Source organism: Heptranchias perlo, chromosome 26 (genome assembly GCF_035084215.1).
Source record: "Heptranchias perlo isolate sHepPer1 chromosome 26, sHepPer1.hap1, whole genome shotgun sequence".
NCBI lineage: Eukaryota > Metazoa > Chordata > Chondrichthyes > Hexanchiformes > Hexanchidae > Heptranchias > Heptranchias perlo.
Window position 1 is genome coordinate 29,665,041 of NC_090350.1, and position 56,134 is coordinate 29,721,174.

Sequence of the window (56,134 nt, forward strand, 5' to 3'; positions counted from 1 at the left end):
TCATCTGGAACATGAACGCCAGCATAGACCAGTTGGGCCAAATGGCCTGTTTCTGTGCTGTAATTTTGATGTAAGATAGCTGGGATGGTTTTATCTAGGGTGGTGGGTGAAGATTTGAGGTAAGCAGGGAGATGTGAATGTGCAGTGAGACCTGGAAATGATCTGAGACAACCTTGTCAATAATTGAAGTCTCACAGGGGCAAAGATCTGTGTAATGCAAAATACAGTGTAGTTAAGGGGGTCGATATGTTAAGTACAGGAAAAATCAAAGGAGAGTAGGCTGGGGAATTTAAATGAATCATTGAAGATGAGTCAGGGATCAGAGCAGGGCTGAGTTTATGTGGCTTCAATGTTCATGGCAACAAATTCTAGTTTGTAATTAAACCAAGTTGCAGTCTATAATTATCTTTTTCTTTGAAAAGTTTGATTGCACGAGTACATTGATACAAATTTCTTCTTTAAAAAAAAACTAAGGTTCCACCGAGATTTGAACTCGGATCGCTGGATTCAGAGTCCAGAGTGCTAACCATTACACCATGGAACCACGCAAAAAGCCTTAGAGGCTTTTTATATAACGGAGATCGTAAGTGAGGGAGCTAATATTGATACGTCATGAGGATTTCCTTTCAGTAACCATAATATGGCAGCACAGCCTGGTCGGTCATTTGTTTCCGCTACTTTTACAGTGTATGTAAAAGACGACGCAGGGTTTTTTTTTCCATTGAGTAGGCCACTCACTTCCTTTTTAATTAAAGACATTAGTTTCGGTTTATGCACCAGCGTTTCGGAGGCCCCACTTTGTTGACAAAACACCGTTCAGCCACGCCCTCCTCCCACGGGTGCGGCTCCTCCCAGGAGGGCCTCGGTCTCCCCCTAGCGCTCGTGGCCAGGAATGCAAGTCTCTGGGAGCACAGGAGATCCCACCTACACTACACAGGAGATCCCACCTACACTACACAGAAGGTCCCACCTACACGACACAGAGGTTGCGACTCTGTCCATTCGTGCTGAAAAAAACCTGGATAATTGCACTTTTATCTGAAATACCTCCAAGCAAATTAGTGCAGACACGACATTATTGTCCTACTCATTGGGTTGCCAACCCTCCAGGATTGTCCTAGAGTCTCCAGGAATTGAAGATTAACCTCCAGGACACTGCTGCAAGCAACCCAGGAGAAAAAAAAATCAAAGTGGCATTAAACAAAATTGTTTTTTTAATTTTCTTTGAACATTTTCTTAGTTATAAAAATATTGGGGATGGAGGGAAAGGCTGTTTCACTATCAGTCAAAATGAATCCAATTGGGTAGCAAAGATTCTGTTCCCTTTCCAATTGGTGTGGAGGATGGACCAATGGTGTGTGTGTGTGGGGGCAGGGTGGTTCAAGGCGGGAGGTCATGTGATGAAACCTCCAGGAATACACCCAACCAGAGTTGGCAACCCTGGGGTCGGAGTGGGAGTGGAAATGGATGGCAGTGAAAGGGCAGATCATGGCCCTTATATTCCACTCCATAGTGCCTGGGAAGGGGATTTTCCCAGGTACTGCCATGAGGAAAAGGGGATGGAGATCTGTTATGTTGAGTGTTCACCCCCTTTATGTTGCCGCATGGTTTCTGTTGCTTCTCCAGACAGGCAGACATGGGCTTGCACCTACAACAAGTGAAGGTCAAAGGCCCCCATAGAAATGAGAGGGAAGAGGGTGTTCCCAGCTTTGTGAAAGGAACTTGCAGAAGCTAGCTTTAGGCCTCTCACTTGACAACACTTCAGGTTGGAGGCAGTAAAGCAAAGGGAGGCCACAGAAGTCCTACCTTCTGCAGTCACCCCAAAATATTTTGGGCCTGGAGGCCCTCTAGTTACAGTTCTCAAACAACAGCCAAAAAGCCCCAAGGCTGGCAGCCAGTGCCACAGCTGCAGGTCTCCTAGGCCTGCGGCAGTGCCTGTGTTCCCATCCAATTTCCCATTGTAAGGTCCTGCCAGGTGGCAAGCCTACACTGGGGGTGCAATTGGGCAATGGAAATGACCCAACCCACCAACTTCAGATATTCTGAGACCTGGACAGGCACAATGCACTTCTGCCACATTGTAGTTTGTTTATTATCAAAAGTCTTTTGGAGTTGAGGTATACCATGCCGTTGGGCTTAACACAGTCCACTTGGGTTGTCGCTTTCTCAAAGAAGCCAAGGAGGTTGGTTAGGCAGGATCTTTCCCATCTCAATCCATGCTGACTGCTGTTAACTAGGTAATTGTTGCACAGATGGTCCTGAAGTTTACTCCTGATAATCGATTCCATTATTTTACATGGGACAGTCGTTGCCTGTATCTGCTTGGTTGCTCTTTTTGAATATGGACATTGACTCTCTCATAATGATCATCTGTGCCTCACAAATCTCCTCCCTGGTCTCTCAGCACTCTGAGATGAGTATTGCCCCTCATGTCTTACTTGACAGTGGGTCAAGAAGCAGTAGTACACTACATCTACCAACTCTAGCCCTAAACCACTTGGGGTTTCCTGGTTTATATTAAGTTAATTGATGTCTCCCACCTCTCTCATTCCCCAATGTCTGCTTATTTCTGGTATTTGGTTCATGCCCTCCATCCCCCCCACCTTCCCCTCCACCCTATCTAGTTTAGATGATTTTCTATTGCTGCCTCGATATTCCTTGCAAGTCTTTTCATCCCTACTTGGTTTTAGTGTAGCCCATTCCTCCAGTGCCAAAATTTTATTCTGGAAGAATTCTCAGTTAATTATGAAAGTAGCATTGTTGTACTCACATGTTTCCAGACATTTATCTTCTGATTTTTTTTGGCTCCTTGTAAGAGATTTCCTTGTGGAAGTCGTAAATGCTTTGGCTAACTGGAAGGTTTCAGTGACAGCCTGCTGGGACTCTAGTGTTTCTCGGCCTCTCTGGGCTTTGTATTGCAATAACGCTACGTGTGCGTCAGCCATTTCCAGACTATGGTGGCTGCCTGCCTGCTTTAGGCTACTTTCTCCCATGCAAGGTGTATGAGATGTTTTCTGGGAGGAGGGGAGCATTAGCCCTTGTACCTCCTGGCTACTCAAATTGACATTTCCCACTCAGTAATGCCCAAGTCCAGAACATAAAAATTATGGTTGAAACTCATTACTAAATTTTCTAGAATGAATCATTCTCTTTGTTTACTTTCTCAGCTGTTATTCACATGAGTAACCATGACTCAGCTACACACTGCTTGAGCTCATGATAGCATTCTGGCCTCTAAGGTTGTAGGTTCAGAGTCCCATTCCAGTGACTTGAACACAAAATCTGGCTGACACACCAGTGCAGTACTGAGTGAGTGCCATACTCGCTGTCTTTCGGATGAAACGGTAAACCAAGGCCCGTCCCCTATCTCGGGTTGATCCCATGGCACAATTTTGAAAATCGGGAGCTTGCTGGTGCCCTGGCCAAAATTTATCCCTCAACCAACATCATTAAAGCAGATTAACTGGTCATTATCACATTGCTGTTTATGGGATCTTGCTGTATGCAAATTAGCTGCTGCATTTTCTATATTACAACACTTCAAAAGTACTTTGTTGGCTGTAAATTGCTTTGGGATGTCCTGAGATCATGACTGGCACTATATAAATGCAAGTCTTTCTTTGTTTCAGTGAGTAATTAGCTTTGCCTTTCCAGTTCTATGTTGGTTACTATAAATAACTCCAAACTGAAGTTAACAATTGATTGAGGATTTAATTGCTGCACTGTTCTTATTGACTGGCCTATCACAAGGAAGAATATTCCCAGTTTAGCTCACAGATGAAAAACCCTGTTGTGGGTAATCCCCAGAAACTTTTAGGAATGCACAGTTTATCTAAGAATAGCATACCAATAACAATTTCTGAACTTTTCCCTCTCAGCTCCACAGGACACTTTGCACTTAAAACTGCACATTCATACCATGACTAAGAATATTGTCATGGTAATTTCTTGTCAATATGTCAGATATGTCACACAGCAGCTGATTGAAGTGAAATCCATGATGAACTGCTATTAATCGTATGACTCAGGAAATTTCATACCATATTCTTCAAACTTAACTACAGGTGAATCTACATTCACCTGATGTTTTTAAATTTAATTTCTAAATTGCTTGTTCAGACAATGCTAGTTTAAAAATTATGGTTGAAACTCGTTACTAAATTTTCTAGAATGAGTCATTGAATCAATCGCTTTGTTTACTTTCTCAGCTGTTACTCACGTGAGTAACCATGACTCAGCTACATGCTGCTTGAGCCCTAAAGCAGCAAGGCCTGTAGTGGTCTGCTGTTGGGCCTGGCTAAAACAGCAATTCACAGGTCCAGGATGAGCACAGCCAGAGGGGAAGAGTCACTGGTCGCCTGCCTCTCTTCCGTGCCCAGATGACCCTGGAGAGGGAACATGCAGTGTCCACCGGTACGCTCAAGGCCTTCTGCGACCGGTGGGCATCACAGGGTATAGACTGTCTAAGTGACACAAACAACAATATCATTTAGAATTATAGGTTTCTTTAGTTAATTAGACTTGGGAATTTATGTCTAAATTAGAGCAAAGCAGTGTTACTTTTATTGGATTATTTAAAAATAGGCAAGGCCTGTAGGTCTCCAGTACTGTAATGTGATTTATGAAGTTAAGTGTTGAGTAGCTGCTGTGAGCGCTACAGCATGTATTGTTAGAAATTGGGTTTGTATCTTATAGGTGCATTAGAGCGCAGTTTCACCCTTAAACGGATCAAGAGATTCTTATTTTAAAATAAGTACTGTGTAGTGTTACAATATAACCTTTTTAAAACAGTACTCTGCACTAGTGCCATTCCTAGTCCATTTTTTAAACCCAAATAAGGGCTGGGAGTAGCAATGGGTTAGAGCATGGTTCTTTTGGCGCTCCCCTGATGGTACATCTGACAAAGCCTGCATTTAACTGAGCCATACACCAAGGAGGTCCCAGGTTCAATTCTTAATTTGAGTAAGGTGCTACAATTCCCTTAGTGCCCCAGAACGATACAGGGAAAGTCAGCCAGGGTTGCTATTTGTAGCCATCCACTGACCACTGATTTGAGGAATAATACTCCATACAAATACCCCCAGTCAAAAAGCCTGCTAACATTCAGTGACTCGGCTCACAGATAATTGCAAGGAAATTCCTCAGGCCTTTTCCCACTTTGCCTGATGTAACTTCAGCAGAAACTCCGTTTATGTAGGAAAACAGGGTTCACAAAGTTATGGTGGCAGAGTGGGAGAAGCCCTGAGGAAATTTGCAGCAAATGTGCTAAGCTAAAGGCACCACAGATACAGAGTGCTAAAATAACTAAAGCAATTCTTGGAGACAATGATAAGCCTTGAAAGAACATTGAGATGTTTGCAATACAAATATTTTTTCTTCTACAATATCCAAAAATATTTAAACTTTGCAATGAATCTATTTGAAATAAACTTAAACTTGTCCAGCAGGAGATAGATAACGTATTATTGTACAAAATAAATAAGAGTTTGGAGTTTACAAGTGAGAAAGGGACCAGATGGCACTTGGTATTCAGCATTTTGAAATTTAATGCTAAGGGTTAAGATGACAAGTCTCAATTCTGACGTTGCAATACTACGTTCCCAATAGCCAGACATCACGTAATGCAGTATCGGTTTTGGTGGTTTCTATTTTCCAGTGAAACATGTTTCTTGCACACAGCTATTACTAGAATTAAAGTGATTATAAATTCCGTAGCGAGGAGAACGACTGCAAGCATCCATCGGTTTCTTCTAAGAACTTCATCAGTTTTCATTTCTGTGAAAAAGGAAGAAAACTATTGAACATTATGGCAGTGATTTCAGTGCTGGTTTGGTTTTCTTTGCTAATACAGTTTATAATACATCAACCATAAAAATGTGACCTTATTTAAGAATGTAATTGTATGGTGAAAAAAATGTGCATTGGATAACGTAGTATTAACATAAACAAACAACAAAATGCATTGATATAGCATCTTTAATGTAGAAAAACATCTCAAGGCACATCACAACAGCGTAATCACTCAGAAAATAAAACAGCAAGCCAAAAAAAGAAAAAGACTTGCGTCTTTCACGACCTCAGGACCAAAGCGCTTTACAGTCAATGAAGTACTTTTGAAGTGTAGTCACTGTTGTAATGTCGGATACGCGGCAGCCAATTTGCACACCGCAAGGTCCATAAACAGCAATTAGATAATGACCAGATAATTTTTTTTAAAGTGATGTTGGTTAAAAGATAATAGTGGCCAGGTCAGTGGAGCGAACTCCCCTGCTCTTCTTCTGAATAGTGCAATGGGATCTTGTACGTCCACCCGAGGGGGCAGACGGGGCCTCGGTTTAACATCTCATCTGAAAGACGGCACCTGACAGTGTAGCACTCCCTCAGTACTGCAGTGGAGTGTCATCCCAGTTTTTGTGCTCAAGTCTCTAGAATGGGGCTTGAACCTACAACCTTCTGACTCAGGCAAGAGTGCTACCACTGATGCACGGCTGACATTAAAAAAAAATATTAGTAGGAGTGCCTAAAAGCTTGGCCAAGGAGGTGGATTTCAAGGAACATTTTAAAAGGAGAAGAGGGAGGCAAAACTCAGATGTTTAGGGAGAGAATTCTAGAGCACAGATGGCCACCATTGGTAGGGTAAAGGCAGTAGGGAAGGCACAAGATGCCAGAGTTGGAGCAATGCAGAATTCTCGGAGGGTTGTAGGGCTGGAGAAAGTTACAGAGAATAGGAGGGGCGGGTCCATTAAGGGACTTAAATATAACAATGAGAATTTTAAATTTGATGCGTTGTGGTGACCAGGAGCTAAATGTAGGTCAGCGAACATAGGGTGAGGTTAGCAGGTCTTAGTGCAGCATAGGATAAGGGCAGCAGAGTTTTGGATGAGCTGAAGTTTACATAGGGTGGAGGATGCACTATCATAGCAGAGAGAGAAAAGAAATCTTACTTTTTCTTATATCCTGTCCCAGAGCGAGAGGGAGGCATTAAGGAGAGCCTTTCCTAATATGGGAGCAGTATCCAAGTCACAAATGGACTCAAGCTATAACGAATTAAAAAGGAAAGAAGTGTTTGGCACAAAAGAAGAAACAGATTTTGAAAGCAGCAGTTCCATTTGTGTTCTTGGCAGATATCAAGGTAAAAGAACATTGATAAGTCAAGAAGAAAGAAGGGTAGGGCCATCAAAGTTAAAAAGGTGCAGCTGTTTAGACTTGTGGAATAGAAATAAATTTCTGAAGAACTGAAACAGGATTTTCTTTACTCCATCAAGATGTAGTGATTCAGCACTGTATTGCAAGACAACTGGAGGTTGAGAGTACTGAGGGTATAGGATACATACAAGTTAACCTACCTATAGAAAGACCAAATGTTCTCGAAAAAGATTGGTGTAGAACATCATTACTTAATTTGAATGTGTAGCTAGAACTCCTGTTGGTATCACTGATTTCCAGAATACTCTGCAGGAAGTATAGGCCATCTCCATTTTGTTGGTATGAAGTCTCAGACAGGCTAGAAATATCCTCTTTTTCTTCGTTGCACCAGGAAACATTAGCCTCAGGGTAACCTTCAGACTCAAATCTGAAAACTGTCCCAGATGGTCTTATTCGAATAAAAAAGCCAGGTTCCTTGTAGTATGCTGCGGAATAAAAACTGGTCATTTCGAACAAGAAATTGAATTGGAATTTTGTTCCAGTTAATAACTGTCATTGAATAATGCATTACTTTAATAGTTATGCAATAAAAGCTTTACATGCTCAAAAATGACAACTCCAAGTACATCAAACAAACTAGTCGCAGTTATTGATGTTATAGTGATCAATTTGGAAATACCTAAATCATTATAACCAAATGATCACCAAGTTAAAGATGAAAATCCCGCAATATCCTGCCAGCAGCTATTAAACCAAAGTCCAGCACTTTGAATAGAGTGCTGCCCAGCTGATTAAATTGCCAGTGAAGGGCATTATTGAACAGCCAAGCTGCATCAAAAGCAGTCATTCATGTTGAACTAAGACTCTGAGTTTTCGTGAGACACCAGTACCCAACAGAAGACAGTATTCATTACTGCTGCATGTCATTGAGTTCACGTATTTGCTGCACTAAATGCAACAGTCCATTTTTTTTTCTTGACGAGTAGAGCCTATGTGCGGGTGGTATGTAGAGGCTCTAAAATTTATTTTGCGATTTACACAAGCAGCTGCTCTCAGTGTTGTTTAGCAAAGCTACCCAGTGGCAATTTAAACAGACGAGCAGCGCAAATCAACTTTTGGTTCAACAGCTACTCCACAGAGTCTCAGGATTACCACCTTCCTTCCCAGAATTGGCAGCTTGTGAACTGGATTTCCAGCACAAACTGATCAGTACAGCTAATGGGAAAATGTAAATGAGTTTTGGCAAATAGGATTTGATTACTATATCCACAAGATTCAGCATATTTTACTGAAATTCTACCCTGATATTTAAAACACAAATTGAAGTAGTACTTTTTCCCACCTCTCTTTTCTTGCTTATTTTTTGCCACCCCTCCCCTCTTTCCTGAAGGAGTTTGACTCCTTGCTGGGATGAAGTGCCACAAACCAGTATAAACCTCGGGTATGAGCTCAAATCGCCATTATTCATACGTAATCCTTGATAGTAAATATTAGTGCTTTTCACCCGTGAGGATATCACAATTTAGCCTGATCCTGTGGCCATCCATTCGCTTCCAATAGGGGTTGCTAAATAGCAAACAGGAATGGCAACCCTAACTGAGATGTGCTGAGGCCAACCATTACATCACTAGCACTATTCCAGCAGAGATGAACTAAACCAGCATGGTCTGGGGATCAAACCTGAAATCTTCCTGGTCTGTATGGCTGAGGTTTTCAATGGTTAGACTCACTAGGCCATCAGGGGAGCCTAAGGTGTATGATTTTAATTTGCAGCACAGAAAACAAAAATTAAAAGAAAGAGAGATATGCAAGTACCTGCAAATATTAGAGAGATAATGCCTTTGCCACTTCTTTTTGTATTACTGACAAAGCACATGTACTGTCCAGCATCCTCTGGTCTCACTCTGTCTAGCTTCATTGAAGCATTCCCTTGCTTTAACTCCGCTGGGAATAAGCTTGTCCTCCCTGAATATCGAGGGCTTTGGCGACTCAGTTGATCTTTTCCATAATAATAACTATAAACAACTTCGTCCGTCTCGACACGTTGCCAATTGATGACCAGCTGCTGCAGTGACGATTCACCATAAACTGTAAAGCTGCAACTCAGCACTGTGTACTGGCCATGGATAGCAGTTACTGGAGCTTCTGGGGTATGGACCTTAAACTCAGCTGTGACTAAAAATCAATAGGGTCAGTAATGGCATTGTTCCAAGAAGACAATTATCTTAAAACTCTCCATGGAGTATTTTGTTTTAAAGGATGATTAATATGAGAAGATTTAATCTTGAACACAGAATAAATTAAAAGAAAAGCTCTAAAAAGTCATTATCCCCTCCTCTACATTTTCTCCACCTTCCCCTGAAGGGTTTATACCTCCTGGTGTTCAGTTCCTCCAGAACCAGCAGCTCAACTACACTTACAAAATCATGGCCGCTCTCTTAACACGCAAGCCTAGATACTGAATGTTCCAGTTGAGAGTTACTGGATAGTAATGAAGGGCAGGACCCAAACTATTTTATTCCCTTTTTAAACCCTCCTTAGCTAGTGGACACTGGGGGTCAATTGTTCCCTCCCACCCAACTCCATTGTTGCCCTCATTAAAATCAGTTAGTTCAGCACAGATTAAGGATCAAATCTGGTATCTCCTGGTCTGTGTCCCTGGTGCCAAACCAGGAGGTACGTTTACCTTCAGAGCTACAGAGGGAGCTGAGAAACTTTAAAGATTCTATTAAAATATTTTTTTAAATACATAGGAAGACGAGAGCAGACAAGAAGCAACAAACAGACGCAATAATCTAAACACATGCAACTCCAATATTTTAAAATGATACTTAAAGCCTAGAAAATCATTATATATAAATCTTAACCCAAAAACAAGGTGTGTACTACTGCCATTGAGGAAAACACAGGAATTGTTTAAACTCCTGGCACTGGGGGATTGGGTGATACAACTGGTTAGACACCCATATATGAATCCAACCTAAACTGATAGAATGAACATCTCCTTTGCAATGGCCCTACATGAAATCAGCTCGGACAGTCTCACTCCAGTTCCCACTGGGCATGAGCAATGCAAAATTGCCCCTAAATTGGCAATCTCACTCAGAGACCACAAGATGTCCAATGTGGTAGGAGGAAAAATGTCATAGGTCCAGCAGTGGAGGACCCTCTTCTGAGATTGGGACTGAGATACATCATCGGGCAATAACTTCATTGTGAAGGTGGTGTTGCCCTATCAAGGTGTGCTATACTGATCTGATTGAAATAAAGAGTGTTCTGTACCCCAGCACTAGCAGCCCTCACCTCACAAAACTGACATAAAAAAGTAACTGCAGCATATACAGCAACATGCTCAGTAAGCAACATCACAAAATAGAAAACTCGGCTGTTTCTTTGAAATATTTTGGTACTTTTCAGTTCTGAACAAAAATATTTACATGGGAAGTACCCATCTTATCCATTAAAATAACCTAACATTACAAGTAAATCTATTGTTATTGCTTTGGGCCTTTTCTAAATATTAAAAGGGGTACCTCAAATTGTGTAGATTATTCACTGAAGTGTGTGTAAGAAAACAGTTAATTTTGAAGTCTTACCAACAGCCAAACTGAAGCCAACTGCTATCAAAACACCAAGCAGACTACTCATAATACTTTGATCTCCTACAACTTGAAAGCTGTCAAAACAAGAAAAAATGAATACCGGTGAAAATTGTGTGGGTTTATATTCGTTTCTACAGCTGCATACATAAGTGATTGCACCTCCAAAGTAATCTATGGGTTATAAGATATCTGAAAAACACAAGGTGCTGTATAACACATTAAGTTCTTTCTTTGCACATCACAAGAACCAAATATTTCACAACTTTATAATCGTAACTTGTTTTTTTTAAAAAAAACAGGACCAAAGTTGAAACTTGCTGAAATGTGGAAAGAAAATAAATAAAAACTGGCATTTATATATGTCCTTAGAAAGTACCAAAGCACTTCTCAGCCAATGAATTACTTTTGAAGTGTAGTCACTGCTATTATTAGGCAACACAGCAACAATGAGATAAATGACCAGTCCTAACTTTTGTCAGGACACTTCCCTTCTCTTCAAATAATACCATGTGATCTTTTACATCCCTTTGAACAGAGACAGGTTTAACATCTCATCTGAAAGAACCTACCTCTGACAATGTAGTACTTAGTCAGTACTGTCACTAAAATGTCAGATTAGATCATGTGCTCACGTTCTGGTGTGGAGCTTGAACGCACAACCTACTGATTCATAGAAGAGAGTACGACCACTGAATAATAATGATGATGAGGAGGAGGAAATCATAAGCCTGGAAGTTACATGGACATTTTTTTTAAAATATAAAAAGCAAGGGCGACTGGGTGGGACTTCCACCCACCACTCAGGCCTGCCATTGACCTGTCCCAAATCCTAGAGACAAGGTCATTTAATTATCCATGGTGTGTGCCCGCACCTGTTGCAGCACAGCAATAGTGCCCACCCCGCCTAGGAGGCAGAGCTTGGAGCAGAACCAAAGGCTTGAATTGGCCTAAAATAAGGGAATTGAGGGACGGCTTTAAATAAATCGATCCCAAAGGTTCTTGGAGTTGCCCAGGAACTATTAGCTATAGATTGATTTTGACTTAACGGGACTGGGCCTAAGGAACAACTGCAACCTCTGGAGCTCAATTTGTCAGAGAGGTTGCAGGGCCTGGAAAGCCGGTGTATCCCAGTTCCATCCCAAATTACAACCTCCCCCCCCACCCCCTACCAGTATTACATGCAGTTCTGCCTATCCCTTTTTGGAAATCCTACTCTTTACAAACCATTACGGTATGTGGGATGAGGCATGACATTTTGTACGACATCAATAGTCTCTCGGCGTCCATTAATATGGATTTACCCATTGTCTATCCCATCAGAACACTCATCTGGAGTGATTTTCTATCTTAACTGAGCAACAAAACACACCATAGTAATTGACAAAAATTTTAAAATGAGATTTGCCATCAATGCTTGAAAGTGGCAGTGCTAAATTACTACAGGAGAAGTAGTTACTCTTTTGAACCATGCTGCCCTTTGCACATTAGTAAGTGGGCTGCTCAGAGTTTCCTTGGTTTCTTATGGTCCTGACTGTAGTGGTTCCTGGTATTTGTCAATTAATATAAGAGCCCACTGCCCAAGTGATATTTTTCATCAATGTTTTTAGTTATAGTGCTATCATGACAGCACCTACATTCCCAGTGTCAGCCACACTTTCCACTGGTTTGTTCTTCTCATTTTTATTAACATTGATTTCTGATCATGAAACAAGTATACACAGATAAACACATGAGGATGTGACCTGAGGATTATCCAAGAACGAGTCCAAAATTAAGACATTTGCAACTGGTGCATTACCCACCACATTGATTAAGTATCACCTGCAACAGACCTCTAGCCATATGTCATTCTCTGTTCAAAGCTTCACTTCCAGCCCAGCTATTTCTTTCCTTTCCCTTACCACCCCTTCAAAACGTGGGTACGGTTAACATAAGAAATAGGAGCAGGAGTAGGCCAATCGGCCCTTCGAGCCTGCTCCGTCATTTAATAAGATCATAACAGCTTCACTTTTTTTCCTATTTCTGCATTTGATAGGTTTCGAGGCAAAACAGGCAATGGAAATTATACTTCTACAGTCTTAACTATGAAAAGCACCACAACAGAAACTAAAGCACAGGGGAGGTGTTCGATTTACTTCACAGAATTTCTCGACAAGATGCTCTTCCACAATTGCAAGTATAACAGCCTAAGATTTCCACTCAGCTGCTGTGCCAGCAGAAGTGAAGTTAGTGTCATTTCCACCCACAGCAGAGCTGCCCCCTTGACCGTGGCCATATTTCCAGCCCCAGGGTCATTAACATACAGGTTTCCCAACCTTCGGTGGGGAGTCACACCAGTCTGGGGTGGACATCTGCTACGGCAGAAAGAGGCAGCTGGTGTACTCACTGTGAATTCCTTTTTTGCTCATCTTGAAATGTCCACCTTCTCCTGGTGAGGGCTGTGCCCGGTTGGACAGCACTTGCACAAGTTCTTCTCTCCTCCCAACAGCCTCTGAATGCTGGATGTCAGTCAGAGAAGGCATCCAGTATTCAGATGCTGGTGAGGGGGTGGAGAGCTTTGAGCCAAAAAGCGATAGCATAAGAAGTCATTCAGTCCACTTCGGTCATAAAGGGGCATTTAGTCCCATTCACCAGCCCTTTCCAGAATACACTAAAGTAACAGCATCTGCTTCTTAAACTAAGCCAGAAATCATGATGTGGAGATGCCGGTGATGGACTGGGGTTGACAAATGTAAGGAATCTTACAACACCAGGTTATAGTCCAACTGTTTTATTTGAAAATCACAAGCTTTCGGAGGCTTCCTCCTTCGTCAGGTGAGCGAGTGTGACGAAGGAGAAAGCTTGTGATGTTCAAATAAAACAGTTGGACTATAACCTGGTGTTATAAGATTCCTTACATAAGCCAGAAATAGCAGCTCACTGTAATACACTTAAATACGGAGACTCCAAACACTCAGCCAATCCAGGTCTCTATAATCCCCTGTAAAAGTATTTTTCTGACCCACCAAAGTTCATTCGGTCTATTACTGCAATAGACTCAGGTCTCACAAGCTGCAGTGCGACCCAACGGGCTGCGATTCGTTCTCCAATTACAAGTAACTGGAATGAATCATTGATTCCCCCCCCCCCCCCCCCGCCGCAATACCTGGACCAATCAATGGGGTTCAATCTCCACTCGGACACATTCTCCCGAAATCCACACACCCACATCCTTATAGAAAAATCACCGTCAAATCGGCCGCGCACAACAATCTGACCATGGACCATGTACTCTGTACCTACCTCTCACCTCTCAGCTCCCTCCCTCCCTCTCCCGGCTCCGGGACCAACAATCTGACCATGTACCATGTACTCTGTACCTACCTCTCACCTCTCAGCTCCCTCCCTCCCTCTCCCGGCTCCGGGACCAACAATCTGACCATGTACCATGTACCATGTACCTACCTCTCACCTCTCTCAGCTCCCTAGCTCCTCCAGCTCCCTCCCTCTCCCGGCTCCGGGACCGATGCACTTCTCAGATTTATATAAACTGTAGCACGTCATCAAAACATGATTGGCGGTCTGGAAATACCACGTCGTCAGAATTTCCGATTTAATTTCTTAGGTGTTCCTTTATCCTTCATTGAGTTTCATGCTCCTTTCTCACGTTCTTTTTGTGTAGCCCATAATAACCTAAGTAACAAAAAGTGCCCCATTTTTTTTTTAAGAGGGGCACAAACAATATTTCTCACGTTCTAATTCTATCCGAATGTCCGTAAATGTCTCCCACTCTGTTATTTTTTTGTAAATGCCGCTCTGCTCCTCTCTGAATTTCTGTAATCCATTCTGCTTCTGTCCAATTCTTTCCGTCTCTCTGAATTTCTGTCTGCTTTTCTCTTTCTTCCTATGTAAGGAATGTAGAAAAAGAGGTTGTCAGTTATATAGGATCAAAATGCAATTTTTGTTTTCTCATTTTGGAGAATATGGAGCTGGTAACACGAAGGTGCCACTTCCTGGATAATGGGCTGTCGAGACTTGTAACTACGCACGGTGTTCCGTTTGCCCAAATAAGGTGTTGTGAACAATTTTACAACACCAAGTTATAGTCCAACGATTTTATTTTTAATCCCACAAGCTTTCGGGGGCTTTCCCCTTCCTCAGGCGGTGTGGAAATGACTATTTCGAATCCTTCGCATTTTAAGATCACATAACAAAGCCTGGTGATTACTGCCCGTTGCCAAGGCAATCACAGTGAGCAGACAGAAAGGTGTCATCTAAAAGGCCACTGAATATACAACCCCCCCCAAAAAAAGAGAGAGACAGAACGAAGACAGTCAATGACCCGTTATATTAAAAACAGATAACATTTGTTCGCTGGTGGGGTTACGTGTAGTGTGACATGAACCCAAGATCCCAGTTGAGGCCATCCTCATGGGTGCGGAACTTGGCTATTAATTTCTGCTCAACGATTTTGCGTTGTCGTGTGTCTCGAAGGCCGCCTTGGAGTATGTTTACCCGAAGGTCGGTGGCTGAATGTCCATGACTGCTGAAGTGTTCCCCGACAGGGAGAGAACCCTCCTGTTTGGCGATTGTTGCGCGGTGTCCATTCATCCGTTGTCGCAGCGTCTGCATGGTCTCACCAATGTACCATGCTCTGGGGCATCCTTTCCTGCAACGTATGAGGTAGACATCGTTGGCCGAGTCACAGGAGTATGAACCGTGCACCCGGTGGGTGGTGTCCTCTCGTGTGATGGTGGTATCTGTGTCGATGATCTGGCATGTCTTGCAGAGGTTACCGTGGCAGGGTTGTGTGGTGTCGTGGACGCTGTTCTGAAGGCTGGGTAATTTGCTGCGAACGATGGTTTGTTTGAGGTTGGGTGGCTGTTTAAAGGCGAGTAGTGGAGGTGTGGGGATGGCCATAGCGAGGTGTTCGTCATCATTGATGACATGTTGAAGGCTGCGGAGAACATGGCGTAGTTTCTCTGCTCCGGGGAAGTACTGGACGACGAAGGGTACTCTGTTGGTTGCGTCCCGTGTTAGTCTCCTGAGGAGGTCTACGCGATTTTTCGCTGTGGCCCGTCGGAACTGTCGATCGATGAGTCGAGCATCATATCCCGTTCTTACTAGGGCGTCTTTCAGCGTCTGTAGGTGTCCATCGCGTTCCTCCTCGTCTGAGCAGACCCTGTGTATTCGCAGGGCCTGTCCATAGGGGATGGCCTCTTTGACGTGGTTAGGGTGGAAGCTGGAAAAGTGGAGCATTGTGAGATTGTCCGTGGGCTTGCGGTAGAGTGAGGTGCTGAGGTGCCCGTCTTTGATGGAGATTCGTGTGTCCAAGAAAGAAACTGATTCTGAGGAGTAGTCCATGGTGAGCTTGATGGTGGGATGGAACTTGTTGATGTTATCGTGTAGTCTCTTTAGTGATTCCTCACCGTGGGTCCATAGAAAGAAAATGTCGTCGATGTATCTGGTGTATAGTGTTGGTTGGAGGTCCTGTGCAGTGAAGAAGTCCTGCTCGAACTTGTGCATGAAAATGTTGGCGTATTGGGGTGCGAATTTGGTCCCCATGGCTGTTCCGTGTGTTTGGGTAAAGAACTGGTTATTGAAGGTGAAGACATTGTGATCCAGGATGAAGCGGATGAGTTGTAGGATGGCGTCTGGAGATTGGCTGTTGTTGGTGTTGAGTATTGATGCTGTCGCAGCGATGCCGTCATTGTGGGGGATACTGGTGTATAGTGCCGAGACATTCATCGTGGTGAGAAGTGTTCCTGGTTCAACAGGTCCGTGGGTACTGAGTTTTTGTAGAAAGTCTGTAGTGTCGCGACAGAAGCTGGGGGTTCCCTGCACGATGGGTTTCAGGATGCCCTCGATGTATCCAGAGAGGTTCTCACACAGGGTTCCATTGCCTAATACGATAGGACGTCCGGGTGTGTTGGCTTTGTGTATCTTTGGGAGGCAGTAGAAGTCTCCCACGCGGGGAGTACGTGGGATGAGAGTGCGTAGGATGCTTTGAAGGTCTGGATCGAAGGTCTTGATCAGTTTGTTGAGCTGATGGGTGTGTTCTTTGGTCGGGTCTGCGGGTGATAAGGTGACGACGCAGAGAGGGCTGGGCGCCTGGTTGCAATTTAAAAATATAATGCAGCTGGAGTGCCTGAACAGCACTACAACTACACAGTGCTCAGTCGGAACAGACATTGAAGGAGAGGTCACCATGGAAAATTCTAAAACAATTTGTGCACACCTGCACTCCTGGTGCACTGCCGGAGTTTCAGTTCTCAAGCCACACGATCTGCCCCTTTTTGCATCCCCGAGCAGCTCTGCGATATGTAAATAACAACTCTCCCTCCCAACTTCAGTCCACGTTCTCACTGCTGATTTTAAATTGATAATTGTGAAGTGCCCTGTAGTGTTTTTCTACGTTAAAGGCGGTACATAAATGGAAGTTGTTGTTGACAGATCTCTGTTGACCTGCTGGATACGATTTCTATTCACTAACCATAAATCTCAGTTTATGGCTCACATGTAATTCAGCCACATCCAACGACTGGCTAAATATCATTCATATCCATCGTATCACTCTTCATGTTGTGCTACTAGTTCCCTGTCAGAGATTCCTAAAAGGTTTTCAGGACTTAATGAAAAAGTGAGGTAAGAATAGAATGGAAATTTAAGTTTCACCCAAAATAGAAACTCTCGCGTTTTGCGGAATAAGAGCGGAGGAAATGCAGTTGAATTGCAATTTAACCTACAGCTGTAGGTAGGATAAATAATAGGCTTCGGAAACACAGATTATTTACCTAAATGACAAAGGACATCAGGATATTTTGAAAGCTTCTCGAAGGATTATGCAAATAGCAGAACTAAAATGAGGAAGTACCTTGTTATTTACTCCCGACAACATAGCTGTTGAGTATGACAAACTCTGCCACATGATCGATAATGTGACAGGTGTCAGCATATGAGTTAATACTAGAAAAGTCCTACCCTACACCAAATATTACGGAGGGTAATTACTACACCAAGATGCTTCAATGAATTTTATGTTGTGCCCCATATTTCTAGATATTTTGTGTTGTGCAGTTTGACATAGACCGTCGCCTATATTTTTGTGCATTGATGCATTTTGTTTCTATGTAAATTTGATATTTTGGCACTGATTGTGATTCTTTTCACAAAAAGTTGGTTTTAAAGTCTTGACTTCCTCTCTCAATTTTTACTCAACTCTGCAGTGGATTAGCCAAGATGCCAGAATATGAAATGGATGCCATTTCATTTTGTCAGTTTCAAAATAGAGGATGGCCTTCAGTGGTATGAGCATTTGATTTTATTCCTTCCCTCTACCACAGGTGTTGATACCAATTGTAGCACATTTGCTACTGCTGCTCATCCACATAACTGTCTATATACTTGCAGAGAATGCAATAGTCTAACTGTAATAGATTCTATACTACGACATGCAGTTGGTATATCATGAATGTGTGTGCCAGTTACCCTGGTAGATCCATAATTTATTGACCCTTGTTCATTCAGAACAAAGTAGGTAGTTTAGAAAAAGTGAATTGAGTGGCTATTAAGTAAGACAATTATCTGCCTTGTAGGGTCTTTGTTCTTCTGAGGAGCATCTTTCACATATTGCTGGAGTGTTCCAGCACCAGAGAACATTCAGCTGCAAAGAAACATATAGGGCATGATCTTCCTCTATGACATTATATAATGTCACACCATTGGAGTGCTCTTGAGCTGTCCTTTTCACTCCTGTGGTATATATATAACAACCTGTCCTGGAACATCATTTTATATAAAGTTACCCTGAAATAATGGCCAGGCAGGAGACTCCTTAGAACAAATAATACTTTCTTCTATAGATCTTACTCTCCACACACCATTGGAGACTGAAGGCATTTGGAGGAAAACAGAGACTCCAGCCACCAGGACATTCCTGTGAAGGTGGGAATATTATTTTCTGTGATGGCTATGTTACTGACACTATAAGTACAGCATAAATATAATACATGAATAATTTCAATAAAAATAGCCAACATAACATCTTCCAGCCATGTATCTATTGTTGCTCACACAATGCTAAAGCAAAGTTATCCCTGGTGGCGTGCTCCACAACTGTAAGGTCTAATCATTGTGGAATACTCTAAGTAGTTGCTATGCAAATACTTTCTACCAAATACCTGTTTCAATAAATTCCAAGGATCAGTTGTGGAATAGCCCTTGACTGACTATTTAGGTTTCCTGCCAGAAAGGTGGCGGCAGTGCAAAATACCAGCCATTTGGCGAGTCACATCTTATTGATCAGTTTACCAAGCACCCGGGTATCATATGAGACAAGTTTATTGATCTTATTTACAAAAAGATTTAAATAGTCAAAGTAAATACCTGAACTCTACAAACATCAACATAACTACCTTTCCAAGTCCACAAAAACCTAGGTGTGTACTAAGTGTGCCAATTTAGGTAAGGCTAATCAATGACTATTACCTGGATCTCATTTACTCTTTGTGCCAAAATTGGTACTAGAAATGTTTTCAAGAGAACAGCAATGGAGATTTTAGGTTTAGGGTTCTATTGGTAGCCACTTTGTGTGTAGATGGGAGTGCGTCAACCACTGAGGATGATAAGCTTGAGCTATTGACTGTTACTTCTCAACGGCAAGGCAGTCCAGTAGAAAACTGCTGACATCTTGATGTCACAAAACGTTTTAGAGGGATGTTGTTCCCTTCTTGTTTCTTCCCATCACAACATTTTCTGGTACTAAATCACACCAGCAGTGCATAGAAACTGTGGTCTCTTTTTTCTAAGGCTGATAATGGTCATATACAATGTGCATTGTGACAGTTACTGCCTATGTGTTTGTATAACATGTAAGGGGACAAATCCTCAGAGTTTGTAGATGCCACCATCTGAAATCAAGACATGTCACAGAAGGTACAGGAAGACAAGAATTTGGATTTGAAGTTCATGAAAATCATTAGAAATAAATCATTAATTAGCAGAAAGAAGGATGGGGAAGAGTCACAGAGAATCTGGTATCAACAAATTGTCACAAAAAGACAATTAGTTTTCCCAGTAATGCAGCGAGGGTGGAAATATCTTAAAGGAAGGTCGGGGTCTAAATTCAATAGTGCCTGATAACGCGTGCAAAATGATTGGTACGTTGAACTTGTGCGCCCGTAGGATCGTCCTAAAATTGTCCTCAGGCCTCAATGGAATAAATTTGGCAAGCTGTGGACTCACTCTGGTGTAAATGCAACCAGAAATGCACACATTGATCCATAACAACTGTTCACACAACTGGGGAAATGCTAGGAGTTAGATGTATGATCCAAAAGAGTAAAACAGACTGTAAGCCCTTTTACTCCATTGGTAAGTTTATTTTTCAGATACATATCTAAACAGGTGACTCTTAAAAACGCAAGTATGTGACTGGCAGATCTTTAAGCTCATAGCCTATAGATACAAAAATATGTCATCTCCATCCCATTTTCTGCCTCTGTCAAATGTGCTCAGATAACTCTCCCTTCTGCCCCAGAGCCTCTGAAATGTCCTCCTCTTTCCTCAGCCAAGGAATCCTCTCTTAGTGGTTAACAGGGCTTTTGGCCAAATCCGTTCTATTTCCTGTGCTACTGCCCTAACCCCCTACCCCTCTTGTGTTAGGAGTGAGATGTATGATCCAAAAGAGTTCAATATTTCTAGCATCTGAGGCATTTTGTTTCAGATACAAAAGTATTTTGGGTGGAGTGGGGTGGTTAGACTTGGTCTGCAGGATGGATAGCATACCGGAGATAATTAAAACTAGGCTCGGAAAGTACAATTACGACCAAGGGATTAGCAACTGAGCCTGCAAACTGAGCTTCAAGCCCAACATCTGACTATTGAAATCACGTTAAATGAACAAAATGCTATATAAGTCTTCAAATTAATACTCAGTATATATGATTCTTGTTTACAACCGTAATGGGAAATATTAGTAGTGGAATATTAAAAGCACGTCATTTATTGAAATTACAGAAATGGCTGGACTGTTTCTGGGCAGTTAAGTCAAAGCAAAGAAGCATTGTCTGTTATTGTTGATACCTCTAATGTCTTGAGTTCCATCCACTGTACGCACAAACCATGTCTGCACCTGGTGAGAATGCATTTGGCTAACTGCAATATGTAAGGTCCCATTCTATGAATGTGCAGGTGTATAAAATATCATCACCATGTTCTGCCAGTTGCCCATAACGTATTTGCCCTTGCTGTTTCGACAAAGTAAGTAGTTCAAGGAAAAAAAAACTTACATTCATATAGCAGATTACAAATCCTTTGACAGCTACCCATCCTCCACCCTCTGTAACATCAGATCATCCAAATCTCTGCTGCCCATATCCTATCCCACATCACATCTCACTGACCCATCATATTAAGGAGGTGAAAGCAGGGCACTTAGAAAATCTCAATGCAATCAGGCAGAGTCAACAGAGCTTTGTGAAAGGGAAATCGTGTTTGACTAATTTATTAGAGTTATTTGAGGAAGTAACAAGCAATGTGGATAGAGGGGATCCTGTGGATGTGGTGTACTTGGATTTCCAGAAGGCTTTTGACAAGGTGCCACATCAAAGGCTACTACACAAAATAAGAGCTCATGGTGTAGGGGATAACATATTAGCATGGATAAAGGATTGGTTAGCTAACAGGAGACAGAGAGTAGGCAAAAAATGGATCATTTTCAGGTTGGCAAGATGTAACAAATGGAGTGCCACAGGGATCAGTGCTTGGGCCTCAACTATTTTCAATATATATCAATGACTTGGATGAAGGGACCGAATGTATAGTTGCTAAATTTGCTGATGACACAAAGGTAGGTAGGAAAGTAAGTTGCGAAGAGGACATAAGGAGTCTGCAAAGGGATATAGTTTAAGTGAGTGGGCAATAATTTGGCAGATGGAGTATAATGTGGGAAAATGTGAACTTGTCCACTTTGGCAGGAGGAATAGAAAAGCAGTATATTATTTAAATGGAGAGAGATTGCAGATCAGAAAAAGTTAGTATACAGGTACAGCAAGTGATTAGGAAGGCAAATGGAATGTTGTCATTTATTGCAAGGGGAATGGAATATAAAAGTAGAGATGTTTTGCTACAGTTGTACAGGGCATTGGTGAGACCACATCTAGAATACTGTGTGCAGTTTTGGTTTCCTTATTTAAGAAAGGGCATAATTGCTTTGGAGGTGGTTCATAGAAGGTTCATTCGACTGATTCCTGGGATGAGGGGGCTATCTTATGAGGAAAGGTTGGATAAGTTGGGCCTGTATACATTGGAGTTTAGAAGAATGACAGTTGATCTTATTGAAACATACAAGATCCTGAGGGGACTAGAAGGGGTAGATGCTGAGAGGATGTTTCCCCTTGTGGGAGAGACTAGAACTAGGGGCCACAGTTTAAAATAAGGGGTCTCCCATTTAAGACGGAGATGCGGAGACATTTTTTCTCTCAGAGGGTCGTGAGTCTGTGGAACTCCCTTCCCCAGAGAGGGTGGAGGCAGGGTCATTGAATGTTTTTAAGGCTGAGTTAGATAGATTCCTGATTAACAAGGGAGTCAAAGGTTATAGTAGATAGACGGGAAAGTAGGGTTGAGGTCGCAATCAGATCAGCCATGATCTTATCAAATGGCAGAGCAGGCTCAAGGGGCCGAATGGCCTACTCCTGCTCTTAATTCGTATGTTCATATGTTGCCCCTCATAGGGGAATCTAGAACTAGGGGGCATAGTCTCAGAATAAGGGGTCGCCCATTTAAGACGGAGAAGAGGAGAAATTTCTTCTCTCAGAGGGTTGTGAACCTTTGGAATTCTTTGCCCCAAAGAACGGTGGAAGCTGAATCTTTGAATATATTCAAGGCTGAGTTAGACAAATTTTTGATCAGCAAGGGAGTCAAAGGATATGGGGATCAGGCAGGAAAGTGGAGTTGAGGTAAAAATCAGATCAGCCATGATCTCATTGAATGGCGGAGCAGGCTAGAAGGGCTAAATGGCCTACTCCTGCTCCTATCTCATATGTTCTTATGTTCATACCTGTCCTCACTGATCTACATTGGAACATTGGAACATAGGAACATAGGAACAGGAGTAGGCCATTCAGCCCCTTGTGCCTGCTCCACCATTTGATAAGATCATGGCTGATCTGTGATCTAACTCCATGGGCCCGATTTTAGCACCCGCTATCGGGTGCGTTCTCGGCGGGGGGGCCTCGAAAATTGCGAAATCCAGGATCCCGCCTCGATCCCGCCCACTTCCGGGTTCCCCGCTGACGCGCCGGCGTGCGCGCGCAGCTCCCGCTGGTGGGAATCCCGCAGGCAATTAAAGCCAGCGGGATGCCACTTGAGAGTATTTACTTAGCTATTTCAGGTCATTGACTGACCTGATTAAGGGACTGTGTGTGATTTTGGATCAACATGGGACATGGGGGAAACACTCCCAGATCGAATGGACATGTTGCAGCTGTCAGCCTGTGGCAGATGCAAAGGTCCACTTGACAGGTGGGGGGGGGGGGGGGGAGGGGAGACCCTCACCCATTGCAGGAGGCCACTCTTTCACTTGGGACAAAGTTTGGCCTCCACCACCTTCCTCCTGACGGTCAAAGTCACTAACCTGCACACTTACCCCGGGGTCCGGGGTACATCTTGCGGATGGGGGCCGCCGTAGCTGCAGTCATGACCTCCTCGGAGGGCGAACAGCATCACCAGCCTCGCCGTCCACCTTTGACACGTGGAGCTCCACAACACAGTGCTGTGACACATCTACCTGTACAGCAGGAGGGAGGGCAACCGCAGAGAGAGATGCGTCACAGAGGGCACTACCCTCGCCACAGGGTCCACAGACCGAGGCTCAGCCTCCTGGACCTCTCTGAGCAGCAGTGCACACGGAGGCTCAGAGTCACTCGACATGTAGCCGTGGACATCTGCAGCCTCTTTCATGCCGAACTGCTCCTGGCTGGCCCGTGCACCATCTTCCTACCTGTCGCTGTCAAAGTCACCACTGCCCTCCCGAACTTCTCCTCCACAGCCTCCCAGGGTGCCACCGGGGACATCGCCGATGTCTCTCAGTCGTCTGCGCAGAAGAGCCCTGCAAATACACCTACACCCACTCTGCAGTGACACACTGGGTGGCATCAGTGGTGGGTCCTCATAGTGATACCCAGGAGCGGGCATTATTGCACAAACCGGACAGGATTCGCGAAGACATGGCAGTCGTGGTGCCAATAGAATGTGTGATGTGAGTTGTTCTGAAATTCAATATAAGTAACAACCATGACAAACCCTCAAACACCCTTGTGCATCCCCTTCATGCTCACGACACGTTTGCCTTACGCTGCCTACTGCACATATGTGATGCATGCCCTGTGGCTGCAGCACAGGTGGTGGCAGGTTGAGTGAGGCTGGCCGTGCGAGAGATGCACGAGAGGGTGAGTATGGGATAGAGCCATGAGATTGTATGAGGATTGGGTTGCGTGGTAGTGGCGGGGTGAGTACTGGCGAGGTGAGTAGGTGCAGGTAAGATGAGGATGGGGTTTGAGTGGTTATGAGGGGTGATGTGACAGAGTAGTGTTGGCAGTGCCGAAGGAGATGTGGGGTGGGGGCAGTGATGTGGCAGACGGAGTGTAGGGGAAAGACTACGTGTACTCAGTTTGGCTGACCTACTGAGGTCATTGGACCGCCTCCTGCACTGTATGCAGGTGGGCGATATGTTGATGGCGCAGGTGACCCCCTCTGCCACCTCGAGCCAGGCCTTCCTGGTGGCGGAGGCGGGCCGCTTCATCCCGCCCGCCGGGTGGAAGATCTCTGTCCTCCCCCTCCTCCTCACCCCATGTATTGATACCTGGGGTGAGGCATCATTAAACTGGGAGCAGCCTTCCCCCTGGGCTGCTCCATGTAGTCATCTTTGCTATTGGTTGCAGCATCTATCAGTGGAGAACTGCCCCTTTAAATAGAGCGCCTCCAGCTGACAGATCTTACTGGGCATGCGCAGCCCGCCCGACGCGCAGATCAGCAGCGGGGAACCCGGAGGAGCAGGTAAGTGAATCCAATTAGTGGGTTGCCTGCTGCGATCGCGCGGGAAACCCACTAATTTCACCGGGCGCGTTACCAACGCGCCCGCTTGCCCATCCGCCGGGAACCCGCACCCCTGGTAAAATCGGGCCCCATATACCTGCCTTTGGCCCATATCCCTTAATACCTTTGGTTGCCAAAAAGCTATCTATCTCACATTTAAATTTAGCAATTGAGCTAGTATCAATTGCCGTTTGCGGAAGAGAGTTCCAAACTTCTACAACCCTTTGTGTGTAGAAATGTTTTCTAATCTCGCTCCTGAAAGGTCTGGCTCTAATTTTTAGACTGTGCCCCCTACTCCTAAAATCCCCAACCAGCAGAAATAGTTTCTCTCTATCCACCCTATCTGTTCCCCTTAATATCTTATAAACTTTGATCAGATCACCGCTTAACCTTCGAAACTCTAGAGAATACAACCCCAATTTGTGTAATCTTTCCTCGTAACTTAACCCTTGAAGTCCGGGTATCATTCTAGTAAACCTACGCTGCACTCCCTCCAAGGCCAATATGTCCTTCCGAAGGTGCGGTGCTCAGAACTGCTCACAGTACTCCAGGTGCGGTCTAACCAGGATTTTGTATAGCTGCAGCATAACTTCTGCCCCCTTGTAATATAGTCCTCTAGATATAAAGGCCAGCATTCCATTAGCCTTCTTGATTATTTTCTGCACCTGTTCATGACACTTCAATGATCTATATACCTGAACCCCTAAGTCCCTTTGGACATCCACTGTTTTTAACTTTTTACCATTTAGAAAGTACCCTGTTCCATCCTTTTTTGATCCAAAGTGGATGACCTCACATTTGTCTGTATTGAATTCCATTTGCCACAGTTTTGCCCATTCACCTAATCTATCAATTTCGCTTTGTAATGTTATGTTTTCATCTACACTGCTTACAATGCCACCAATCTTTGTGTCATCAGCAAACTTAGATATGAGACTTTCTATGCCTTCATCTAAGTTGTTAATAAATATTGTGAATAATTGAGGCCCCAAGACAGATCCCTGCGGGACTCCACTAGTCACATCCTGCCAACGTGAGTACCTTCCCATTATCCCTACTCTCTGTCGTCTTTCGCTCAGCCAACTTGCTAACCAAGTCCGTACTTTTCCCTCGATTCCATGGGCTTCTATCTTAGCTAACATTCTCTTATATGGGACCTTATCAAATGCCTTCTGGAAGTCCATATAAATAACATCCATTGACATTCCCCTGTCCACTACTTTAGTCACCTCTTCAAAAAATTCAATCAGGTTTGTCAGGCACGACCTACCTTTCACAAATCCATGCCCGCTCTCTCTGATTAACTGAAAATTCTCGAGGTGTTCAGTCACCCTATCCTTAGTTATAGACTCCAGCATTTTCCCCACAACAGATGTTAGGCTAACTGGTCTATAATTCCCCAGTTTCCCTCTCTCTTCTTTCTTAAAAAGCGGAGTGACATGTGCAATTTTCCAATCTAGAGGGACAGTTCCTGAATCTAGAGAACTTTGAAAGATTATAGTTAGGGCATCTGAAATGTGCTCACCTACTTCCTTTAAAACCCTGGGATGGAAACCATCTTGTCCTGGGGATTTGTCACTCTTTAGTGCTATTATTTTCTTCATTACTGTTGCTTTACTTATGCTAATTTTATTGAGTCCCTGTCCCCGATTCAATATTAGTTTTCTTGGGATTTCCGGCATGCTATCCTCTTTTTCTACTGTAAATACTGATGCAAAGCTCCCCATCCCCCAATGCCTCTGATTTAAAATTCTCATCCTTATGTTTAAATCCTTTCATGCCATCACCCCTTCCTATCTCTACACCCTCTTCTCACCCTACAACCCTCACCCCCAAATTCTCTTTTCCACCGATTCTGGCCTCTTGTGCATTCCCCCCACCCTCCCAGTGCCCCAACATTGGCAGCCATGCCCTCAGTCTCCATGCTCTGAAATTCCCTCCCTAAACTCCTCCACCTTTAAGAGTCTCCTTAAAACCTATCATTTTGACAAAACTTTTGGTTAATATTATCTTCTTTGGCTCGTGTCCTTTTTTTTGATCATGCCTTTGTGATGTGCGTTGGGACGTTGTTCTATGTTGAAGGCATTACCAAAGTGCAAGGTATTGTTGTTGCAATACCAGTTTACATGGTTAGCCGTCTGACTGCATTGGATGATCAGTTCCAGCCTCTCTGAACAAAAGGACTGTACCTGAATGAGTAGACAAAATCAGTTTGTTTGTTTGCTGCTAATTTTAAAACATTCTAGACTTGCTGTTTGTCCTGTTTTGAAGGGCAATGCCACCAGGAAAACGACAAACACCCTTCTCCGCCCACCTTAGATGGAGGGCGTGCTAATAAAAACCAGGTGGTCTGTTCAAATTTAAACATGTGCCAGGAACTTTAAATGATAATGTTGAAATTTTTATCTATAAAGCAATCAATGTGAACAGCTGCAAAAGGTCAATTTCACCACTTGAAACAGGGTAACTCCTCTGTAGCTGTCATGTAATAGACTGCATCAGCGGACTTCAAACAAAATGCAACATGAGGGGGTATAATATGATTTTTTTTTATCTAAAGTAAACATTTTTGATACTGGCACCATGATGAATATTAAAGTGATATTAGTGTAAAAAATGTTATTTTCCTGCATTTTCTTTCTCATTTGTACAGATATCTTTATGGTGAACTATCTTTTTTAAAAAAAAATGACCTAGTCCCTCTACAAGGAAAAGAAACAAAAACAGAAATTGCTGGAAACACACAGCAGATCAGTTAGCATCTGTGGAAAGAACCCATAAGTTAACATTTTGGAAATACAGCCCTTAATGAAAGAGAAACAAGTATTTTCATAAAATCAGAGCAAAGGAGAAAAGGGGGAAAAGAAGAAGTCGCAGTTGAATGACCTGTAACCTACTTAACAGGAAAACAAGACAGGGTAAAATGATTGAGATGTTGCTTACAGCATGAAAATAAATTAAATACATTAGAGAAGCAAAGAATGTGTGAATAGCTAAGACAGTGGGAGGAAACCCGAGGAAGAAACAACAAAGTGGATTGTAGATTAGATCCAAATTTAAAATACCACCAATTCTCTCCTGGAGATCTCTGGAATATTCCGTAACTTTCCAGGTTATATGATATTCCGTAACTTGACACGGGAATGCTCCCTTGTCCAATTAGAAATCGCTGGGTGACACACCTGCACTATTGATGTAACTTTGTGTGCACGGAGGGCGGGTACTGCAGGGGAGAATGACTGCGCGGGTCTTGGAGGTCAACCGGAAAGAATATATGGATTCAATTATTGCATCTAGTGTTTAACACCGAGTTTCACTGTGACATTTCTATAGAACAAGTAGGGGAGGGAACGTGTTTCGACTGACAGAAATTGTTATGCGCAGAGTGGATATCGGCTCCCATTTCCACCGCTAACCTCCAATTTGACATAACTTAGTTCCACAAAGCAACATATATAAATAGATCACCAATAGTAAAGCGTCATAGTATTGCAGAACATTAAAGGAATGGCTTCTGTATTTCTCAAATTTTAAAAATGCTTTACGTAAACATCAATTTGAACAGGTAACCTCTATTTATCAGTTTCCTTTTTAAAAAGGGAATATTTCCCAACGTTCTGGGAACAAAAACATTTTTCTGAGTGACACTACTGGTGATTCAGGTCTGAATATCGAGCTGAATCACCAAAGCAATACTGAAATAATGTGATCATTTTTAACTTCTAATTTACTACCAGTTTATTCAGTCACATTTTATGCATCATACAATTAGTTTTTATAAAGTCAAATTGTTAATTTAAAATGTGTTGGCAAAGAAATTCAAACTAACACTGAAAGCAATGCTATAACTAATTTTCTTTTACAAAAATTGAAACTGATGTTTTTACAAGAAACTGATGGATGCTTGCAATTGTTCTGTTGTTAACTAAATTTATAATCATGTTAATTCTAGCAGTAGCAGGGAACAAGAAACTTGTTTCACTAGAAAATAGGAATCACCAAAACAGATATTTAATTAAATGATATGTTTTTCAATAATCTGTCTATGGGTGGATAGTAGTATTTCAGCAGGGGATTTTCATTGCTGTGATGTAGGGGTATACACTCTTCACTATCCTTCAGCACTTGAGCTGACAAAAAACACTTGCAAAGTTCAATGTGCAGCACTGCAGTTGCTTATATGGAATCATTTATTTACTGACTATCATGGTGAAACTTGCTCCTGCATTGCCTCCTGGTTCTTGGAACTTCTTGCACAACAGCTGCTGGTGCGAAATCAGGACCAAAGATACTGAACTCCAGGGGACCCAACTTTTAGAAGGCACATACATTAACATTTTCAGATGTCATGTAACCATACCTCCAAGTATATAATCCAGCCAAGGGATGGGTGTTTTGGTCTTCAATTCTCAATTGTGTAATGAACCTTAATTTAGATTAAATGCTCAATAACTCTTGGAGTGGTGATAAACTCTCCCAGTGCCAAACATGTTGAAAGCCCAGCGGGATAAACTTCCTGTGTTTGTCTGGAGAGTGCTCCATCCAAATAAAGGGACAGATGGGCGTGCGCAGGTCATAAATATCCAATTAGCACTGTGGGAGAACCTTCACCACACGGACTGCGGCGGTTCAAGAAGGCGGCTCACCACCATCTTCTCAAGGGCGATTAGGGATGGGCAATAAATGCTGGCCTGGACAGCGACGCCCACATCCCATGAACAAATGGAAAAAAATTGCCCTGAGAAGAGATTATGGGTAATTGCACAATACCATGATATAAATTATATTGAAATATATCACAAGAATTGCATAGTGTTACAGCAATGAAAATAAAAAATTGTTAGACATTTTTCATTAAACAATGCCTGTTAATTCTAAATTCTGAAAAACTATAAATGCCTGATCAACAAAACCTAAATATCTGCAAATTCCGTCCCTGATTTTGTGTTTTTTTACAATTTACCAATAACTTTTGGACTTTGTGCTGGGGTTTGGTTTCATAAGCGACGGGTACCCGACGGTCCCTCACCCAAGTGGTCATGTGTGAATCTTGAGAGTGAGTGAGAGCAGGCTACTCATCTGCATAGAGCATCACAGCCAACCAGTTTGGGTTTTTGGTCATTTAACTAAATTAGAAATAGTAGTTGTACCAACACTGAGTGCTTGGACTACTCACCCAGCACTTACCCCCACCTTAAAATGACTCCTCTAATTGTTTTCTGTCCTTTAGCCAATTTCTTATCCATACCCAAGGTTTACCCTGAATCTCCACAGCTTTGAGCTTTGTGTGGAACTTTTGCTGGACCTGCCATTATTCATGTAACTAAGACAGTGGGTATTGGTAAGTCACAACTTTGAGCCCATCATTCCAGATTGCTTACCTCAAATTAACAAATTCTGTCAATTTTCAGTCAGGCCACTAAATAGAATCAAGATGGCCTAGATTTTCCTCTCCAGCACTTTTATCAGCGAAAGTGCAGTGAGACACAACTTCTGCCTACCTGAGTGACCAGGTGCTGACCCTGGCAATTTTTTGGGGCTCAGCTTAATTTAAATACTTTGGTTGGGCTCCCGGCGGTATTGCCAGCTCTGGGAGCTCACCACCAGGGCGGGTAGTGGGAAATGGCATGCTGTTGCAGGAGTCTGACTAAAAGTTGCCAACTCTGATTGGAGGTATTCCTGGAGGTATGGTCACATGACATCTGCAAATGCTAATTTGTCGGGTCCCCTAGAGTTCAGTATCTTTGCTTATGGTTTCGTGCCAGCAGCAGTTGTGCACGAAGTTCCAAGAACCAGGATGCCACGCAGGAACAGGCGCAGAAATAAAACCGAGGGCGGGGAAAGGGGGGGAAACCGAGGTGAGAGGAACTTTGGGGAAGAAATTGCCCCCGAAATAACGGTGAGCTCAACAGCGCTCTCTGTTGTTAGTGGCAAAATGGAGGAGCAAGTGCGCAGTGAAACGTGGAAATTCAGAACTTGCTCCTGGTGGCTCGCTGGCGATATGACAGCTTCGAATTAAAGGGACATCGCTCACTGCAGTCAGAGAAATCATTGTAAAAGTGCAAACTTTCTTATCTACCCAGCTGGAAAGTAACTAATTGCGCCACCAAATAGGTAAGTTTAAAAATACTGATCTAAACTTAATTTTTTTTTAATATTCGTTCATGGGATGTGGGCGTCGCTGGCCAAGCCGGCATTTATTGCCCATCCTTAATGACTGCCAAACAACTAAAAATTAATTTTTAAAAATGTGGAGTCTCATTACTCCTTGTTTTAATAGTTTTTGGCTGTTAACCTTTTTTCAAATTAAATTATTTTTTTTTACTTTTCCCTTCTGTCTTATTTAATTCAATTATTTCTTACCTTCTCTTTTCTCGCTGTCTTTAACTGCTTTTACATTGATTGAAAATGTTGTCTCTTTTACTTCCTGGTTTAATGCTGCAAGCTGGCAGAGACAGTGAATGCAGTGGTCAAAAATGCTGCGATCTGATTGGTCAAGGGGAAGAGATTGATTCTCTCTCTTCTCCGCTTCCTATTCAAGAAAAGAGGGGAGAGAGAAAACAGGGAACTACAGGCCAGTTAGTGGTCAGGAAAATGCTGGAATCTATTATTAAGGATGTGGTAAGGGGGCACTTAGAAAATCATAATATGATTAGGCAGGGTCAACATTGTTTAATGAAAGATTTGTCGAACACAATTGCCCTATTAGAGTTTTTTGAGGGTGTAACTAGCAGGATAGATAAAGGAGCACCAGTGAATGTGGTATATTTGGATTTTCAAAAGGCATTCGATAAGGTGCCACACAAAAGGTTGTTACACAAGATAAGGGGTTGGGGGTAATATATTAGCATGGATAGAAGATTGGTTAACGGACAGAAAACAGATAGTAGGAATAAACGGGTCATTTTCAGGTTGGCAGGCTGTAACTAGTGGCGTGCCGCAAGGATCAGTGCTTGGGCCTCAGCTATTTATAATCTATATTAATGACTTAGATGAACGGGCCGAGTGTAATGTATCCAAGTTTGCTGATGATACAAAGCTAGGTGGGAAAGTAAGCTGTGAGGAGGACACAAAGAGTCTGCAAAGGGATATAGACAGGTTAAGTGAGTGGACAAGAAGGTGGCAGATGGAGTATAATGTGGGGAAATGTGAGGTTATTCACTTTGATAGGAAGAATAGAAAAACAGAATATTTTTTAAATGGTGAGAAACTATTAAATGTTGGTGTTCAGAGGGATTTGGGTGTCCTTATACAGGAAACACAGAAAGTTAACTTGCAGGTGCAACAAGCAATAAGGAAGGCAAATGATATGTTGGCCTTTATTGCAAGGGGATTGGAGGACAAGAGTAAGGAAGTCTTGCTGCAATTGCACAGAGCTTTGGTGAGACCACACCTGGAGTACTGTGTGCAGTTTTGGTCTCCTTATCTAAGGAAGGATATACTTGCCTTAGAGGCGGTGCAACAAAGATTCACTAGATTGATTCCAGGGATGAGAGGGTTGTCATATGAGGAGAGATTGAGTAGAATGGGCCTATACTCTGTGGAGTTTAGAAGAATGAGAGGTGAGCTCATTAAAACATATAAGATTCTGTGAGGGTTTGATGGGGTAAATGCTGAGAGGCTGTTTCCCCTGGCTGGAGATTCCAGAACTAGGGGGCATACTCAGGATAAGGGGTTGGCCATTTAGGACTGAGATGAGGAAAAATTTCTTCACTCAGAGGGTTGTGAATCTTTGGAATTCTCTACCCCAGAGGGCTGTGGATGCTCAATCCTTGAGTACATTCAAGGCTGAAATTGATAGATTTTTGGACTCCAAGGGAATCAAGGGATATGGGGATCAGGCGGGAAAGTGGAGTTGAGGTTGAAGATCAGCCATGATCTTAATGAATGGCAGAGCAGGCTCGAGGGGCCGTACGGCCAACTCCTGCTCCTATTTCTTATGTTTCTTCTTCGAGGAAGTGGCCGAAGAAAAGACCGTGGTAAGTTAGTGGATTGGTATAAATCTATGGAGTGGCGAGGAGTGTTGGTTTGCCGCTCCGAGCAATTTCTACCCCTTTATTTCCACCAGTGACTAATAGTAATTCACTTAAATTGCACAGATAACTCAACAACAACTTGCATTTATTTAACACCTTTGAGATAGTAAAATGTCCAAAAGGCACTTCCCAGGAGCATAATCAGGCAAAAACTGACAAACAAAATTTAAAACTCATTGTAATACTCAGATAACACTCTTAACATAACAACACACCTCATAACCAACAGCAATACAATAACTCACTGATTGTCTATGTAACTGGTAGTAACAGGTGTACTACCCTGATATCCTAACTGTAACTAGTAGTAATCTGACATTCGTCCTGTAATTATAGCCAGAAATCCCAATGCACTGCACAAGGTGCAGTCAGGCACCCCAGTTGATGCCACTATTAACAGACCTAATCTCTCTCCCTACTTCTTTAAACTCAGGTTCTGTGTGAAGGTGACAACTCTGAACTGGGAACCTCAGTCAGAGACGATCTGTACGTGGACTTCACACGTTAAATCTGGCTGGCACAGACCGACCTGAACCAAACCAAGAGATCTGGCAGAAGTTCAACAGAAATGATGGCAGAAGATTAGGGCAGTTGTAGAAATAGGCTGGGAACAGCTTCTTAATTTTCTGTGCCCTCCCACCCCAGTACTGCTTGCTGAAAAACAGCAAAAGAAATCCTGCGCAAAGCGATCTGTGCTGAATGCTGGATCATTCCCCTGCTAGTTAAATGTGAAACAGTCTCTCGGGGGTGCCACAGAGTAATCCTGGCAATAGACAATTTGACTTGTCTTTCTCGGGTGGGGAGTGGGGAGTGGTGGGGGGGGAATCCCTGCACATCATTTAAATTTTAAAAAAATCCAGAAGCTGAGTGAAACATTAAAAAATAGAAATGGTTAATCTGAGGGAAATTCACTGAAGACACGTGAGAAGCTGGATTTCAAGTTAATTCAGTAATTAAAAGTAAATGTTTACCTTTTGTATAAGTTTATTTGCTTTTCCATTTTAACATTGTTACATAAACAAGTCCCCAGATCAGAGCCAAGATTTGCTTCATCTCAATGGCATGGACTGTATGTCAGTCTTTTGCTGCAGCCCTTTGTGGCTTTCATTTAAGAATAGTTCAAGTCAATAGAATCAATGGCAAACAGCCTAGCTGCAGTTCCAACATTAATGGTATTTGCTCGATGAATCTATGACATGAAATGTGCTGTATGAATTACAGTAACAGCCAATATGATACTTCAACAAAATCAAACGAGAAAGTCAGAGGTTTTTGGTGTATTTTCTCGAGTGGGGTGAAAGTACTACCTGCTGGGAGAGCATTACATCAATAAAATTTGCAATGGTATATAGATTTGATAGAGGTGTTCAAAATCATGAAGCATGTGAAGGCCTTAGAGAGGGTGCAGAAAAGATTTACTGGAATGGTTCCAGGTTTGAGGGACTTCAGTTATGTGGATAGACTGGAGAAGCTGGGATTGTTCTCCTTAGAGCAAAGAAGGTTAAGAGGAGGTTTGATAGAAGTGTTCAAAATCATGAAGGATTTAGATAAAGTAAATAAAGAAAAACTGTTCCCATTAGTGGAAGGGTCAAGAACCAGAGGACACAGACTTAGGGTGATTGGCAAAAGAATCAAAGACGACATGAGAAAAAACCTTTTTTACGCAGCAAGCAGTTATGATCTGGAATGCACTGCCTGAAAGGGTGATGGAAGCAGATTCAATCATAGCTCTCAAAAAGAAATCGGATAAATACTTGAACGGAAAAAATTTGCAGGGCTACGGGGAAAGAGGGGGGGAATGGGACTAACTGCATTGCACTTACAAAGAGCTGACATGGGCTCGATGGGCCAAATGGCCTGCTTCTGTGCTGTAACCATTCTATGATTCTACACAATTAAAATTTGAAAAGTTACATTTTCATTTTATGTTTGATCTGGATTGTTGCGTGAATTGGAATGTCTCCAGTAGCCTCACAGTCACACTTTGTTTTCCCACAGTACTGTCTACTATCAATTATGATGTCATCATATGACATTAAGGTTTTGATAACCTTTCACAGCTACACTTATGGCTTTGACTCCAAAGGGTTACCAAATGCTATAAGTAACAGCATAATTGTGAGATAAAGTGTCAAAAAATAAAATAAAACGATGAAAGATATCCAGGTTCTAACAGATCAGGACGACTGTGTTCTCAGACTGCTTGTGTGCGTGTTAATGTAGCGCCACAGGGCTCAACATTGATATAGCATGTCAATGAAGTATCATAGTACGTACAGCACAGAAGGAGGCCATTGGGCCCATCATGCCCTTGCCGGCTCTTTGAAAGAGCTATCCATTTGGCCCCATTCCTCTGCTCTTTCCCCATAGCCCTGTAAATTTTTTCCCTTCAAGTATTTATCCAATTCCCATTTGAAAGTTACTACTAAATCTGCTTCCACCACCCTTTCAGGCAGTGCATTCCAAATCATAACAACTCACTGCGTGAAAAAATGTTTCCTCATGTCGTCTCTGGCTTTTTTACCGATCTGTGTCCTCTGGTTACTGACCCTAATGCGACTGGAAACAGTTTCTCCTTATTTACTTTATCTAAATCCTTCATGATTTTGAACACTTCTATCAAACCTCCTCTTACACATGCTTCACATCCTTCCTAAATTGGAGACAATACTCCAGCTGTGGCCGAACCAGTGTTTTATAAAGGTTCTACATAACTTCCTTGCTTTTGTACTTTATGGCTTTATTTATAAAGCCCAGGAACCCGTATGCTTTTTTAACTGCTTTCTCAACGTATCCTGCCACCTTCAAAGATTTGTGCACATTTACCCCCCGGTCTCTCTGTTCCTGCACTCCCTTTAGAATTGTACCATTTAGTTTATATTGCCTCTCCTCGTTCTTCCTCCCAAAATGTATCACTTCACACTTCTCTGCGTTAAATTTCGTCTGCCATGTGTCCGCCCATTCCACCAGCCTGTCTATGTCCTCTTGAAGTCTATTACTATCCTCCTCACTGTTTACTACACTTGCAGGTTTTGTGTCATCTGCAAATTTTGAAATCGTGCCCTGTACACCCAGGTCCAAGTCATTAATATATACCAAAAAAAGCAGCGGTCCTCGTACCAATCCCTGGGGAACACCACTGTATACCTTCTTCTAGTCCGAAAAACAACCATTCACCACTACTCTCTGTTTCCTGTCACTTGCCAATTTTGTATCCATGCTGCCACTGCCCCTTTTATTCCATGGGCTTCAATTTTGCTGACAAGCCTATTATATAGCACTTTATCAAATGCCTTTTGAAAGTCCATATACACATCAACCACTTTGTCCTCATCAGCCCTCTCTGTTACCTCATCAAAAAACTCTATCAAGTTAGTTAAACACGACTTGCCTTTAACAAATCTATGCTGGCTTTCTTTTATTATGATGTGGAGATGCCGGTGATGGACTGGGGTGGACAAATATACGGAGTCGTACAACACCAGGTTATAGTCCAACAGCTTTATTTGAAATCACAAGCTTTCGGAGCTTTGCTCCTTCGTCAACCCTTCACTCACCTGACGAAGGAGCAAAGCTCCGAAAGCTTGTGATTTTAAATAAAGCTGTTGGACTATAACCTGGTGTTGTACGACTCCGTACATTTTTCTTTTATTAATCCACACCTGTCCAAGTGTCTATTAATTTTGTCCCGGATTATCGTTTCTAAAAGCTTCCCCAACACTGAGGTTAAACTGACTGGCCTGTAGTTACCGGGTTGATCCTTATGCCCTTTTTTGAACAAGGGTGTAACATTTGCAATTCTCCAGTTCACTGACACCACCCCCATATCAGAGAAGTATTGGAAGATTATAGCCAGCACCTCAGCAATTTTCACCCTTCTTCCTTCAGCAACCTAGGATGCATCCCATCCGGACTGGGTGACTTATCTACTTTAAGTACAGCCAGCCTTTCTCGTAACTCCTCTTTATCAATTTTTAGCCCATGCACTATCTCAACTACCTCCTCTTTTGCTGTGACTTTGGCAGCATCTTCTTTCTTGGTAAAGACAGATGCAAAGTAATCATTTAGTACCTCAGCCATGCCCTCTGCCTCCCTGCGTAGTTCCCCTTTTTTGGTCCCCAATCGGCCCCGCCCCTCCTCTTACTACCTGTTTACTATTTATGTGCCTATAGAAGAATTTTGGATTCCCTTTTATGTTAGCCGCCAGTCTATTCTCATACTCTCTCTTTGCCCCCCCTTATTTCAACTTTCACTTCTCTGTACTTTCTATATTCAGCCTGGTTCTCACTTGTATTATCAACCTAACATCTGTCATACGCCCCCTTTTTCTGCTTCATCTTACTCTCTATCTCTTTCGTCATCCCGGGAGCTCTGGCTTTGGTTGCCCTACCTTTCCCCCTCATGAGAATGTACCCAAACCATCTCCTCTTTAAAGGCGACTCATTGTTCAATTACAGTTTTGCCTGCTAATCTTTGATTCCAATTTCCCTGAGCCAGATCCGTTCTCAACCCACTGAAATTGTCCCTCCTCCAATTGAATATTTTTACTCTAGATTGCTCCTTGTCCTTTTCCACAATTAATCCAAACCTTTTGATGCTATAATCACTGTTCCCTAAATGTTCCCCCACTGACACTTGATCCACTTGACCCAATTCATTCCCCAGAACTAGATCCAGCAATCCTCCTTCCTCATCGGGCTGGAAAGATATTGATCAAGAAAGTTCTCCTGAACACACTTCAGAAATTCCTCCCCCTCTTTGCCCTTTACACTATTACTATCCCAGTCTATATTAGAACATTGAAGTCCCCCATTATCACTACTCTATAATTCTTGCACCTCTCTGTAACTTCCCTGCAAATTTGCTCCTCTATATCCTTCCCACTAGTTGGTGGCTTATAGAATACACCCAGTAGTGTAATGACACCTCTATTGTTTCTTAAATCTAACCAAATAGATTCTGTTTTTGACCCCTCAAGGACATCCTCGCTCTCCAGCACTGCAATATTCTCCTTAATCAATACTGCCACCCCCCACTCCTTTTTCTCCTTCCCTATCTTTCCTGACCACCTTGTATCCAGGAATATTTGGTACCCAATCCTACCCTTTTTTGAGCCAGGTCTCTGTTATTGCCACAACATCGTATTCCCATGTGGCTATTTGCGCCTGCAGCTCACCAACCTTACTTACCACGCTTCGTGCATTTACACACATGCACTCTAAACCTATCTTAGACCTTCTCATATTCTCTCTTAGTCTGATCCCACCTAATGTTGTACTATTTCTTACCATAGTGTTATCTGTCTCTCCCAGTCTTCTGTGCACCTTGTTTCTCCTTTTTTTTTATTCGTTCATGGGATGTGGGCGTCGCTGGTGAGGCCAGCATTTATTGCCCATCCCTAATTGCTCTTGAGAAGGTGGTGATGAGCCGCCTTCTTGAACTGCTGCAGTCCATGTGGTGAAGGTTCTCCCACAGTGCTGTTAGGAAGGGAGTTCCAGGATTTTGACCCAGCGATGGTGAAGGAACGGCGATATATTTCCAAGTCGGGATGGTGTGTGACATGGAGGAGAACGTGCAGGTGGTGTTGTTCCCATGTGCCTGCTGCCCTTGTCCTTCTAGGTGGTAGAGGTCACGGGTTTGGGAGGTGCTGTCGAAGAAGCCTTGGCAAGTTGCTGCAGTGCATCCTGTGGATGGTACACACTGCAGCCACAGTGCGCCGGTGGTGAAGGAAGTGAATGTTTAGGGTGGTGGATGGGGTGCCAATCAAGCGGGCTGCTTTGTCTTGGATGGTGTCGAGCTTCTTGAGTGTTGTTGGAGCTGCCCTCATCCAGGCAAGTGGACAGTATTCCATCACACTCCTGACTTGTGCCTTGTAGATGGTGGAAAGGCTTTGGGGAGTCAGGGGGTGAGTCACTCGCCACAGAATACCCAGCCTCTGACCTACTCTTGTAGTCACTCTAATGTTCCATCCTAGTACCCATTCCCCTGCCAAATTAGTTTAAACCCTCCCCCACAGCACGAGTTAACCTCCCTGCGATGACATTGGTCCCAGCTCTTGAGGTGCAATCCATCCATCTTGAACAGGTCCTTCCTGCCCCAGAACTGGTCCCAATCCCCCAAAAATCTGAAGGCCTCCCTCTTGCACCATGTCTCTAGCCACGCATTAACCTGCCTTAGCTTCCTATTTCTGTACTCACTAACGCGTGACATTGAGAGTAATCCAGAGATTACTACCTTTTGAGGTCCTGCTTTTTAACTTCCTCCCTAGCTCCTGAAACTCTGACCGCAGGACCTCATCCCTTTTCTTTCTTATGTTGTCGGTAGCCACATGGACCATGACTTCTGGTTGTTCCCCTGCCCCCCGCAGAATGTTCTGCACCCTCTCCATAATGTTGCATCCCTGGCATCAGGAAGGCCACACACCATGCAGGACTCATGTCAGCGATCACAGAAATGTCTGTCTGTCCCCCTATCGAATCCCCTATGACCACTGCATTTCTACACTTCACTGTGCTTCCCCCCCCCACCCCCCGTGCAGCCCTTTGCCCCATGGTGCCATGCTCAGGACTTCATTCCTTCCGGGTATCGTCACCATCACTGGTGTTCAATGCCGGATATCGGTTTGAGAGTGCCACACAGCCAGATGGTTCCTGCACTGCCTGCCTCTTCCTACCCTTTCGGATGGCCACCCACTTGCTGTCCTGAGTCCTGTGGCTGCGAGGTGACCACCTCCTAGAACGTACGATCCAAGAAACCTTCAGCCTCCCTTATACTGTGCAGTGAATCCAGCCGCCCCTCTAGCTCAGAAACCCGCAACTTGAGCTCGAACAACTGGGGGCATTTACTGCACATGTACCTCTGACTTTCTCAGTTTGTTTCATATTGTATCATATTGGCTGTTACTGTAATTCATAAAGTGCATTTCATGTCATGGATGCATCAAGCAAGGCCCATTAATGTTGAAACTGCAGCTAGGCTGTTTGCCATTGATTCTATTGGTTTGGACTATTCATAAATTAAAGCCACAAAGGGGATAAAAGGATATACTGGTAGGGTTAAATGAGGCAGGGAGGGAGGAGGCTCGTGTGGAGTGACATTCAATCACGTGACACCACTCATGATGCTTAATCATGACATTTAATCACATGACATTTGCCCACTGTTTGCAAATGCCCTTAATTGCATTTACTTTAATTGAGTGTTTTAGTAACACCAAGCCCCGAATAAAATATTTGACTTTTTTTAATATAGTGAGATGGATAACATAATTCATAAATCAGAGAACACCAAAGAATAGAAAGAATTAAGGATAAGTAATGTTTAAATAAAAACGTTTATGATGTTTCTATAGTATCGACTGCAATAAGAAACACCAAGTAAATACCACTGATTCAATAAAAACATAATCGATATAAATAACTTCTAACATAAGTTTTCGAACAATTTTATGACTTTTTACACGGCACAGCAAGTTATAAAAATAATAAAACCAAAACCAAACCTAATTCAATTCACTGAATATCTCCCACACCCCACCGCTGAAACCCAACTTCGGGAAGGTAAGGCTCAGTCCTCAGTGAGCAGCACCAAAGCAGCCTGACTCCAGTAATAAAACACATTATACAACAGCGCATATCACAGGCTGACATGAACTCTCCCCCAGATTGTGTTTCTCTATTTCCCTCCCTCCCCAGTTTGTGTTTCTCTCCAGTTGCACTCCATCCCTGCGGTGCCCACCAGTCGCGGAAAGCATCAAGCGTACCGGTAGACACTGCGCGCTCCTTCTCCAGGAACGCATGGGCGCGGAGAATGCCGCGGAAGAGAAGCAGACAGTCCCTCCCCCAGTTAGTGTTTCTCTCTCTCTCTCCCCCAGTTAGTGTTTCTCTCTCTCTCTCTCCCCCAGTTAGTGTTTCTCTCTCTCTCTCTCCCCCAGTTAGTGTTTCTCTCTCTCTCTCTCCCCCAGTTAGTGTTTCTCTCTCTCTCTCTCTCTCCCAGTTTGTGTTTCTCTCTCTCTCTCTCTCCCCCAGTTAGTGTTTCTCTCTCTCTCTCTCTCCCCCAGTTAGTGTTTCTCTCTCTCTCTCTCTCCCAGTTTGTGTTTCTCTCTCTCTCTCTCTCTCCCAGTTTGTGTTTCTCTCTCTCTCTCTCTCTCCCAGTTTGTGTTTCTCTCTCTCTCTCTCTCCCAGTTTGTGTTTCTCTCTCTCTCTCTCTCTCTCCCAGTTTGTGTTTCTCTCTCTCTCTCTCTCTCTCCCAGTTTGTGTTTCTCTCTCTCTCTCTCTCTCCCAGTTTGTGTTTCTCTCTCTCTCTCTCCCAGTTTGTGTTTCTCTCTCTCTCTCTCTCGCCCAGTTTGTGTTTCTCTCTCTCTCTCTCTCCCAGTTTGTGTTTCTCTCTCTCTCTCTCTCCCAGTTTGTGTTTCTCTCTCTCTCTCCCAGTTTGTGTTTCTCTCTCTCTCTCTCCCAGTTTGTGTTTCTCTCTCTCTCTCTCTCTCTCCCAGTTTGTGTTTCTCTCTCTCCCAGTTTGTGTTTCTCTCTCTCTCTCCCAGTTTGTGTTTCTCTCTCTCTCTCTCTCCCAGTTTGTGTTTCTCTCCCCCCGCCCCGCCCCGCCCCCCGTTTGTGTGTTTTCCCCTCTCCCTCCCCCAGTTGCTCTCTCGGGACTCACGGAGCTTCCAGGCGACTGCATTGGCCCGGATTCGGTCATCCTCACAACAGGGGCAATGAAGCGTTTCATTCCGAATCGCGAAAGTATCAGCAGCGCTCAGCCTTGACAGCCCGGGTACTGCGCATGCGCGCACAGCGCAGACAAAGAGCGCTGCCCATTCCGGGATACTCCCGCCGAAAGCGGGAGGGTTGGGAACCTGTCCTGTCCATAAAACGCAAAGCTTCAGCACTGATGTGTGATCAGGTCAGCTCACTCATGGACGAGCCATAGTCCAAGCAAAAGGGTTAATTGCCTTATGTGATCTTTGATGTGGAGATGCCGGTGATGGACTGGGGTTGACAATTGTAAACAATTTTACAACACCAAGTTATAGTCCAACAATTTTATTTTAAATTTCACAAGCTTTCGGAGGCTTCCTCCTTCCTCAGGTGAATGTTGTTCACCTGAGGAATGTTGTTCCCACAACATTCACCTGAGGAAGGAGGAAGCCTCCGAAAGCTTGTGAAATTTAAAATAAATTTGTTGGACTATAACTTGGTGTTGTAAAATTGTTTACAATATGTGATCTTTGTGATGAGACAAAATGGCTGTTTACCATCTTCCACCCTTCATAAACTTGAGCTCATCCAACACTCTGCTGCTCATATCCTAACTCACACCAAGTCCCATTCACCCATCACCCTTGTACTTGCTGACCTACATTGGCTCCCGGTCAGTAAATGTCTCGATTTTAAAATTCGCATCCTTGTTTTCAAATCTCTCCATGGCCTCGCCCCTCCTTATCTCTGTAACCTTCTCCAGCCCTACAACTCTCCGAGATCTCTGCGCTCCTCCAATTTTTGCCTCTTACGCATTCCTGATTTTTAGTGCTCCACCATGCCTTCCTAAACCTCTCCGCTTTTCTACCTCTCTCTCCTCCTTTAAGACGCTCCTCAAAACCTACCTTTTTGATAAGCTTTTAGTCACCTGTCCTAATATCTCTATGTGGCTCGGTATCAAATTTTGTTTGAAAATCGCTCCTGTGAAACACCTTGGGACATTTTACCATGTTAAAGGCGCTATATAAATGCAAGTTATCATTGTTATTGAAGCAGGAGGTGTCGACTAAACAAAGAAGAACTATCTTCTTCAGACAAACAGCCTTGAGCCTTGGATAAGAACCAGAAGCCAGACAGTCTTGTGACAGAAGGGATTGTGTAATGAGTCTTCTTGACTCATTGGTATAAATATTATTGCTCAAATTCCCACAGACTGACAGTAACACCTTCTAAGACATGTCATTTTTCTTAAGTAACACAGTTGAAAAGCATTATAAAATAGTGGATCCTGATCTAATCATCAGATACGTTTATATTGGTGGTAGTGTGGCACTAATATAGGCTGCATATTGGGATTTTTCAGTATGCAACTTCCAACATTTCTGGGGTCATGAGCAAAACAGAGCATTCATCTATCCTACAAATATTTAAATCATGTCTCCATGGCTTCTCCCCAGTAATCTTCCATTGAACATGCTTAGATTGTATAGTTTAGTTACCAGAATACATAAAATGGTTGGTTAAATTCCATGATCCAGGCTCCCAATGGGGATTTGTGCCTCACAGGGGGTGAGGGTCAGAGAATTGGGGCTACAGTGCAATAGCTCTCATCTCTGACCTCTGCTCCCTTTGAGCTTGGCTTTCCTGCTGGGAGCACAGAATTTGGTATTTATACAAGGCTAAAAGCATTCTGTATGTTTATGCCAATGTCACCTGAACAGACATTGTTACATCGAAACTACAGCCTGGTCTATGCTGGCGTTTATGCTCCACACGAGCCTCCTCCCTCCCTACTTCATTCAACCCTATCAGGATACCCTTCTATTCCTTTCTCCCTCATGTGCTTATCTAGCTTCCCCTTAATTCTTCCCCTACATTCAGGATTCTTTTAAATGATCTTTTTTCATATAATAATAATTCACTCATATAATAAATACCTTTTTGTTTTTTCCCCTTCTATATTTTATTTCCAGAACAGTTGGGCAGTAAGGTGATCTCTTCCCAGCCCTCTCTATCTATGCTCCTCTTGAATTGGTTCATGCCAGTGATGCAAGTTGATTTCTCTTCCGCCATGTGGGGAAGTATTTCAACTTATCTCCAGATACCTTATTTAAAATCGAACTCATTGTGCGAGGAACATTGTGGTATAGCTCATGATATGTTTTAAATATACCTCACAGGCTATAGAACATCCAACTCTCATGCTGAGGATTGTAGGTGTGAGTGCCTTTTGTTTGAGTCTATTTTCGGTATATGGTTTGACACCTCAATGGGAAGGACAAACTAACATAGCTCAAATTCATTTGCACTCAGCTAAAATGTTACCACTTTTTAGTCTTAAGTGTTTTATATCTTGTATCTTGTGAGGATATTGCCACCACTTTGTCTGAATGGGGAAAGGATTCAAGACAAAAATAATTAACAGGATTAGTCCTGCTGTAAGGAAATGCATCTCTTGTTGATTAATACTGAGCGTCACTGTGAAGAAGTTCATGGCTAAGATTGTCCCACTCTCCCAGGTGGAGAAGAAAAGCTACTAAAGCGAAGCAGCAGCAGAATACTTAAAACAAAATTGCCACCAAATTCAGCGCATAAATTTTACAAGTTTATACTGATGTCAGGAGCGATAAAGAGCTAAAAGGTCAGAAATCTCAGGAGATGTTTCTGCTGGTAGTTATCATTAAACACAGTAAGGCTGCTTGCTAACAAATCTGAAAATTCCTGTTCTGAAAGCCACACATTTCCCATTTCTCACATTGCCTAAAATTTTATTACAAGTGGACTAAAGTGGCAAAGTATCGTGATGCTTTTTACTGATGTGCAAATAAGTCACAATTTCCCCTTATTTTTCATTCAAATTTTCTCCACTCTTTGTAATCCCCCACATATCAATTCCTCAGCAGAGAGGCAATCTGCTCACAGGTCCTGTCAGTGCTGTTTTGTAAATGATCATCAGGTGGCGAATGAGACCAGTTCAAGGTTACTTGCCATCTTCATGAAACAGAAAGAAGAAATATTCAGTGTCTGGAAGTCAGACAGTCACAAATCTTCATCCCTCTTTACATTATTAGAGATGCTGCACTGGCCATGCAGCACTGCTTGAAACATGAGGAGGAATCATCATAGTACTCTAATAAAAATATCACAGTGTCAGAGCAAGGTTTCAATTTAAGTATTCCAACAGGGTATCCTGATGTGGATAAATGCTCCACCTGGTTTAGTACAGACCAGGATGATGCCAGGTCTATGCTGAGTTAGCTGATCTCAGTCAGGAAAATAGTGGGGCACTATAATTAGCTAGGGCTGGAAGAAGTCAGCCAGGTTTCCCTTTCTTGATTACTGCCCCATGACCCGTGCTGGAAAGAGTGTGTATGTGGATGTTAAATGAGGATCATGATCTAGGTCAGTTGGATACCCCTATGTCCAAACAACTTGCCAATACTCACTGTCTAGGCTTAGACATGAAGAATGGATAAAAAGAAAAAAACCCCGCAAATGCTGGAAATCTGTGCATCATAAAATACACAGTAGGTCCATCAACATCTGTCCTCAGAACTGAAGAATGGACTCACATTGGTGTACTGGACAGCTATTGGCACCTGTGCACCACACACCACATGAGCTACCACCTTCAGGAGAGGAGGAAATTGTAAGTAAAATACTAATAAAATGTCCCTTTAGATTTTGTGCTGAAGGCTGAAGGAGGTAAGGAGTTCCACAGTTTTGAGGTTTTGGAAAATAATTAATTAGAGTTGGAAAGCAGTGAAATGAACCTCGATTTCAGCACAATGGAAATACAGGGAGAAGGAAGAGTTTGTAGAACAGTGAATTTGCAGTTAATACAGAGCAAGAGAGGAAAGTTCAAGAAAACACTGACCATAGCAATATTGATAAAATATTGCAAGAAAGATTGCAGTGGAAAGAGAGAGGTTGGACGCCATAGGTGAGAGAGGGATTACCTATTAGACAATAAGCTTTTTGCTTTTTCTTGTCTAGAATGTGAAGAAAGTGTTAGAAGGGGATGCATTTACAATATTGTTGTACATAGCACCCAGAGGAAACCTAATTATGAATTAGGAAGGCCATTCAGCGCATCTTAATTCACCCATCCGGAGAGAGGCCTTAAAATGGGCCGATATTGTCTGGAGTTTAGAAGAATGAGAGGTGATCTCATTGAAATATATAAGATTATGAGGGGCTTGACAGGGTAGATGCTGAAAAGGTTGTTTCCCATGGCTGGAGAGTCTATATCTAGGGGGCATAGTCTCAGGATAAGGGGTCGACCATTTAAGACTGAGATGAGGAGGAATTTCTTCACTCAGAGGACTGTGACTCTTTGAAATTCTCTACCCCAAAGGGCTGTGGATGCTGAGTCGTTGAGTATATTCAAGGCTGAGATAGATAGATTTTTGGACTCTGGGGGAATCAAGGGATATGGGGATCGGGCAGGAAAGTGGAGTTGAGGTCGAAGATCAGCCATGATCTTATTGAATGGCGGAGCAGGCTTGAGGGGCCGTATGGCCTAATCCTGCTCCTATTTCTTTCTTATTTCTTATGAGATAACTGAACTGGGGCCATCTGGAATAAATAAGGTTACAACAAGGGAGGCAAAGACAGCAGTTGAAAGGCAATTAAAAAGGTGGAACTAACAACTCAGTTCAGCTATGCTTGTTTGCTAATCTGTATAAATATATAAATAGGTGTGATTTGTAACACAAGTTGAGTCCCAGTGCTACAAACTACCATGAGAGGTATTGTGTGTTGAGTCTTCAATGGGCCTTCTACTTGTGAGCATCTAGATGTTTATTGCTTACTTGTAGTCTCAGTGCACAGTCAATATCAATAAAATAAATACTGCCTTGGTGGCCTTGACATCAATACAGCATTTGACCGAGTGTGGCACCAAGGAGCCCTAGTAAAATTGAAGTCAATGGGAATCAGGGGGAAAACTCTCCAGTGGCTGGAATCATACCTAGCACAAAGGAAGATGGTAGTGGTTGTTGGAGGCCAATCATCTCAGCCCCAAGACATTGCTGCAGGAGTTCCTCAGGGCAGTGTCCTAGGCCCAACCATCTTCAGCTGCTTCATCAATGACCTTCCCTCCATCATAAGGTCAGATATAGAGATGTTCGCTGATGATTGTACAGTGTTCAGTTTCATTCGCAACCCCTCAGATAATGAAGCAGTCTGTGCCCGCATGCAGCAAGACCTGGACAACATCCAGGCTTGGGCTAATAAGTGGCAAGTAACATTCGCGCCAGACAAGTGCCAGGCAATGACCATCTCCAACAAGAGAGAGTCTAACCACCTCCCCTTGACTTTCAACGACATTACCATCGCCAAATCCCCCACCATCAACATCTTGGGGGTCACCATTGACCAAAAACTTAACTGGACAAGCCTTATAAATACTGTGACTATAAAAGCAGATCAGAGGCTGGGTATTCTGTGGCGAGTGACTCATCTCCTGACTCCCCAAAGCCTTTCCATCATCTACAAGGCACAAGTCAAGAGTGTGATGGAATACTCTCCACTTGCATAGATGAGTGCAGCTTCAACAACACTCAAGAAGCTCAACACCATCCAGGACAAAGCAGCCTGCTTGATTGGTACCCCATCCACCACCCTAAACATTCACTCCCTTCACCACCGGCGCACTGTGGCTGCAGTGTGTACCATCCACAGGATGCACTTCAGCAACTCGCCAAGGCTTCTTCGACAGCACCTCCCAAACCCGTGACCTCTACCACCTAGAAGGACAAGGACAAGGGCAGCAGGCACATGGAAACAACACCGCCTGCACGTTTCCCTCCAAGTCACACACCATCCCGACTTGGAAATATATCGCCGTTCCTTCATCGTCGCTGGGTCAAAATCCTGGAATTCCCTTCCTAACAGCACTGTGGGAGAACCTTCACCATACGGACTGCAGCGGTTCAAGAAGGCGGCTCATCACCACCTTCTCAAGGGCAATTAGGGATGGGCAATAAATGTCGGCCTCGCCAGTGACACCGACATACTATGAACGAATAAAAAAAAAAATCTGTCAATGTATCATTGACTCATGGGCTCTCGAATCTGTTAAATATGGTTTATACAACACTTCCATTGTAGCATCCAATTATTTCTAAGTGATTCTAGGGTTTTTTTTTATTCCACATGTGTGAAGAAGACTTTCCTGATACCTGTCCTAAAATTACATTTTTACTAGCTTGAACCTGTGTCCTCTAGATCTACTTCTGCAGCATAATTTAAAGTAATATTCTGGATTAACTTTTTCTATACCCTTAGCAATATATATACCTCTGTAAGATCATCTTTCTAGGTGAAAACCCCAGTGTTTCCTCGTAAGGCAGACCCCTGACACTAGGAATCAGTCTTGTGACTCTTCTCTGCACCGCCTTCAGCACTTGAATGTCTCATGTTTCTTGGTGACCAGAATTGGATGTAGTATTCAAGGTTTGGGTGGCCAAGGGCACTATAAATTTTGCTCACTACTTCCACTTACTTATATTCTACCATTTTGGCTATATAATTCAACATTTTGTTGGCTTTACGGATTACCACTCTGCATTGGTTGGACATGTTTATTGTAGAGTCTACTAAGATTCCAAATTCTCTTTCAGCTTCATCCTTAGCAATTTCAACAGCATTCATGGGGTATACATGTCTTTTTTTCCTTCCTAAGTGTCGCACTTTGCACTTGTATGCATTATACTTCATCTGCCATTGTTCTGCCCACTTACATATGTTGTCCATCTCACCCTGCAATTTCTGAGTTGTCTCTACCAATTCCACTGCCCCTCCTAGTTTGGTATCATCTATAAATTTGACCACTTTGCATCAAGTTTCTGAATCCAGGTCAAATTAGGAAAGCTTCCTTACATTTGTCAATCCCAGTCCATCACCGGCATCTCCACATCAGGTCAAATTAGAAACAGGAGTGTTCCCAGCATGAGCCCCTGAGGCATCTCACTCAGTATTCCCCTCCAATCTGTCAGAACTCCTCTAACGAGTTCTTATTGTTTCCTACCCTTCAGCCAATTTCTTGTCCATTCTCAAAGTTTACCCTGATTCCCCGCACCTTTGAGTTTAATTATCAAAAGCCATTTGAAGTCAAGGTAGGGCTTAACACAGTCCACTTGGCTTGTCACTTCCCCAAAGAAGTCGAGGAGGTTGGTCAGGTAGGATCTTCCCTGCTGAATTCATACTGACTGCTCTTAACTAGGTTGTTGTTGTACAGATGACCCTTAAGTTTACTCCTGGCAATCGATTCCATTATTTTACATGGAGCGGAAGTTAGACTAATGGGCCTGTGGCTGTTTGTGTTGTCACCCTTTTTAAATGTGGGCATCACATTAGTCTGTTTCTGCATTGGTAAACGAGGAAGATTAAATTATAGTTCATGATAGGATTACAGGTACGACATCAGGAAATGTTTTACTTCGCAGAGAAAAGAGTAGATTGCAGTTTTTGAGACTGTGCCCACTTGACAATACAGGGAATTTTTGGAATAGGCAGAAGAGGGGTTCTGAGGAGAATGAAGTTTGATCAGAGCCACAGAGTGGGCAAAGGGAGGAAATTAGAGACAGACACATTGAACAACCTATGGAGAGGGAATCAGAGATATTCAGTGGCCTATCTACTTCCTGTTTCTCTCTGCTTTTTTGCCTGCTTCTCTACCTACTAGTGGGACAAGCAAGTTGGGACGAATGACCTCCTTCTGTACTGTAATTTCTATGCATCTGTACTTGCCCGCTCTACTCTGCCTCCAAACCTGCCTGCTGAACAAACACCCAAAATTCAATCTTATGTTGATTTGAATGATAAGTGCTGTCCTGCTCCGCTTCAATTTTGCTGATGAAAAGAATATAGTTACTGGGAGCATCTGAATGGTTCTGTGGGTAATTGCTCCTCCTGATGTGGCATTGACTGTACAGAGCAGGAAGATTCTAGGGTCAATCTCTGGTTTCTAAGGATCCTTAAAGTCAGTTTTTATTGCTGATTTAAAACTCCAGTTCTTTTTTGGATGTTTCAGTATTTATTTTGAACATCAAAATGGGAAGAAAATCAGGAGAAAAAATGAGTGCCCAAAAATAACAGGGTAAATCTGGAGAAAAATCAGTAAAAATTATTTTTTATTTTGAACATCACTAAACCTCAAGGAAATAAGCTAGGGACTAATAGGGCACAGTTAAGCTGGCTGACAACCCACGGTTATGTGCACTGTTTACAGAGACTACTTTGATGGGCCTCAATGGCAGTTCCAAAAGTAATATGATATAAGTTTCCACGAATACAAAATACTGACAAGCTACTTTAGCAATAAACTATGTATACTAGGTGTCGATGGATGGTGCACAGCAAATTGTTACTGCTAAAATTAATGTCTAAAGTAGGACGTCACCACCATGAAGCACACATATTTTTAAATTCAGACTGAAATATGAAACTATATTGATGCTAGAATCAATCATATATTGCAATCATTGTGTGCAGTGCATCTATTAATAACATCACTATAGTCATTATCAAGTCGCCTCAACATGTGTCCTGACTTCACGGATACGATCCTCGCACATCTCTGGATCTGATTTTTGGTAAAAAGAAAATGGGAAATTTCAGGGTTTTTTCCCCTCAAATTTTTAAGAAAATCGTTTTTAAAAATTCACCATGCAAAAAGGAATCTGGGAATTTATCGGTTCAAATCTGTAAAAACTGCTTTTAAATGATCCCTACTGATTTGTAACAAGTTATCTGATACCAACCAGGATAGCTGTGGGAACACCACAATAAGCATCAGTATTCCAAGACTACGGATGAGAAAAATCAGGCTGGGTTCCTGCTCCTGTTCACTATCTCATGATCCTTGCTGGAAAGTGTATGTCAGGTGCGGTCAGGGTCAGGCTTAGCTGTGATTTGCCTTTTCTCATGGTTTAATAGCCCGCTGACACTCACTGCCCAAACTCATGCATGAAAAATGGCCTTTGGGCCAAGGTTTCAGAGGGCTGTTGGTGTCTGAGGAAGAACACCCCAGTCTGAGTCACTGCTTGAGGAGGGGAGAGTGAATACTGAAAGTCTTTACACTGGGTCTGAGGATTATGTAAATAAAAAGCAAATGCTGGCATCTGTGGGGTAAATCTTGACTTTGTGCGATAGTGTAAACCGGGCGATAGTGAGTCGTCAGCTCTTTTAACATCTCTCCCGATTTTTATTTCCACTGAAGTCAATGCAAATAAAAATTGGGAGAGATGTAACACGAGCTGCCAACTCGCTATCACCTGTATTACACTATCGCACAAAGTCAAGATCTACCCCAGCCCCTGTGGAGGGAACAGACAAGTTAATGTTGCAGGGATAGCCCTTCATCAGCTGATGAACGGTTACAACTGAAATATAAACTTGTTTGTTCTCTCCACAGATAAGAGACGGACTAACCTGCTGAGTGTTTCCAGCATTTTGTGCCTTTATTTCTGTGGACTATGTAACGATTAAAGAGTGAAATCTAAAGTGTTAAATTAAAATGGAGATAACTCTGAACAGGTGTAGTTAAATTTAAAGGGCCTCTTGTTTACTCTCTCAACTTTATTAGAAATCTCCTAAATCATTAAAATAAAATCAATAATGGTTGTACACCAATGCTAAAATAGGCATGGGAAACTATTAATCTCTTAACCTTTCTGGGTCACAGGCAACAGTCAGTGATGGTGAACTGGCCTCCATTCACTACTCAACCAGTTGCTGCTGACTCATCTGTATTAAGCCTACTTTTGATTGAACCAATAAAGGTGATATTGGATCACTGCAGTTTTAGTAACCGGAAAACAGCTCTGCAAGTGCCCTCACCCTCATCTGAGGAGGCACCACTAATATAATATCCTGAATGGGAAGTCCAATCAAAACTAAAGAATCATGATCAGTGTATGTCCTGCACATACCAGACCTCTGCTAGCAAGAAAAGCTTACTGCACCTGGTATTCCCAGGCGTTCCCCAAGCAAGTACCAACCAGGCCTGACCACTTAGCTTCCAAGATCACATGGGACCGGGTCCGTTCACAGTAGTGTGGCAGTAAGCTATAGCCTGCTTTGGTTCTCTTTCCTTAAAGGCTTCCGGCTTTGTGCCTGTTTTTTGCGAACTTATTTTCTTCTTCTGTTTATTTTCACTCTGTCTCGACCCCCTTCTCTTTTTCTGCCAGCAGGAGAATGTGCAGCAAAGGAAAGGGCAAAAGAAAGCGAGAGAAAAGGAGCACGCAGCAAAAAGGTTGGTGATTGAAGGCAGTGTGACTGTGCAGAGCTGACAGCAGCCTCTGCTGGCAAAAAAAGTCTACTGCACCTGGTCTTCCTGAGAGCAGACAAGGTCGGGCGTTTTCAGAGTAGTATCATAGGCATCAGCTGACTGACTGTCCCTTTACTTAAAGGCTTGCAAACCTATCACTTTCTTTTTGATGGCTTACATTTCCTTTTTTTTTCCTTTCCCCCCTTCCCCACCTTGCTGTCTTCCTAACTCCCCTACCAATATTCACTGCCACCCCCGTGAGCTTGCCATCTCACGTGTCCTCTCTACTCCCATTGTGTCAGTCATGGATAAGGCCATCTCTGATCACTTCCTTGTATCCCTCTCCACCAACATCGCCCTTCATCCTCCCAACCCCACTTCTGTGTTCGCCCCTGGAAAAAAATTCTCCCCCATGTCACTTACAATGGCACTTTCAAATTCCCAACTGTCTAGCCTTTGGCCCTCCATTCCCCACGACATTTCTCCAGCTACTGATCTGCTCAATCACACACTCACCCCCACCTTTGATGCCTTTGTCCCCGTTAAAACCATCATTCTCTCTCACCCTGATCGTTCACCCTGGTATGGCCCTCATCTCTACTCCCTTAAGTCCAAGGGACGCAGACTTGAACGTTTATGGCGGACAACTGGTTTAGCCATTCATTGCCAGATCTGGCTGGATCACGTAAAGCACTATCGGGTCCTACTCTCCTCTGCCAAAACTGTTCACAATTCCAGGATCATCCTGGAATGCAAAGATAACCTCTGGCTTCTCTTCTCCACTACAAACCAACTTCTTAAACCCCTCTCTCCTGCCTCCTTCACCATTACCTCCAACAACAAGTGCGAGGAGCTCATGGACTACTTTGTAACTAAGATTGAGACCACCCATTCAGCTGCCTCTGCCGCTTCCCTCCATGCCCCTAGCCCACCAAGCCAAACTTCCCCTACGGTTCCTCCCTTCCCTAGCCCTGAACTCGCATCTTTCTCTAGTTTCTCTCCTATCTCCTCTCATACCCTCTCTGAGCTCACCTTGACCATGAGACCCACCTCTTGCTGCCTTGTTCATAGTCCCACCAAACTGCTGACCACCCAACTTCCCTTCTTGGCCCCCATGTTAACTGATACTGTTAATGGTTCTCTCTCCTCAGGTACTGTCCCCTTCCCCTTCAAATCTGCTGTCATCACCTCCATCCTCAAAAAAAACCACCCTTGACCCCTCTGTCCTTGCAAACTATCACCCCATCTCCAACCTCCCTTTCCTCTCCAAAGTCCTTGAACGTGATGTCGCCTCCTAAATCCGTGCCCATCTTTCCCGCAACTCCATGTTTGAGCTTCTTGAGTGCAGCTCCAACAACACTCAAGAGGCTCGACACCATCCAGGACAAAGCAGCCCGCTTGATTGGCACCCCATCCACCACCCTAAACATTCACTCCCCTCACCACCGGCGCACAGTGGCTGTAGTGTGTACCATCCACAGGATGCACTGCAGCAACTCGCCAAGGCTTCTTCAACAGCACCTCCCAAACCCGCGACCTCTACCACCTAGAAGGACAAGAGCAGCAGGTACATGGGAACAACACCACCTGCACATTCCCCTCCAAGTCACACACCATCCCGACTTGGAAATATATCGCCGTTCCTTCATCGTCGCTGGGTCAAAATCCTGGAACTCCCTTCCTAACAGCACTGTGGGAGAACCTTCACCACACGGACTGCAGCGGTTCAAGAAGGCGGCTCACCACCACTTTCTCAAGGGCAATTAGGGATGGGCAATAAATGCCAGCCTTGCCAGCGACGCCCACATCCCATGAACGAATAATTAAAACAAAAATCCCTCCAATAAGGTTTCCGCCCCTGCCAGGGTGCTGAAACAGCCCTTACCAAAGTCACAAATGTGACTATGACTGTGGTAAACCATCCCTCCTCATCCTTCTCGACCTGTCTGCAGCCTTTGACATGGTTGACTACACCATCCTCCTCCAACGCCTCTCCTCCGTTGTCCAGCTAGGTGGGACTGCGTTCACCTGATTCCATTAGAACATACGAACGTAAGAAATAGGAGCAGGAGTAGGCCACATGGCCCCTCGAGCCTGCTCCACCATTCAATAAGATCATGGCTGATCTTTGACCTCAACTCCACTTTCCTGCCCGATCCCCATATCCCTTGATTCCCCTCGAGTCCAAAAATCTATCTATCTCAGCCTTGAATATATTCAACAGCTCAGCATCCACAGCCCTCTGGGGTAGAGAATTCCAAAGATTCACAACCCTCTGAGTGAAGAAATTCCTCCTCATCTCAGTCTTAAATGGCTGACCCCTTATCCTGCAACTATGCCGCCTAGTTCTAGACTCTCCAGCCATGGGAAACAGCCCGTCAGCATCTACTCTGACACGCCCCCTCATAATCTTATATGTTTCAATGAGATCACCTCTCATTCTTCTAAACTCCAGAGAGTATGGACCCATTCTACTCAACCTCTCTTCGTAGGACAACCCTCTCATTCTTATCTATCCAGTCGTAGCCAGAGAATCACCTGCAGTGCCTTCTCTTCCCGCTCCTGCACTGTTACCTCTGGAGTCCCCCAAGGATCTATCCTTGGCCCTCACCTATTTCTCATCTACATGCTGCCCCCCGGCGACATCATCCGAAAACACATCAGGTTCCACATGTACGCTGACGACACCCAGCTCTCCTCACCACCACCTCCCTTGATTCCCTCCACTGTCTCTAATTTGTCACACAGTCTGTCCGACATCCAGTACTGAATAAGCAAAAATTTCCTCCAACTAAATATTGGGAAGACTGAAGCCATTGTTTTCAGTCCCCACCACAAACTCCGTTTCCTGGCCATGGACTCCATTCCCTCTTCCTGGCCACGGTGTCTGTGGCTGAACCAGACCATTCACAACCTTGGTATCCTATTCGACCCTGAGATGAGCTTCCGACCACATATCTGCTCCATCACCAAGACTGCCCACTTCCACCTCCGGAACATTGCCCGTCTCCAGCCCTGCCTCAGTTCATCGTGCTGCTAAAACCCTCATCCATGCCTTTGTTACCTTTAGACTTGACTATTCCAATGATCTCCTGGCTGGCCTCCCATCTTCCACCCTCCATAAACTTGAGCTCATTCAAAACTTTGCTGCCCGTATGCTAACTCACACCAAGTCCCGTTCACCCATTACCCCTGTGCTCGCTGACCTAAATTGGCTCCCGGTCCGGGAACGCCTCGATTTTAAATTCTCATCCTTGTTTTCAAATCCTTCCATGGCCTTGCCCTTCCTTATCTCTGTAACCTTCTCCAGCCCTACAACGCTCCGAGATCTCTGAGCTCCTCCAATTCTTGCCTCTTGCACATCCCCGATTTTAATTGCTCCACCATTGGCGGCCGTGCCTTCAGCTGCCTAGGCCGTAAGCTCTGGAATTTCCTCCCTAAACATCTCCACCTCTCTTTCCTACTTTAAGACGCTCTTTAAAACCTACCTTTTTGACCAAGCTTTTGGTCACCTGTCCTAATATCTCTTTATGTGGCTCGGTGTCAAATTTTGTTTGAAAATCGTTCCTATGAAGTGCCTTGGGACGTTCTACTACATTAAAGGCACTATATAAATGCAAGTTGTTGCTGTTGTTTTCCTCAGCCTCCCACACCACACAAACTACAACCCCTACCCTACATTGCTTTCCCCTTGCCTCAACCTTCAAAACTCCATTAACTTCACCATTCCTTACTTCACTCATTGCTGCAAAAATGCTGCTCCTTCATGCCTCAAAGCACACACAATCGGGGAGCAGCCTTTTCTCCTCTCCCACGCCCAGCTGCATAAAAAAGGCTCAAGCGCATAACCCAATTCACCTTTGCCCAATTCAGACTAGAGCAAGATGTTGGCCTTTCCGCACATTGATAAAAGCAACCCACGACCCTGATTTGGCTGGTGGGCCAATCCGGCAGGAGAACGTGCTGCCAGGAAATTAGACTGGGAAAGGGAGCATGTGAGAGAGAGAGAGTGAGAGTGCACACGAGCGATCAGCAAAAAGACTGCTGAATGAAGGCAGCACCAGTGCAGCACTGAAACAACAGCCCAGATTATGTGGTCAAGTCTCTGGAGTGGGTCTTGAACCCACAACCTTCCGACTCAGAGGCTCGAGTGCTACCATTGAGCCAAGGCTGACCCTATATATGAGGAGCACTATAGAAATGCAGGTTGTTGTTGTCCAAGTGGCTATTCCTTTTGTGCAGCGAATGTCAGTAAACTATTCGACTGCAGGTTGAACCCAACGCTACCATTATTGGACATCTGCATAC

The 56,134-nt window shown here is 43.5% G+C and overlaps 1 protein-coding gene and 1 non-coding gene across 7 annotated transcripts; both read right to left on the bottom strand.

Moving 5' to 3' along the window:
• Nucleotides 1-472: 472 nt before the first annotated feature.
• trnaq-cug (transfer RNA glutamine (anticodon CUG)) lies at nt 473-544 on the bottom strand. The gene has a single exon. It is a non-coding gene; the product is annotated as a tRNA-Gln (tRNA).
• A 4,984-nt stretch (nt 545-5,528) lies between these two features.
• On the bottom strand, nt 5,529-41,620 carry LOC137342632 (CD276 antigen-like). 6 transcript variants are annotated; one of them, XM_068006665.1, is made up of 6 exons: nt 41,513-41,620; nt 14,193-14,631; nt 10,743-10,822; nt 8,962-9,321; nt 7,347-7,631; nt 5,529-5,775 (listed from the first exon to the last, which is right to left on the bottom strand). In XM_068006665.1, the coding sequence occupies exons 3-6, from the start codon at nt 10,792-10,794 to the stop codon at nt 5,615-5,617; spliced, it is 858 nt and encodes a 285-aa protein (XP_067862766.1). In that variant the 5' UTR covers nt 10,795-10,822; nt 14,193-14,631; nt 41,513-41,620; the 3' UTR covers nt 5,529-5,614. The 6 variants fall into 6 exon arrangements, with proteins under 6 accessions (XP_067862766.1, XP_067862767.1, XP_067862768.1 ...); XM_068006666.1 differs by lacking the exon at nt 14,193-14,631; XM_068006667.1 differs by lacking the exon at nt 41,513-41,620 and having other exon boundaries at nt 14,200-14,753.
• Nucleotides 41,621-56,134: the final 14,514 nt, after the last annotated feature.

Excerpts from the sequence above, each read along its gene's own strand:
- LOC137342632 (XM_068006663.1), bottom strand. The coding sequence starts at position 13,958 with ATGTGGGTGTGTGGATTTCGGGAGAATGTGTCCGAGTGGAGATTGAAC. Across the intron at positions 9,322-10,742 it reads TGGCTTCAGTTTGGCTGTTG|TCACAGCTGAGTTTAAGGTC; the intron begins GTAAGACTTCAA and ends ATTGATTTTTAG. Across the intron at positions 5,776-7,346 it reads AACATTTGGTCTTTCTATAG|AAATGAAAACTGATGAAGTT; the intron begins GTAGGTTAACTT and ends CCTTTTTCACAG.